Source organism: Megalopta genalis, chromosome 9 (assembly GCF_051020955.1).
Source record: "Megalopta genalis isolate 19385.01 chromosome 9, iyMegGena1_principal, whole genome shotgun sequence".
NCBI lineage: Eukaryota > Metazoa > Arthropoda > Insecta > Hymenoptera > Halictidae > Megalopta > Megalopta genalis.
The window spans coordinates 4,841,082-4,913,170 of record NC_135021.1 but is presented as its reverse complement, the minus strand read 5'-3'; positions in this window follow the sequence as shown (position 1 = coordinate 4,913,170).

Sequence of the window (72,089 nt, the reverse complement as noted above, 5' to 3'; positions counted from 1 at the left end):
ATTTGTTCATTTGTTCATTTGTTCATTTGTTCATTTGTTCATTTGTTCATTTGTACATTTGTTCATTTGTTCATTTGTTCATTTGTTCATTTGTTCATTTGTTCATTTGTTCATTTGTTCCTTTTGCTCATTTTGCTCATTTGTTCATTTGTTCATTTGTTCATTTGTTCATTTGTTCATTTCTTCATTTGTTCATTAGTTCATTTTTTCATTTGTTCATTTGTTCATTTGTTCATTTGTTCATTTGTTCATTTGTTCATTTGTTCATTTGTTCATTTGTTCATTTGTTCATTTGTTCATTTGTTCATTTGTTCATTTGTTCATTTGTTCATTTGTTCATTTGTTCATTTGTTCATTTGTTCATTTGTTCATTTGTTCATTTGTTCATTTGTTCATTTGTTCATTTGTTCATTTGTTCATTTGTTCATTTGTTCATTTGTTCATTTGTTCATTTGTTCATTTGTTCATTTGTTCATTTGTTCATTTGTTCATTTGTTCATTTGTTCATTTGTTCATTTGTTCATTTGTTCATTTGTTCATTTGTTCATTTGTTCATTTGTTCATTTGTTCATTTGTTCATTTGTTCATTTGTTCATTTGTTCATTTGTTCATTTGTTCATTTGTTCATTTGTTCATTTGTTCATTTGTTCATTTGTTCATTTGTTCATTTGTTCATTTGTTCATTTGTTCATTTGTTCATTTGTTCATTTGTTCATTTGTTCATTTGTTCATTTGTTCATTTGTTCATTTGTTCATTTGTTCATTTGTTCATTTGTTCATTTGTCCATTTGCGCGATTGTCTATTGGCTCATTTGTTCATTCGTTCATTTGCCTATTCGCTCATTTGTTCATTTCTTCATTTGTTCATTTGCTCATTTGTTCATTTGTTCATTTGTTCATTTGTTCATTTGTTCATTTGTTCATTTGTTCATTTGTTCATTTGTTCATTTGTTCATTTGTTCATTTGTTCATTTGTTCATTTGTTCATTTGTTCATTTGTTCATTTGTTCATTTGTTCATTTGTTCATTTGTTCATTTGTTCATTTGTTCATTTGTTCATTTGTTCATTTGTTCATTTGTTCATTTGTTCATTTGTTCATTTGTTCATTTGTTCATTTGTTCATTTGTCCATTTGCGCGATTGTCTATTGGCTCATTTGTTCATTCGTTCATTTGCCTATTCGCTCATTTGTTCATTTCTTCATTTGTTCATTTGCTCATTTGTTCATTTGTTCATTTGTTCATTTGTTCATTTGTTCATTTGTTCATTTGTTCATTTCTTCATTTCTTCATTTCTTCATTTGTTCATTTGTTCATTTGTACATTTGTTCATTTGTTCATTTGTTCATTTGTTCATTTGTTCATTTGTTCATTTGTTCATTTGTTCATTTGTTCATTTGTTCATTTGTTCATTTGTTCATTTGTTCATTTGTTCATTTGTTCATATGTTCATTTGCTCATTTGCTCATTTGTTCATTTGTTCATTTGTTCATTTGTTCATTTGTTTATTTGTTCATTTGTTCATTTGTACATTTGTTCATTTGTTCATTTGTTCGTTTGTTCGTTTGTTCGTTTGTTCATTTGTTCATTTGTTCATTTGTTCGTTTGTTCATTTGTTCATTTGTTCATTTCTTCATTTCTTCATTAGTTCATTTTTCATTTTTTCATTTGTTCATTTGTTCATTTGTTCACTTGTTCATTTGTTCATTTGTTCATTTGTTCATTTGTTCATTTGTTCATTTGTTCATTTGTTCACTTGTTCATTTGTTCATTTGTTCATTTGTTCATTTATTCATTTGTTCATTTGTTCATTTGTTCATTTGTTCATTTGTTCATTTGTTCATTTGTTCATTTGTTCATTTGTTCATTTGTTCATTTGTTCATTTGTTCATTTGTTCATTTGTTCATTTCTTCATTTGTTCATTAGTTCATTTTTTCATTTGTTCATTTGTTCACTTGTTCATTTGTTCATTTGTTCATTTGTTCATTTGTTCATATGTTCATTTGTTCATTTGTTCATTTGCTCATTTGTTCATTTGTTCATTCGTTCATTCGTTCATTCGTTCATTCGATCATTTGATCATTTGTTCATTTGTTCATTTCTTCATTTCTTCATTAGTTCATTTTTCATTTTTTCATTTGTTCATTTGTTCATTTGTTCACTTGTTCATTTGTTCATTTGTTCATTTGTTCATTTGTTCATTTGTTCATTTGTTCATTTGTTCACTTGTTCATTTGTTCATTTGTTCATTTGTTCATTTGTTCATTTGTTCATTTGTTCATTTGTTCATTTGTTCATTTGTTCATTTGTTCATTTGTTCATTTGTTCATTTGTTCATTTGTTCATTTGTTCATTTGTTCATTTGTTCATTTGTTCATTTCTTCATTTGTTCATTAGTTCATTTTTTCATTTGTTCATTTGTTCACTTGTTCATTTGTTCATTTGTTCATTTGTTCATTTGTTCATTTGTTCATTTGTTCATATGTTCATTTGTTCATTTGTTCATTTGCTCATTTGTTCATTTGTTCATTCGTTCATTCGTTCATTCGTTCATTTGATCATTTGATCATTTGTTCATTTGTTCATTTGTTCATTTGTTCATTTGTTCATTTGTTCATTTGTTCATTTGTTCATTTGTTCATTTGTTCATTTGTTCGTTTGTTCCTTTGTTCATTTGTTCATTTGTTCATTTGTTCATTTGTTCATTTGTTCATTTGTTCATTTGTTCATTTGTTCATTTGTTCATTTGTTCATTTGTTCATTTGTTCATTTCTTCATTTCTTCATTTCTTCATTTGTTCATTTGTTCATTTGTACATTTGTTCATTTGTTCATTTGTTCATTTGATCATTTGTTCATTTGTTCATTTGTTCATTAGTTCATTTTTTCATTTGTTCATTTGTTCATTTGTTCACTTGTTCATTTGTTCATTTGTTCATTTGTTCATTTGTTCATTTGTTCATTTGTTCATTTGTTCATTTGTTCATTTGTTCATTTGTTCATTTGTTCATTTGTTCATTTGTTCATTTGTTCATTTGTTCATTTGTTCATTTGTTCATTTGTTCATTTGTTCATTTGTTCATTTGTTCATTTGTTCATTTGTTCATTCGTTCATTTGCCTATTCGCTCATTTGTTCATTTGTTCATTTGTTCATTTGTTCATTTGTTCATTTGTTCATTTGTTCATTTGTTCATTTGTTCATTTGTTCATTTGTTCATTTGTTCATTTGTTCATTTGTTCATTTGTTCATTTGTTCATTTGTTCATTTGTTCATTTGTTCATTTGTTCATTTGTTCATTTGTTCATTTGTTCATTTGTTCATTTGTTCGTTTGTTCCTTTGTTCATTTGTTCATTTGTTCATTTGTTCATTTGTTCATTTGTTCATTTGTTCATTTGTTCATTTGTTCATTTGTTCATTTGTTCATTTGTTCATTTCTTCATTTCTTCATTTGTTCATTTGTTCATTTGTACATTTGTTCATTTGTTCATTTGTTCATTTGTTCATTTGTTCATTTGTTCATTAGTTCATTTTTTCATTTGTTCATTTGTTCATTTGTTCACTTTTTCATTTGTTCATTTGTTCATTTGTTCATTTGTTCATTTGTTCATTTGTTCATTTGTTCATTTGTTCATTTGTTCATTTGTTCATTTGTTCATTTGTTCATTTGTTCATTTGTTCATTCGTACATTTGTTCATTTGTTCATTTGTTCATTTGTTCATTTGTTCATTTGTTCATTTGTTCATTTGTCCATTTGCGCGATTGTCTATTGGCTCATTTGTTCATTCGTTCATTTGCCTATTCGCTCATTTGTTCATTTGTTCATTTGTTCATTTGATCATTTGTTCATTTGTTCATTTGTTCATTTGTTCATTTGTTCATTTGTTCATTTGTTCATTTGTTCATTTGTTCATTTGTTCATTTGTTCATTTGTTCATTTGTTCATTTGTTCATTTGTTCATTTGTTCATTTGTTCATTTGTTCATTTGTTCATTTGTTCATTTGTTCATTTGTTCATTTGTTCATTTGTTCATTTGTTCATTTGTTCATTTGTTCATTTGTTCATTTGTTCATTTGTTCATTTGTTCATTTGTTCATTTGTTCATTTGTTCATTTGTTCATTTGTTCATTTGTTCATTTGTTCATTTGTTCATTTGTTCATTTGTTCATTTGTTCATTTGTTCATTTGTTCATTTGTTCATTTGTTCATTTGTTCATTTGTTCATTTGTTCATTTGTTCATTTGTTCATTTGTTCATTTGTTCATTTGTTCATTTGTTCATTTGTTCATTTGTTCATTTGTTCATTTGTACATTTGTTCATTTGTTCATTTGTTCATTTGTTCATTTGTTCATTTGTTCATTTGTTCATTTGTTCATTTGTTCATTTGTTCATTTGTTCATTTGTTCATTTGTTCATTTGTTCATTTGTTCATTTGTTCATTTGTTCATTTCTTCATTTGTTCATTTGTTCATTTGTTCATTTGTTCATTTGTTCATTTCTTCATTTCTTAATTTCTTCATTTGTTCATTTGTTCATTTGTACATTTGTACATTTGTTCATTTGTTCGTTTGTTCGTTTGTTCGTTTGTTCATTTGTTGATTTGTTCGTTTGCTCGTTTGTTCATTTGTTCATTTCTTCATTTCTTCATTTCTTCATTAGTTCATTTTTTCATTTTTTCATTTGTTCATTTGTTCATTTGTTCACTTGTTCATTTGTTCATTTGTTCATTTGTTCATTTGTTCATTTGTTCATATGTTCACTTGTTCATTTGTTCATTTGTTCATTTCTTCATTTGTTCATTTGCTCATTTGCTCATTTGTTCATTTGTTCATTTGTTCATTTGTTCATTTGTTCATTTGTTCATTTGTTCATTTCTTCATTTCTTCTTTTCTTCATTTGTTCATTTGTTCATTTGTTCATTTGTTCATTTGTTCATTTGTTCATTTGTTCATTTGTTCATTTGTTCATTTGTTCATTTGTTCATTAGTTCATTTTTTCATTTGTTCATTTGTTCATTTGTTCACTTGTTCATTTGTTCATTTGTTCATTTGTTCGTTTGTTCGTTTGTTCGTTTGTTCGTTTGTTCGTTTGTTCATTTGTTCATTTGTTCATTTGTTCATTTGTTCATTTGTTCATTTGTTCATTTGTTCATTTGTTCATTTGTTCATTTGTCCATTTGTTCATTTGTTCATTTGTTCATTTGTTCATTTGTTCATTTGTTCATTTGTTCATTTGTTCATTTGTTCATTTGTTCATTTGTTCATTTGTTCATTTGTTCATTTGTTCATTTGTTCATTTGTTCATTTGTTCATTTGTTCATTTCCTCATTTGTTCATTTCTTCATTTGTTCATTTGTTCATTTGTTCATTTGTACATTTGCTCATTTGTTCGTTTGTTCATTTGTTCATTTCTTCATTTCTTCATTTCTTCATTTGTTCATTTGTTCATTTGTACATTTGTTCATTTGTTCATTTGTTCATTTGTTCATTTGTTCATTTGTTCATTTGTTCATTAGTTCATTTTTTCATTTGTTCATTTGTTCATTTGTTCACTTGTTCATTTGTTCATTTGTTCATTTGTTCATTTGTTCATTTGTTCATTTGTTCATTTGTTCATTTGTTCATTTGTTCATTTGTTCATTTGTTCATTTGTTCATTTGTTCATTTGTTCATTTGTTCATTTGTTCATTTGTACATTTGTTCATTTGTTCATTTGTTCATTTGTTCATTTGTTCATTTGTTCATTTGTTCATTTGTTCATTTGTTCATTTGTTCATTTGTTCGTTTGTTCGTTTGTTCGTTTGTTCGTTTGTTCGTTTGTTCGTTTGTTCGTTTGTTCGTTTGTTCATTTGTTCATTTGTTCATTTGTTCATTTGTTCATTTGTTCATTTGTTCATTTGTTCATTTGTTCATTTGTTCATTTGTCCATTTGTTCATTTGTTCATTTGTTCATTTGTTCATTTGTTCATTTCTTCATTTCTTCATTTGTTCATTTGTTCATTTGTTCATTTGTACATTTGCTCATTTGTTCGTTTGTTCATTTGATCATTTCTTCATTTCTTCATTTCTTCATTTGTTCATTTGTTCATTTGTACATTTGTTCATTTGTTCATTTGTTCATTTGTTCATTTGTTCATTTGTTCATTTGTTCATTTGTTCATTTGTTCATTTGTACATTTGTTCATTTGTTCATTTGTACATTTGTTCATTTGTTCATTTGTTCATTTGTTCATTTGTTCATTTGTTCATTTGTTCATTTGTTCATTTGTTCATTTGTTCATTTGTTCATTTGTTTGTTTGTTCGTTTGTTCGTTTGTTCGTTTGTTCGTTTGTTCGTTTGTTCGTTTGTTCGTTTGTTCATTTGTTCATTTGTTCATTTGTTCATTTGTTCATTTGTTCATTTGTTCATTTGTTCATTTGTTCATTTGTTCATTTGTTCATTTGTTCATTTGTTCATTTGTTCATTTGTTCATTTGTTCATTTGTTCATTTGTTCATTTCTTCATTTGTTCATTTGTTCATTTGTTCATTTGTTCATTTGCTCATTTGTTCGTTTGTTCGTTTGTTCATTTGATCATTTCTTCATTTCTTCATTTCTTCATTTGTTCATTTGTTCATTTGTACATTTGTTCATTTGTTCATTTGTTCATTTGTTCATTTGTTCATTAGTTCATTTTTTCATTTGTTCACTTGTTCACTTGTTCATTTGTTCATTTGTTCATTTGTTCATTTGTTCATTTGTTCATTTGTTCATTTGTTCATTTGTTCATTTGTTCATTTGTACATTTGTTCATTTGTTCATTTGTTCATTTGTTCATTTGTTCATTTGTTCATTTGTTCATTAGTTCATTTTTTCATTTGTTCATTAGTTCATTTTTTCATTTGTTCATTTGTTCATTTGTTCACTTGTTCATTTGCTCGTTTGTTCATTTGTTCGTTTGTTCGTTTGTTCGTTTGTTCGTTTGTTCATTTGTTCATTTGTTCATTTGTTCATTTGTTCATTTGTTCATTTGTTCATTTGTTCATTTGTTCATTTGTACATTTGTTCATTTGTTCATTTGTTCATTTGTTCATTTGTTCATTTGTTCATTTGTTCATTTGTTCATTTGTTCATTTGTTCATTTGTTCATTTGTTCATTTGTTCATTTGTTCATTTGTTCATTTGTTCATTTGTTCATTTGTTCATTTGTTCATTTGTTCATTTGTTCATTTGTTCATTTGTTCATTTGTTCATTTGTTCATTTGTTCATTTGTTCATTTGTTCATTTGTTCATTTGTTCATTTGTTCGTTTGTTCGTTTGTTCGTTTGTTCGTTTGTTCGTTTGTTCGTTTGTTCGTTTGTTCAATTGTTCATTTGTTCATTTGTTCATTCGTTCATTTGTTCATTCGTTCATTTGTTCATTTGTTCATTTGTTCATTTGTTCATTTGTTCATTTGTTCATTTGTTCATTTGTTCATTTGTTCATTTGTCCATTTGCGCGATTGTCTATCGGCTCATTTGTTCATTCGTTCATTTGCCTATTCGCTCATTTGTTCATTTGTTCATTTGTTCATTTGTTCATTTGTTCATTTGTTCATTTGTTCATTTGTTCATTTGTTCATTTGTTCATTTGTTCATTTGTTCATTTGTTCATTTGTTCATTTGTTCATTTGTTCATTTGTTCATTTGTTCATTTGTTCATTTGTTCATTTGTTCATTTGTTCATTTGTTCATTTGTTCATTTGTTCATTTGTTCATTTGTTCATTTGTACATTTGTTCATTTGTTCATTTGTTCATTTGTTCATTTGTTCATTTGTTCATTTGTTCATTTGTTCATTTGTTCATTTGTTCATTTGTTCATTTGTTCATTTCTTCATTTCTTCATTTCTTCATTTCTTCATTTGTTCATTTGTTCATTTGTTCATTTGTTCATTTGTTCATTTGTTCATGTGTTCATTTCTTCATTTGTTCGTTTGTACATTTGCTCATTTGTTCGTTTGTTCATTTGTTCATTTCTTCATTTCTTCATTTCTTCATTTGTTCATTTGTTCATTTGTACATTTGTTCATTTGTTCATTTGTTCATTTGTTCATTTGTTCATTTGTTCATTTGTTCATTAGTTCATTTTTTCATTTGTTCATTTGTTCATTTGTTCACTTGTTCATTTGTTCATTTGTTCATTTGTTCATTTGTTCATTTGTTCATTTGTTCATTTGTTCATTTGTTCATTTGTTCATTTGTTCATTTGTTCATTTGTTCATTTGTTCATTTGTTCATTTGTTCATTTGTTCATTTGTTCATTTGTTCATTTGTTCATTTGTTCATTTGTTCATTTGTTCATTTGTTCATTCGTTCATTTGCCTATTCGCTCATTTGTTCATTTGTTCATTTGTTCATTTGTTCATTTGTTCATTTGATCATTTGTTCATTTGTTCATTTGTTCATTTGTTCATTTGTTCATTTGTTCATTTGTTCATTTGTTCATTTGTTCATTTGTTCATTTGTTCATTTGTTCATTTGTTCATTTGTTCATTTGTTCATTTGTTCATTTGTTCATTTGTTCATTTGTTCATTTGTTCATTTGTTCATTTGTTCATTTGTTCATTTGTTCATTTGTTCATTTGTTCATTTGTTCATTTGTACATTTGTTCATTTGTTCATTTGTTCATTTGTTCATTTGTTCATTTGTTCATTTGTTCATTTGTTCATTTGTTCATTTGTTCCTTTTGCTCATTTTGCTCATTTGTTCATTTGTTCATTTGTTCATTTGTTCATTTGTTCATTTGTTCATTTGTTCATTTGTTCATTTGTTCATTTGTTCATTTGTTCATTTGTTCATTTGTTCATTTGTTCATTTGTTCATTTGTTCATTTGTCCATTTGCGCGATTGTCTATTGGCTCATTTGTTCATTCGTTCATTTGCCTATTCGCTCATTTGATCATTTCTTCATTTGTTCATTTGCTCATTTGTTCATTTGTTCATTTGTTCATTTGTTCATTTGTTCATTTGTTCATTTGTTCATTTGTTCATTTGTTCATTTGTTCATTTGTTCATTTGTTCATTTGTTCATTTGTTCATTTGTTCATTTGTTCATTTGTTCATTTGTTCATTTGTTCATTTGTTCATTTGTTCATTTGTTCATTTGTTCATTTGTTCATTTGTTCATTTGTTCATTTGTTCATTTGTTCATTTGTTCATTTGTTCATTTGTTCATTTGTTCATTTGTTCATTTGTTCATTTGTTCATTTGTCCATTTGCGCGATTGTCTATTGGCTCATTTGTTCATTCGTTCATTTGCCTATTCGCTCATTTGTTCATTTCTTCATTTGTTCATTTGCTCATTTGTTCATTTGTTCATTTGTTCATTTGTTCATTTGTTCATTTGTTCATTTGTTCATTTCTTCATTTCTTCATTTCTTCATTTGTTCATTTGTTCATTTGTACATTTGTTCATTTGTTCATTTGTTCATTTGTTCATTTGTTCATTTGTTCATTTGTTCATTTGTTCATTTGTTCATTTGTTCATTTGTTCATTTGTTCATTTGTTCATATGTTCATTTGTTCATATGTTCATTTGCTCATTTGCTCATTTGTTCATTTGTTCATTTGTTCATTTGTTCATTTGTTTATTTGTTCATTTGTTCATTTGTACATTTGTTCATTTGTTCATTTGTTCGTTTGTTCGTTTGTTCGTTTGTTCGTTTGTTCATTTGTTCATTTGTTCATTTGTTCGTTTGTTCATTTGTTCATTTGTTCATTTCTTCATTTCTTCATTAGTTCATTTTTCATTTTTTCATTTGTTCATTTGTTCATTTATTCACTTGTTCATTTGTTCATTTGTTCATTTGTTCATTTATTCATTTGTTCATTTGTTCATTTGTTCATTTGTTCATTTGTTCATTTGTTCATTTGTTCATTTGTTCATTTGTTCATTTGTTCATTTGTTCATTTGTTCATTTCTTCATTTGTTCATTAGTTCATTTTTTCATTTGTTCATTTGTTCACTTGTTCATTTGTTCATTTGTTCATTTGTTCATTTGTTCATTTGTTCATATGTTCATTTGTTCATTTGTTCATTTGCTCATTTGTTCATTTGTTCATTCGTTCATTCGTTCATTCGTTCATTCGATCATTTGATCATTTGTTCATTTGTTCATTTCTTCATTTCTTCATTAGTTCATTTTTCATTTTTTCATTTGTTCATTTGTTCATTTGTTCACTTGTTCATTTGTTCATTTGTTCATTTGTTCATTTGTTCATTTGTTCATTTGTTCATTTGTTCACTTGTTCATTTGTTCATTTGTTCATTTGTTCATTTGTTCATTTGTTCATTTGTTCATTTGTTCATTTGTTCATTTGTTCATTTGTTCATTTGTTCATTTGTTCATTTGTTCATTTCTTCATTTGTTCATTAGTTCATTTTTTCATTTGTTCATTTGTTCACTTGTTCATTTGTTCATTTGTTCATTTGTTCATTTGTTCATTTGTTCATTTGTTCATATGTTCATTTGTTCATTTGTTCATTTGCTCATTTGTTCATTTGTTCATTCGTTCATTCGTTCATTCGTTCATTCGTTCATTTGATCATTTGATCATTTGTTCATTTGTTCATTTGTTCATTTGTTCATTTGTTCATTTGTTCATTTGTTCATTTGTTCATTTGTTCATTTGTTCATTTGTTCATTTGTTCATTTGCGCGATTGTCTATTGGCTCATTTGTTCATTCGTTCATTTGCCTATTCGCTCATTTGTTCATTTGTTCATTTGTTCATTTGTTCATTTGTTCATTTGTTCATTTGTTCATTTGTTCATTTGTTCATTTGTTCATTTGTTCATTTGTTCATTTGTTCATTTGTTCATTTGTTCATTTGTTCATTTGTTCATTTGTTCATTTGTTCATTTGTTCATTTGTTCATTTGTTCATTTGTTCATTTGTTCATTTGTTCATTTGTTCATTTGTTCATTTGTTCATTTGTTCATTTGTTCATTTGTTCATTTGTTCATTTGTTCATTTGTTCATTTGTTCATTTGTTCATTTGTTCATTTGTTCATTTGTTCATTTGTTCATTTGTTCATTTGTTCATTTGTTCATTTGTTCATTTCTTCATTTCTTCATTTCTTCATTTGTTCATTTCTTCATTTCTTCATTTGTTCATTTGTTCATTTGTTCATTTGTTCATTTGTTCATTTGTTCATTTGTTCATTTGTTCATTTGTTCATTTGTTCATTTGTTCATTTGTTCATTTGTTCATATGTTCATTTGTTCATATGTTCATTTGCTCATTTGCTCATTTGTTCATTTGTTCATTTGTTCATTTGTTCATTTGTTTATTTGTTCATTTGTTCATTTGTACATTTGTTCATTTGTTCATTTGTTCGTTTGTTCGTTTGTTCGTTTGTTCGTTTGTTCATTTGTTCATTTGTTCATTTGTTCGTTTGTTCATTTGTTCATTTGTTCATTTCTTCATTTCTTCATTAGTTCATTTTTCATTTTTTCATTTGTTCATTTGTTCATTTATTCACTTGTTCATTTGTTCATTTGTTCATTTGTTCATTTATTCATTTGTTCATTTGTTCATTTGTTCATTTGTTCATTTGTTCATTTGTTCATTTGTTCATTTGTTCATTTGTTCATTTGTTCATTTGTTCATTTGTTCATTTCTTCATTTGTTCATTAGTTCATTTTTTCATTTGTTCATTTGTTCACTTGTTCATTTGTTCATTTGTTCATTTGTTCATTTGTTCATTTGTTCATATGTTCATTTGTTCATTTGTTCATTTGCTCATTTGTTCATTTGTTCATTCGTTCATTCGTTCATTCGTTCATTCGATCATTTGATCATTTGTTCATTTGTTCATTTCTTCATTTCTTCATTAGTTCATTTTTCATTTTTTCATTTGTTCATTTGTTCATTTGTTCACTTGTTCATTTGTTCATTTGTTCATTTGTTCATTTGTTCATTTGTTCATTTGTTCATTTGTTCACTTGTTCATTTGTTCATTTGTTCATTTGTTCATTTGTTCATTTGTTCATTTGTTCATTTGTTCATTTGTTCATTTGTTCATTTGTTCATTTGTTCATTTGTTCATTTGTTCATTTGTTCATTTGTTCATTTCTTCATTTGTTCATTAGTTCATTTTTTCATTTGTTCATTTGTTCACTTGTTCATTTGTTCATTTGTTCATTTGTTCATTTGTTCATTTGTTCATTTGTTCATATGTTCATTTGTTCATTTGTTCATTTGCTCATTTGTTCATTTGTTCATTCGTTCATTCGTTCATTCGTTCATTCGTTCATTTGATCATTTGATCATTTGTTCATTTGTTCATTTGTTCATTTGTTCATTTGTTCATTTGTTCATTTGTTCATTTGTTCATTTGTTCATTTGTTCATTTGTTCATTTGTTCATTTGCGCGATTGTCTATTGGCTCATTTGTTCATTCGTTCATTTGCCTATTCGCTCATTTGTTCATTTGTTCATTTGTTCATTTGTTCATTTGTTCATTTGTTCATTTGTTCATTTGTTCATTTGTTCATTTGTTCATTTGTTCATTTGTTCATTTGTTCATTTGTTCATTTGTTCATTTGTTCATTTGTTCATTTGTTCATTTGTTCATTTGTTCATTTGTTCATTTGTTCATTTGTTCATTTGTTCATTTGTTCATTTGTTCATTTGTTCATTTGTTCATTTGTTCATTTGTTCATTTGTTCATTTGTTCATTTGTTCATTTGTTCATTTGTTCATTTGTTCATTTGTTCATTTGTTCATTTGTTCATTTGTTCATTTGTTCATTTCTTCATTTCTTCATTTGTTCATTTCTTCATTTCTTCATTTGTTCATTTGTTCATTTGTTCATTTGTTCATTTGTTCATTTGTTCATTTGTTCATTTGGTTATTTGTTCATTCGTTCATTCGTTCATTTGTTCATTTGTTCATTTGATCATTTGTTCATTTGTTCGTTTGTTCGTTTGTTCGTTTGTTCGTTTGTTCGTTTGTTCGTTTGTTCATTTGTTCATTTGTTCATTTGTTCATTTGTTCATTTGTTCATTTGATCATTTGTTCATTTGTTCATTTGTTCATTTGTTCATTTGTTCATTTGTTCATTTGTTCATTTGTTCATTTGTTCATTTGTTCATTTGCCTATTCGCTCATTTGTTCATTTGTTCATTTGTTCATTTGTTCATTTGTTCATTTGTTCATTTGTTCATTTGTTCATTTGTACATTTGTTCATTTGTTCATTTGTTCATTTCTTCATTTGTTCATTAGTTCATTTTTTCATTTGTTCATTTGTTCATTTGTTCACTTGTTCATTTGTTCATTTGTTCATTTGTTCATTTGTTCATTTGTTCATTTGTTCATTTGTTCATTTGTTCATTCGTTCATTTGTTCATTTGTTGATTTGTTCATTTGTTCATTTGTTCATTTGTTCATTTGTTCATTTGTTCATTTGTTCATTTGTTCATTTGTACATTTGTTCATTTGTTCATTTGTTCAGTTGTTCATTTGTTCACTCGTTCTCTTGTTCATTTGTTCACTTGTTCATTTGTTCATTTGTTCATTTGTTCACTTGTTCATTGGTTCACTTGTTTATTTCTTCATTTGTTCATTTGTTCATTTGTTCATATGTTCATTTGTTCATTTGTTCATTTGCTCATTTGTTCATTTGTTCATTTGTTCATTTGTTCATTTGTTCATTTGTTCATTTGTTCATTTGTTTATTTGTTCATATGTTCATTTGTTCATTTGTTCTTTTGCTAATTTGTTCATTTGTTCATTTGTTCATTTGTTCATTTGTTCATTTGTTCATTTGTTCATTTGTTCATTTGTTCATTTGTTCATTTGTTCATTTGTTCATTTGTTCATTTGTTCATTTGTTCATTCGCTCATTTGTTCATTCGTTCATTTGTTCATTTTGCTCATATTGCTCATTTGTGCGATTGTCTATTCGCTCATTTGTTCATTCGCTCATTTGTTCATTCGTTCATTTGTTCATTTGTTCATTTTGCTCATATTGCTCATTTGTTCATTTGTTCATTTGTTCATTTGTGCGATTGTCTATTCGCTCATCTGTTCATTCGTTCATTTGGCTATTCGCTCATCTGTTCATTCGTTCATTTGTTCATTTGTACATTTGTTCATTTGTTCATTTGTTCATTTGTTCATTTGGTTATTTGTTCATTCGTTCATTCGTTCATTTGTTCATTTGTTCATTTGATCATTTGTTCGTTTGTTCGTTTGTTCGTTTGTTCGTTTGTTCGTTTGTTCATTTGTTCATTTGTTCATTTGTTCATTTGTTCATTTGTTCATTTGTTCATTTGTTCATTTGTTCATTTGTTCATTTGTTCATTTGTTCATTTGTACATTTGTTCTTTTGTTCATTTGTTCATTTGTTCATTTGTTCATTTGCTCATTTGTTCATTTGTTCATTTGTTCATTTGTTCATTTGTTCATTTGTTCATTTGTTCATTTGTTCATATGTTCATTTGCTCATTTGTTCATTTGCTCATTTGTTCATTTGTTCATTTGTTCATTTGTTCATTTGTTCGTTTGTTCATTTGTTCGTTTGTTCATTTGTTCGTTTGTTCGTTTGTTCATTTGTTCATTTGTTCATTAGTTCATTTGTTCATTTGTTCATTTGTTCATTTGTTCATTTGTTCATTTGTTCATTTGTTCATTTGTTCATTTGTTCATTTGTTCATTTCTTCATTTCTTCATTTCTTCATTTCTTCATTTCTTCATTTCTTCATTTGTTCATTTGTTCATTCGTTCATTTGTTCATTTGTTCATTTGTTCATTTGTTCATTTGTTCATTTGTTCATTTGTTCATTTGTTCATTTGTTCATTTGTTCATTTGTTCATTTGTTCATTTGTTCGTTTGGTTATTTGTTCATTCGTTCATTCGTTCATTTGTTCATTTGTTCATTTGATCATTTGTTCATTTGTTCATTTGTTCGTTTGTTCGTTTGTTCGTTTGTTCGTTTGTTCATTTGTTCATTTGTTCATTTGTTCATTTGTTCATTTGTTCATTTGTTCATTTGTTCATTTGTTCATTTGTTCATTTGTTCGTTTGTTCGTTTGCTCGTTTGTTCGTTTGTTCATATGTTCATTTGTTCATTTGTTCATTTGCTCATTTGTTCATTTGTTCATTTGTTCATTTGTTCATTTGTTCATTTGTTCATTTGTTCATTTGGTTATTTGTTCATTCGTTCATTCGTTCATTTGTTCATTTGTTCATTTGATCATTTGTTCATTTGATCATTTGTTCATTTGTTCATTTGATCGTTTGTTCGTTTGTTCGTTTGTTCATTTGTTCATTTGTTCATTTGTTCATTTGTTCATTTGTTCATTTGTTCATTTGTTCATTTGTTCATTTGTTCATTTGTTCATTTGTTCTTTTGTTCATTTGTTCATTTGTTCATTTGTTCATTTGCTCATTTGTTCATTTGTTCATTTGTTCATTTGTTCATTTGATCATTTGTTCATTTGTTCATTTGTTCATTTGTTCATTTGTTCATTTGTTCATTTGTTCATTTGTTCATTTGTTCATTTGTTCATTTGTTCATTTGTTCATTTGTTCATTTGTTCATTTGTTCATTTGTTCATTTGTTCATTTGTTCATTTGTTCATTTGTTCATTTGTTCATTTGTTCATTTGTTCATTTGTTCATATGTTCATTTGTTCATTTGTTCATTTTTTCATTCGTTCATTCGTTCATTTGTTCATTTGTTCATTTGTTCATTTGTTCATTTGATCATTTGTTCATTTGTTCATTTGTTCGTTTGTTCGTTTGTTCGTTTGTTCATTTGTTCATTTGTTCATTTGTTCATTTGTTCGTTTGTTCGTTTGCTCGTTTGTTCGTTTGTTCATATGTTCATTTGTTCATTTGTTCATTTGCTCATTTGTTCATTTGTTCATTTGTTCATTTGTTCATTTGTTCATTTGTTCATTTGTTCATTTGTTCATTTGTTCATTTGTTCATTTGTTCATTTGGTTATTTGTTCATTCGTTCATTCGTTCATTCGTTCATTTGTTCATTTGATCATTTGTTCATTTGTTCATTTGTTCGTTTGTTCGTTTGTTCGTTTGTTCATTTGTTCATTTGTTCATTTGTTCATTTGTTCATTTGTTCATTTGTTCATTTGTTCATTTGTTCATTTGTTCATTTGTTCATTTGTTCATTTGTTCATTTGTTCATTTGTTCATTTGTTCATTTGTTCATTTGTTCATTTGTTCATATGTTCATTTGTTCATTTGTTCATTTGCTCATTTGTTCATTTGTTCATTTGTTCATTTGTTCATTTGTTCATTTGTTCATTTGTTCATTTGTTCATTTGTTCATTTGTTCATTTGTTCATTTGTTCATTTGTTCATTTGTTCATTTGTTCATTTGTTCATTTGTTCATTTGTTCATTTGTTCATTTGTTCATTTGTTCATTTGTTCATTTGTTCGTTTGTTCGTTTGTTCGTTTGTTCGTTTGTTCGTTTGTTCGTTTGTTCGTTTGTTCGTTTGTTCATTGGTTCATTTGTTCATTCGTTCATTCGTTCATTTGTTCATTTGTTCATTTGTTCATTTGTTCATTTGTTCATTTGTTCGTTTGTTCGTTTGTTCGTTTGTTCGTTTGTTCATTTGTTCGTTTGTTCGTTTGTTCATTTGTTCATTTGTTCATTCGTTCATTCGTTAATTTGTTCATTTGTTCATTTGTTCATTTGTTCATTTGTTCATTTGTTCATTTGTTCATGTGTTCATTTGTTCATTTGTTCGTTTGTTCGTTTGTTCATTTGTTCCTTTGTTCATTTGTTCATTTGTTCATTTGTTCATTTGTTCATTTGTTCATTTGTTCATTTGTTCATTTGTTCATTTGTTCATGTGTTCATTTGTTCATTTGTTCATTTGTTCATTCGTTCATTCGTTCATTCGTTCATTTGTTCATTTGTTCATTTGTTCATTTGTTCATTTGTTCATTTGTTCATTTGTTCATTTGTTCATTTGTTCATTTGTTCATTTGTTCATTTGTTCATTTGTTCATTTGTTCATTTGTTCATTTGTTCATTTGTTCATTTGTTCATTTGCGCGATTGTCTATTGGCTCATTTGTTCATTCGTTCATTTGTTCATTTTTTCATTTGTTCATTTGTTCACTTGTTCATTTGTTCATTTGTTCATTTGTTCATTTGTTCATTTGTTCATTTGTTCATTTGTTCATTTGTTCATTTGTTCATTTGTTCATTTGTTCATTTGCTCATTTGTTCATTTGTTCATTTGTTCATTTGTTCATTTGTTCATTTGTTCATTTGTTCATTTGGTTATTTGTTCATTTGTTCATTTGTTCATTTGGTTATTTGTTCGTTTGTTCGTTTGTTCGTTTGTTCGTTTGTTCGTTTGTTCGTTTGTTCGTTTGTTCGTTTGTTCATTTGTTCATTTGTTCATTTGTTCATTTGTTCATTTGTTCATTTGTTCATTTGTTCATTTGTTCATTTGTTCATGTGTTCATTTGTTCATTTGTTCATTTGTTCATTTGTTCATTTGTTCATTTGTTCATTTGTTCATTTGTTCATTTGTTCATATGTTCATTTGTTCATTTGTTCATTTGTTCATATGTTCATTTGTTCATTTGTTCATTTGTTCATTTGCTCATTTGTTCACTTGTTCATTTGTTCATTTGTTCATTTGTTCATTTGTTCATTTGTTCATTTGTTCATTTGTTCATTTGTTCATTTGTTCATTTGTTCATTTGTTCATTTGTTCATTTGTTCATTTGTTCATTTGTTCATTTGTTCATTTGTTCATTTGTTCATTTGTTCATTTGTTCATATGTTCATTTGTTCATTTGTTCATTTGTTCATATGTTCATTTGTTCATTTGTTCATTTGTTCATTTGTTCATTTGTTCATTTGTTCATTTGTTCATTTGTTCATTTGTTCATTTGTTCATTTGTTCATTTGTTCATTTGTTCATTTGTTCATTTGTTCACTTGTTCATTTGTTCATTTGTTCATTTGTTCATATGTTCATTTGTTCACTTGTTCATTTGTTCATTTGTTCATTTGTACATTTGTTCATTCGTTCATTTGTTCATTTGTTCATTTGTTCATTTGTTCATTTGTTCATTTGTTCATTTGTTCATTTGTTCATTTGTTCATTTGTTCATTTGTTCATTTGCTCATTCGTTCATTTGTTCATTCGTTCATTCGTTCATTCGTTCATTTGATCATTTGATCATTTGTTGATTTGTTCATTTGTTCGTTTGTTCGTTTGTTCGTTTGTTCGTTTGTTCATTTGTTCGTTTGTTCATTTGTTCATTTGTTCATTTGTTCATTTGTTCATTTGTTCATTTGTTCATTTGTTCATTTGTTCATTTGTTCATTTGTTCATTTGTTCATTTGTTCATTTGTTCATTTGTTCATTTGTTCATTTGTTCATTTGTTCATTTGTTCATTTGTTCATTTGTTCATTTGTTCATTTGTTCATTTGTTCATATGTTCATTTGTTCATTTGTTCATTTGTTCATATGTTCATTTGTTCATTTGTTCATTTGCTCATTTGTTCATTTGTTCATTTGTTCATTTGTTCATTTGTTCATTTGTTCATTTGTTCATTTGTTCATTTGTTCATTTGTTCATTTGTTCATTTGTTCCTTTGTTCATTTGTTCATTTGTTCATTTCTTCATTTGTTCATTTGTTCATTTGTTCGTTTGTTCGTTTGTTCATTTGTTCGTTTGTTCATTTGTTCATTTGTTCATTTGTTCATTTGTTCATTTGTTCATTTGTTCATTTGTTCATTTGTTCATTTGTTCATTTGTTCATTTGTTCATTTGTTCATTTGTTCATATGTTCATTTGCTCATTTGTTCATTTGTTCATTTGTTCATTTGTTCATTTGTTCATTTGTTCATTTGTTCATTTGTTCGTTTGTTCGTTTGTTCGTTTGTTCGTTTGTTCGTTTGTTCGTTTGTTCGTTTGTTCGTTTGTTCATTTGCTCATTTGTTCATTTGTTCATTCGTTCATTCGTTCATTCGTTCATTTGATCATTTGATCATTTGTTCATTTGTTCATTTGTTCATTTGTTCATTTGTTCATTTGTTCATTTGTTCATTTGTTCATTTGTTCATTTGTTCGTTTGTTCCTTTGTTCATTTGTTCATTTGTTCATTTGTTCATTTGTTCATTTGTTCATTTGTTCATTTGTTCATTTGTTCATTTGTTCATTTGTTCATTTGTTCATTTGTTCATTTCTTCATTTCTTCATTTCTTCATTTGTTCATTTGTTCATTTGTACATTTGTTCATTTGTTCATTTGTTCATTTGTTCATTTGTTCATTTGTTCATTTGTTCATTTGTTCATTTGTTCATTTGTTCATTTGTTCATTTGTTCATTTGTTCATTTGTTCATTTGTTCATTTGTTCATTTGTTCATTTGTTCATTCGTTCATTTGCCTATTCGCTCATTTGTTCATTTGTTCATTTGTTCATTTGTTCATTTGTTCATTTGTTCATTTGTTCATTTGTTCATTTGTTCATTTGTTCATTTGTTCATTTGTTCATTTGTTCATTTGTTCATTTGTTCATTTGTTCATTTGTTCATTTGTTCATTTGTTCATTTGTTCATTTGTTCATTTGTTCATTTGTTCGTTTGTTCCTTTGTTCATTTGTTCATTTGTTCATTTGTTCATTTGTTCATTTGTTCATTTGTTCATTTGTTCATTTGTTCATTTGTTCATTTGTTCATTTGTTCATTTCTTCATTTCTTCATTTGTTCATTTGTTCATTTGTACATTTGTTCATTTGTTCATTTGTTCATTTGTTCATTTGTTCATTTGTTCATTAGTTCATTTTTTCATTTGTTCATTTGTTCATTTGTTCACTTTTTCATTTGTTCATTTGTTCATTTGTTCATTTGTTCATTTGTTCATTTGTTCATTTGTTCATTTGTTCATTTGTTCATTTGTTCATTTGTTCATTTGTTCATTTGTTCATTTGTTCATTCGTACATTTGTTCATTTGTTCATTTGTTCATTTGTTCATTTGTTCATTTGTTCATTTGTTCATTTGTCCATTTGCGCGATTGTCTATTGGCTCATTTGTTCATTCGTTCATTTGCCTATTCGCTCATTTGTTCATTTGTTCATTTGTTCATTTGATCATTTGTTCATTTGTTCATTTGTTCATTTGTTCATTTGTTCATTTGTTCATTTGTTCATTTGTTCATTTGTTCATTTGTTCATTTGTTCATTTGTTCATTTGTTCATTTGTTCATTTGTTCATTTGTTCATTTGTTCATTTGTTCATTTGTTCATTTGTTCATTTGTTCATTTGTTCATTTGTTCATTTGTTCATTTGTACATTTGTTCATTTGTTCATTTGTTCATTTGTTCATTTGTTCATTTGTTCATTTGTTCATTTGTTCATTTGTTCATTTGTTCATTTGTTCATTTGTTCATTTGTTCATTTGTTCATTTGTTCATTTGTTCATTTGTTCATTTGTTCATTTGTTCATTTGTTCATTTGTTCATTTGTTCATTTGTTCATTTGTTCATTTGTTCATTTGTTCATTTGTTCATTTGTTCATTTGTTCATTTGTTCATTTGTTCATTTGTTCATTTGTTCATTTGTTCATTTGTACATTTGTTCATTTGTTCATTTGTTCATTTGTTCATTTGTTCATTTGTTCATTTGTTCATTTGTTCATTTGTTCATTTGTTCATTTGTTCATTTGTTCATTTGTTCATTTGTTCATTTGTTCATTTGTTCATTTGTTCATTTCTTCATTTGTTCATTTGTTCATTTGTTCATTTGTTCATTTGTTCATTTCTTCATTTCTTAATTTCTTCATTTGTTCATTTGTTCATTTGTACATTTGTACATTTGTTCATTTGTTCGTTTGTTCGTTTGTTCGTTTGTTCATTTGTTGATTTGTTCGTTTGCTCGTTTGTTCATTTGTTCATTTCTTCATTTCTTCATTTCTTCATTAGTTCATTTTTTCATTTTTTCATTTGTTCATTTGTTCATTTGTTCACTTGTTCATTTGTTCATTTGTTCATTTGTTCATTTGTTCATTTGTTCATATGTTCACTTGTTCATTTGTTCATTTGTTCATTTCTTCATTTGTTCATTTGCTCATTTGCTCATTTGTTCATTTGTTCATTTGTTCATTTGTTCATTTGTTCATTTGTTCATTTGTTCATTTCTTCATTTCTTCTTTTCTTCATTTGTTCATTTGTTCATTTGTTCATTTGTTCATTTGTTCATTTGTTCATTTGTTCATTTGTTCATTTGTTCATTTGTTCATTTGTTCATTAGTTCATTTTTTCATTTGTTCATTTGTTCATTTGTTCACTTGTTCATTTGTTCATTTGTTCATTTGTTCGTTTGTTCGTTTGTTCGTTTGTTCGTTTGTTCGTTTGTTCATTTGTTCATTTGTTCATTTGTTCATTTGTTCATTTGTTCATTTGTTCATTTGTTCATTTGTTCATTTGTTCATTTGTTCATTTGTCCATTTGTTCATTTGTTCATTTGTTCATTTGTTCATTTGTTCATTTGTTCATTTGTTCATTTGTTCATTTGTTCATTTGTTCATTTGTTCATTTGTTCATTTGTTCATTTGTTCATTTGTTCATTTGTTCATTTGTTCATTTCCTCATTTGTTCATTTCTTCATTTGTTCATTTGTTCATTTGTTCATTTGTACATTTGCTCATTTGTTCGTTTGTTCATTTGTTCATTTCTTCATTTCTTCATTTCTTCATTTGTTCATTTGTACATTTGTTCATTTGTTCATTTGTTCATTTGTTCATTTGTTCATTTGTTCATTTGTTCATTAGTTCATTTTTTCATTTGTTCATTTGTTCATTTGTTCACTTGTTCATTTGTTCATTTGTTCATTTGTTCATTTGTTCATTTGTTCATTTGTTCATTTGTTCATTTGTTCATTTGTTCATTTGTTCATTTGTTCATTTGTTCATTTGTTCATTTGTTCATTTGTTCATTTGTTCATTTGTACATTTGTTCATTTGTTCATTTGTTCATTTGTTCATTTGTTCATTTGTTCATTTGTTCATTTGTTCATTTGTTCATTTGTTCATTTGTTCGTTTGTTCGTTTGTTCGTTTGTTCGTTTGTTCGTTTGTTCGTTTGTTCGTTTGTTCGTTTGTTCATTTGTTCATTTGTTCATTTGTTCATTTGTTCATTTGTTCATTTGTTCATTTGTTCATTTGTTCATTTGTTCATTTGTCCATTTGTTCATTTGTTCATTTGTTCATTTGTTCATTTGTTCATTTCTTCATTTCTTCATTTGTTCATTTGTTCATTTGTTCATTTGTACATTTGCTCATTTGTTCGTTTGTTCATTTGATCATTTCTTCATTTCTTCATTTCTTCATTTGTTCATTTGTTCATTTGTACATTTGTTCATTTGTTCATTTGTTCATTTGTTCATTTGTTCATTTGTTCATTTGTTCATTTGTTCATTTGTTCATTTGTACATTTGTTCATTTGTTCATTTGTACATTTGTTCATTTGTTCATTTGTTCATTTGTTCATTTGTTCATTTGTTCATTTGTTCATTTGTTCATTTGTTCATTTGTTCATTTGTTCATTTGTTTGTTTGTTCGTTTGTTCGTTTGTTCGTTTGTTCGTTTGTTCGTTTGTTCGTTTGTTCGTTTGTTCATTTGTTCATTTGTTCATTTGTTCATTTGTTCATTTGTTCATTTGTTCATTTGTTCATTTGTTCATTTGTTCATTTGTTCATTTGTTCATTTGTTCATTTGTTCATTTGTTCATTTGTTCATTTGTTCATTTGTTCATTTCTTCATTTGTTCATTTGTTCATTTGTTCATTTGTTCATTTGCTCATTTGTTCGTTTGTTCGTTTGTTCATTTGATCATTTCTTCATTTCTTCATTTCTTCATTTGTTCATTTGTTCATTTGTACATTTGTTCATTTGTTCATTTGTTCATTTGTTCATTTGTTCATTAGTTCATTTTTTCATTTGTTCACTTGTTCACTTGTTCATTTGTTCATTTGTTCATTTGTTCATTTGTTCATTTGTTCATTTGTTCATTTGTTCATTTGTTCATTTGTTCATTTGTACATTTGTTCATTTGTTCATTTGTTCATTTGTTCATTTGTTCATTTGTTCATTTGTTCATTAGTTCATTTTTTCATTTGTTCATTAGTTCATTTTTTCATTTGTTCATTTGTTCATTTGTTCACTTGTTCATTTGCTCGTTTGTTCATTTGTTCGTTTGTTCGTTTGTTCGTTTGTTCGTTTGTTCATTTGTTCATTTGTTCATTTGTTCATTTGTTCATTTGTTCATTTGTTCATTTGTTCATTTGTACATTTGTTCATTTGTTCATTTGTTCATTTGTTCATTTGTTCATTTGTTCATTTGTTCATTTGTTCATTTGTTCATTTGTTCATTTGTTCATTTGTTCATTTGTTCATTTGTTCATTTGTTCATTTGTTCATTTGTTCATTTGTTCATTTGTTCATTTGTTCATTTGTTCATTTGTTCATTTGTTCATTTGTTCATTTGTTCATTTGTTCATTTGTTCATTTGTTCGTTTGTTCGTTTGTTCGTTTGTTCGTTTGTTCGTTTGTTCGTTTGTTCGTTTGTTCAATTGTTCATTTGTTCATTTGTTCATTCGTTCATTTGTTCATTCGTTCATTTGTTCATTTGTTCATTTGTTCATTTGTTCATTTGTTCATTTGTTCATTTGTTCATTTGTTCATTTGTTCATTTGTCCATTTGCGCGATTGTCTATCGGCTCATTTGTTCATTCGTTCATTTGCCTATTCGCTCATTTGTTCATTTGTTCATTTGTTCATTTGTTCATTTGTTCATTTGTTCATTTGTTCATTTGTTCATTTGTTCATTTGTTCATTTGTTCATTTGTTCATTTGTTCATTTGTTCATTTGTTCATTTGTTCATTTGTTCATTTGTTCATTTGTTCATTTGTTCATTTGTTCATTTGTTCATTTGTTCATTTGTTCATTTGTTCATTTGTTCATTTGTTCATTTGTTCATTTGTACATTTGTTCATTTGTTCATTTGTTCATTTGTTCATTTGTTCATTTGTTCATTTGTTCATTTGTTCATTTGTTCATTTGTTCATTTGTTCATTTGTTCATTTCTTCATTTCTTCATTTCTTCATTTCTTCATTTGTTCATTTGTTCATTTGTTCATTTGTTCATTTGTTCATTTGTTCATGTGTTCATTTCTTCATTTGTTCGTTTGTACATTTGCTCATTTGTTCGTTTGTTCATTTGTTCATTTCTTCATTTCTTCATTTCTTCATTTGTTCATTTGTTCATTTGTACATTTGTTCATTTGTTCATTTGTTCATTTGTTCATTTGTTCATTTGTTCATTTGTTCATTAGTTCATTTTTTCATTTGTTCATTTGTTCATTTGTTCACTTGTTCATTTGTTCATTTGTTCATTTGTTCATTTGTTCATTTGTTCATTTGTTCATTTGTTCATTTGTTCATTTGTTCATTTGTTCATTTGTTCATTTGTTCATTTGTTCATTTGTTCATTTGTTCATTTGTTCATTTGTTCATTTGTTCATTTGTTCATTTGTTCATTTGTTCATTTGTTCATTTGTTCATTCGTTCATTTGCCTATTCGCTCATTTGTTCATTTGTTCATTTGTTCATTTGTTCATTTGTTCATTTGATCATTTGTTCATTTGTTCATTTGTTCATTTGTTCATTTGTTCATTTGTTCATTTGTTCATTTGTTCATTTGTTCATTTGTTCATTTGTTCATTTGTTCATTTGTTCATTTGTTCATTTGTTCATTTGTTCATTTGTTCATTTGTTCATTTGTTCATTTGTTCATTTGTTCATTTGTTCATTTGTTCATTTGTTCATTTGTTCATTTGTTCATTTGTTCATTTGTACATTTGTTCATTTGTTCATTTGTTCATTTGTTCATTTGTTCATTTGTTCATTTGTTCATTTGTTCATTTGTTCATTTGTTCCTTTTGCTCATTTTGCTCATTTGTTCATTTGTTCATTTGTTCATTTGTTCATTTGTTCATTTGTTCATTTGTTCATTTGTTCATTTGTTCATTTGTTCATTTGTTCATTTGTTCATTTGTTCATTTGTTCATTTGTTCATTTGTTCATTTGTCCATTTGCGCGATTGTCTATTGGCTCATTTGTTCATTCGTTCATTTGCCTATTCGCTCATTTGATCATTTCTTCATTTGTTCATTTGCTCATTTGTTCATTTGTTCATTTGTTCATTTGTTCATTTGTTCATTTGTTCATTTGTTCATTTGTTCATTTGTTCATTTGTTCATTTGTTCATTTGTTCATTTGTTCATTTGTTCATTTGTTCATTTGTTCATTTGTTCATTTGTTCATTTGTTCATTTGTTCATTTGTTCATTTGTTCATTTGTTCATTTGTTCATTTGTTCATTTGTTCATTTGTTCATTTGTTCATTTGTTCATTTGTTCATTTGTTCATTTGTTCATTTGTTCATTTGTTCATTTGTTCATTTGTTCATTTGTCCATTTGCGCGATTGTCTATTGGCTCATTTGTTCATTCGTTCATTTGCCTATTCGCTCATTTGTTCATTTCTTCATTTGTTCATTTGCTCATTTGTTCATTTGTTCATTTGTTCATTTGTTCATTTGTTCATTTGTTCATTTGTTCATTTCTTCATTTCTTCATTTCTTCATTTGTTCATTTGTTCATTTGTACATTTGTTCATTTGTTCATTTGTTCATTTGTTCATTTGTTCATTTGTTCATTTGTTCATTTGTTCATTTGTTCATTTGTTCATTTGTTCATTTGTTCATTTGTTCATATGTTCATTTGTTCATATGTTCATTTGCTCATTTGCTCATTTGTTCATTTGTTCATTTGTTCATTTGTTCATTTGTTTATTTGTTCATTTGTTCATTTGTACATTTGTTCATTTGTTCATTTGTTCGTTTGTTCGTTTGTTCGTTTGTTCGTTTGTTCATTTGTTCATTTGTTCATTTGTTCGTTTGTTCATTTGTTCATTTGTTCATTTCTTCATTTCTTCATTAGTTCATTTTTCATTTTTTCATTTGTTCATTTGTTCATTTATTCACTTGTTCATTTGTTCATTTGTTCATTTGTTCATTTATTCATTTGTTCATTTGTTCATTTGTTCATTTGTTCATTTGTTCATTTGTTCATTTGTTCATTTGTTCATTTGTTCATTTGTTCATTTGTTCATTTGTTCATTTCTTCATTTGTTCATTAGTTCATTTTTTCATTTGTTCATTTGTTCACTTGTTCATTTGTTCATTTGTTCATTTGTTCATTTGTTCATTTGTTCATATGTTCATTTGTTCATTTGTTCATTTGCTCATTTGTTCATTTGTTCATTCGTTCATTCGTTCATTCGTTCATTCGATCATTTGATCATTTGTTCATTTGTTCATTTCTTCATTTCTTCATTAGTTCATTTTTCATTTTTTCATTTGTTCATTTGTTCATTTGTTCACTTGTTCATTTGTTCATTTGTTCATTTGTTCATTTGTTCATTTGTTCATTTGTTCATTTGTTCACTTGTTCATTTGTTCATTTGTTCATTTGTTCATTTGTTCATTTGTTCATTTGTTCATTTGTTCATTTGTTCATTTGTTCATTTGTTCATTTGTTCATTTGTTCATTTGTTCATTTGTTCATTTGTTCATTTCTTCATTTGTTCATTAGTTCATTTTTTCATTTGTTCATTTGTTCACTTGTTCATTTGTTCATTTGTTCATTTGTTCATTTGTTCATTTGTTCATTTGTTCATATGTTCATTTGTTCATTTGTTCATTTGCTCATTTGTTCATTTGTTCATTCGTTCATTCGTTCATTCGTTCATTCGTTCATTTGATCATTTGATCATTTGTTCATTTGTTCATTTGTTCATTTGTTCATTTGTTCATTTGTTCATTTGTTCATTTGTTCATTTGTTCATTTGTTCATTTGTTCATTTGTTCATTTGTTCATTTGCGCGATTGTCTATTGGCTCATTTGTTCATTCGTTCATTTGCCTATTCGCTCATTTGTTCATTTGTTCATTTGTTCATTTGTTCATTTGTTCATTTGTTCATTTGTTCATTTGTTCATTTGTTCATTTGTTCATTTGTTCATTTGTTCATTTGTTCATTTGTTCATTTGTTCATTTGTTCATTTGTTCATTTGTTCATTTGTTCATTTGTTCATTTGTTCATTTGTTCATTTGTTCATTTGTTCATTTGTTCATTTGTTCATTTGTTCATTTGTTCATTTGTTCATTTGTTCATTTGTTCATTTGTTCATTTGTTCATTTGTTCATTTGTTCATTTGTTCATTTGTTCATTTGTTCATTTGTTCATTTGTTCATTTGTTCATTTGTTCATTTGTTCATTTGTTCATTTGTTCATTTGTTCATTTCTTCATTTCTTCATTTCTTCATTTGTTCATTTCTTCATTTCTTCATTTGTTCATTTGTTCATTTGTTCATTTGTTCATTTGTTCATTTGTTCATTTGTTCATTTGTTCATTTGTTCATTTGTTCATTTGTTCATTTGTTCATTTGTTCATATGTTCATTTGTTCATATGTTCATTTGCTCATTTGCTCATTTGTTCATTTGTTCATTTGTTCATTTGTTCATTTGTTTATTTGTTCATTTGTTCATTTGTACATTTGTTCATTTGTTCATTTGTTCGTTTGTTCGTTTGTTCGTTTGTTCGTTTGTTCATTTGTTCATTTGTTCATTTGTTCGTTTGTTCATTTGTTCATTTGTTCATTTCTTCATTTCTTCATTAGTTCATTTTTCATTTTTTCATTTGTTCATTTGTTCATTTATTCACTTGTTCATTTGTTCATTTGTTCATTTGTTCATTTATTCATTTGTTCATTTGTTCATTTGTTCATTTGTTCATTTGTTCATTTGTTCATTTGTTCATTTGTTCATTTGTTCATTTGTTCATTTGTTCATTTGTTCATTTCTTCATTTGTTCATTAGTTCATTTTTTCATTTGTTCATTTGTTCACTTGTTCATTTGTTCATTTGTTCATTTGTTCATTTGTTCATTTGTTCATATGTTCATTTGTTCATTTGTTCATTTGCTCATTTGTTCATTTGTTCATTCGTTCATTCGTTCATTCGTTCATTCGATCATTTGATCATTTGTTCATTTGTTCATTTCTTCATTTCTTCATTAGTTCATTTTTCATTTTTTCATTTGTTCATTTGTTCATTTGTTCACTTGTTCATTTGTTCATTTGTTCATTTGTTCATTTGTTCATTTGTTCATTTGTTCATTTGTTCACTTGTTCATTTGTTCATTTGTTCATTTGTTCATTTGTTCATTTGTTCATTTGTTCATTTGTTCATTTGTTCATTTGTTCATTTGTTCATTTGTTCATTTGTTCATTTGTTCATTTGTTCATTTGTTCATTTCTTCATTTGTTCATTAGTTCATTTTTTCATTTGTTCATTTGTTCACTTGTTCATTTGTTCATTTGTTCATTTGTTCATTTGTTCATTTGTTCATTTGTTCATATGTTCATTTGTTCATTTGTTCATTTGCTCATTTGTTCATTTGTTCATTCGTTCATTCGTTCATTCGTTCATTCGTTCATTTGATCATTTGATCATTTGTTCATTTGTTCATTTGTTCATTTGTTCATTTGTTCATTTGTTCATTTGTTCATTTGTTCATTTGTTCATTTGTTCATTTGTTCATTTGTTCATTTGCGCGATTGTCTATTGGCTCATTTGTTCATTCGTTCATTTGCCTATTCGCTCATTTGTTCATTTGTTCATTTGTTCATTTGTTCATTTGTTCATTTGTTCATTTGTTCATTTGTTCATTTGTTCATTTGTTCATTTGTTCATTTGTTCATTTGTTCATTTGTTCATTTGTTCATTTGTTCATTTGTTCATTTGTTCATTTGTTCATTTGTTCATTTGTTCATTTGTTCATTTGTTCATTTGTTCATTTGTTCATTTGTTCATTTGTTCATTTGTTCATTTGTTCATTTGTTCATTTGTTCATTTGTTCATTTGTTCATTTGTTCATTTGTTCATTTGTTCATTTGTTCATTTGTTCATTTGTTCATTTGTTCATTTGTTCATTTGTTCATTTGTTCATTTGTTCATTTGTTCATTTCTTCATTTCTTCATTTCTTCATTTGTTCATTTCTTCATTTCTTCATTTGTTCATTTGTTCATTTGTTCATTTGTTCATTTGTTCATTTGTTCATTTGTTCATTTGTTCATTTGTTCATTTGTTCATTTGTTCATTTGTTCATTTGTTCATTTGTTCATTTGTTCATTTGGTTATTTGTTCATTCGTTCATTCGTTCATTTGTTCATTTGTTCATTTGATCATTTGTTCATTTGTTCATTTGTTCGTTTGTTCGTTTGTTCGTTTGTTCGTTTGTTCGTTTGTTCGTTTGTTCATTTGTTCATTTGTTCATTTGTTCATTTGTTCATTTGTTCATTTGATCATTTGTTCATTTGTTCATTTGTTCATTTGTTCATTTGTTCATTTGTTCATTTGTTCATTTGTTCATTTGTTCATTTGCCTATTCGCTCATTTGTTCATTTGTTCATTTGTTCATTTGTTCATTTGTTCATTTGTTCATTTGTTCATTTGTACATTTGTTCATTTGTTCATTTGTTCATTTCTTCATTTGTTCATTAGTTCATTTTTTCATTTGTTCATTTGTTCATTTGTTCACTTGTTCATTTGTTCATTTGTTCATTTGTTCATTTGTTCATTTGTTCATTTGTTCATTTGTTCATTTGTTCATTCGTTCATTTGTTCATTTGTTGATTTGTTCATTTGTTCATTTGTTCATTTGTTCATTTGTTCATTTGTTCATTTGTTCATTTGTTCATTTGTACATTTGTTCATTTGTTCATTTGTTCAGTTGTTCATTTGTTCACTCGTTCTCTTGTTCATTTGTTCACTTGTTCATTTGTTCATTTGTTCATTTGTTCACTTGTTCATTGGTTCACTTGTTTATTTCTTCATTTGTTCATTTGTTCATTTGTTCATATGTTCATTTGTTCATTTGTTCATTTGCTCATTTGTTCATTTGTTCATTTGTTCATTTGTTCATTTGTTCATTTGTTCATTTGTTCATTTGTTTATTTGTTCATATGTTCATTTGTTCATTTGTTCTTTTGCTAATTTGTTCATTTGTTCATTTGTTCATTTGTTCATTTGTTCATTTGTTCATTTGTTCATTTGTTCATTTGTTCATTTGTTCATTTGTTCATTTGTTCATTTGTTCATTTGTTCATTCGCTCATTTGTTCATTCGTTCATTTGTTCATTTTGCTCATATTGCTCATTTGTGCGATTGTCTATTCGCTCATTTGTTCATTCGCTCATTTGTTCATTCGTTCATTTGTTCATTTGTTCATTTTGCTCATATTGCTCATTTGTTCATTTGTTCATTTGTTCATTTGTGCGATTGTCTATTCGCTCATCTGTTCATTCGTTCATTTGGCTATTCGCTCATCTGTTCATTCGTTCATTTGTTCATTTGTACATTTGTTCATTTGTTCATTTGTTCATTTGTTCATTTGGTTATTTGTTCATTCGTTCATTCGTTCATTTGTTCATTTGTTCATTTGATCATTTGTTCGTTTGTTCGTTTGTTCGTTTGTTCGTTTGTTCGTTTGTTCATTTGTTCATTTGTTCATTTGTTCATTTGTTCATTTGTTCATTTGTTCATTTGTTCATTTGTTCATTTGTTCATTTGTTCATTTGTTCATTTGTTCATTTGTTCATTTGTTCTTTTGTTCATTTGTTCATTTGTTCATTTGTTCATTTGTTCATTTGTTCATTTGTTCATTTGTTCATTTGTTCATTTGTTCATTTGTTCATTTGTTCATTTGTTCATTTGTTCATTTGTTCATTTGTTCATTTGTTCATTTGTTCATTTGTTCATTTGTTCATTTGTTCATTTGTTCATTTGTTCATTTGTTCATTTGTTCATTTGTTCATTTGTTCATTTGTTCATTTGTTCATTTGTTCATTTGTTCATTTGTTCATTTGTTCATTTGTTCATTTGTTCATTTGTTCATTTGTTCATTTGTTCATTTGTTCATTTGTTCATTTGTTCATTTGTTCATTTGTTCATATGTTCATTTGCTCATTTGCTCATTTGTTCATTTGTTCATTTGTTCATTTGTTCATTTGTTCATTTGTTCATTTGTTCATTTGTACATTTGTTCATTTGTTCGTTTGTTCGTTTGTTCGTTTGTTCGTTTGTTCATTTGTTCATTTGTTCGTTTGCTCATTTGTTCGTTTGTTCGTTTGTTCGTTTGTTCGTTTGTTCATTTGTTCATTTGTTCATTTGTTCATTTGTTCATTTGTTCATTTGTTCATTTGTTCATTTGTTCATTTGTTCATTTGTCCATTTGTTCATTTGTTCATTTGTTCATTTGTTCATTTGTTCATTTGTTCATTTGTTCATTTGTTCATTTGTTCATTTGTTCGTTTGTTCGTTTGTTCATTTGTTCATTTGTTCATTTGTTCATTTGTTCATTTGTTCATTTGTTCATTTGTTCATTTGTTCATTTGTTCATTTGTTCATATGTTCATTTGCTCATTTGTTCATTTGCTCATTTGTTCATTTGCTCATTTGTTCATTTGTTCGTTTGTTCGTTTGTTCGTTTGTTCGTTTGTTCGTTTGTTCGTTTGTTCGTTTGTTCGTTTGTTCATTTGTTCATTCGTTCATTCGTTCATTCGTTCATTTGTTCATTTGTTCATTTGTTCATTTGTTCATTTGTTCATTTGTTCATTTGTTCATATGTTCATTTGTTCATTTGTTCATATGTTCATTTGTTCATTTGTTCATTTGTTCATTTGTTCATTTGTTCATTTGTTCATTTGTTCATTTGTTCATTTGTTCATTTGTTCATTTGTTCATTTGTTCATTTGTTCATTTGTTCATTTGGTTATTTGTTCATTCGTTCATTCGTTCATTTGTTCATTTGTTCATTTGCTCATTTGTTCATTTGTTCATTTGTTCGTTTGTTCGTTTGTTCGTTTGTTCGTTTGTTCATTTGTTCGTTTGTTCGTTTGTTCATTAGTTCATTTGTTCATTTGTTCATTTGTTCATTTGTTCATTTGTTCATTTGTTCATTTGTTCATTTGTTCATTTGTTCATTTCTTCATTTCTTCATTTCTTCATTTCTTCATTTCTTCATTTGTTCATTTGTTCATTCGTTCATTTGTTCATTTGTTCATTTGTTCATTTGTTCATTTGTTCATTTGTTCATTTGTTCATTTGTTCATTTGTTCATTTGGTTATTTGTTCATTCGTTCATTCGTTCATTTGTTCATTTGTTCATTTGATCATTTGTTCATTTGTTCATTTGTTCGTTTGTTCGTTTGTTCGTTTGTTCGTTTGTTCATTTGTTCATTTGTTCATTTGTTCATTTGTTCATTTGTTCATTTGTTCATTTGTTCATTTGTTCATTTGTTCATTTGTTCATTTGTTCGTTTGTTCGTTTGCTCGTTTGTTCGTTTGTTCATATGTTCATTTGTTCATTTGTTCATTTGCTCATTTGTTCATTTGTTCATTTGTTCATTTGTTCATTTGTTCATTTGTTCATTTGTTCATTTGTTCATTTGGTTATTTGTTCACTCGTTCATTCGTTCATTTGTTCATTTGTTCATTTGATCATTTGTTCATTTGATCATTTGTTCATTTGTTCATTTGTTCGTTTGTTCGTTTGTTCGTTTGTTCATTTGTTCATTTGTTCATTTGTTCATTTGTTCATTTGTTCATTTGTTCATTTGTTCATTTGTTCATTTGTTCATTTGTTCATTTGTACATTTGTTCATTTGTTCATTTGTTCATTTGTTCATTTGTTCATTTGTTCATTTGTTCATTTGTTCATTTGTTCATTTGTTCATTTGTTCATTTGTTCATTTGTTCATTTGTTCATTTGTTCATTTGTTCATTTGTTCATTTGTTCATTTGTTCATTTGGTTATTTGTTCATTCGTTCATTCGTTCATTTGTTCATTTGTTCATTTGATCATTTGTTCATTTGTTCATTTGTTCGTTTGTTCGTTTGTTCGTTTGTTCGTTTGTTCGTTTGTTCGTTTGTTCATTTGTTCATTTGTTCATTTGTTCATTTGTTCATTTGTTCATTTGTTCATTTGTTCATTTGTTCATTTGTTCATTTGTTCATTTGTTCATTTGTTCGTTTGTTCGTTTGCTCGTTTGTTCGTTTGTTCATTTGTTCATTTGCTCATTTGTTCATTTGTTCATTTGTTCATTTGTTCATTTGTTCATTTGTTCATTTGTTCATTTGTTCATTTGTTCATTTGGTTATTTGTTCATTTGTTCATTCGTTCATTCGTTCATTTGTTCATTTGTTCATTTGATCATTTGTTCATTTGATCATTTGTTCATTTGTTCATTTGTTCGTTTGTTCGTTTGTTCGTTTGTTCATTTGTTCATTTGTTCATTTGTTCATTTGTTCATTTGTTCATTTGTTCATTTGTTCATTTGTTCATTTGTACATTTGTTCATTTGTTCATTTGTTCATTTGTTCATTTGTTCATTTGTTCATTTGTTCATTTGTTCATTTGTTCATTTGTTCATTTGTTCATTTGTTCATTTGTTCATTTGTTCATTTGTTCATTTGTTCATTTGTTCATTTGTTCATTTGTTCATTTGTTCATTTGTTCATTTGTTCATTTGTTCATTTGTTCATTTGTTCATTTGTTCATTTGTTCATTTGTTCATTTGTTCATTTGTTCATTTGTTCATTTGTTCATTTGTTCATTTGTTCATTTGTTCATATGTTCATTTGTTCATTCGTTCATTCGTTCATTTGTTCATTCGTTCATTTGTTCATTTGTTCATTTGTTCATTTGTTCATTTGTTCATTTGTTCGTTTGTTCGTTTGTTCGTTTGTTCGTTTGTTCGTTTGTTCGTTTGTTCATTTGTTCATTTGTTCATTTGTTCGTTTGCTCATTTGTTCGTTTGTTCGTTTGTTCGTTTGTTCGTTTGTTCATTTGTTCATTTGTTCATTTGTTCATTTGTTCATTTGTTCATTTGTTCATTTGTTCATTTGTCCATTTGTTCATTTGTCCATTTGTTCATTTGTTCATTTGTTCATTTGTTCATTTGTTCATTTGTTCATTTGTTCATTTGTTCATTTGTTCGTTTGTTCGTTTGTTCATTTGTTCATTTGTTCATTTGTTCATTTGTTCATTTGTTCATTTGTTCATTTGTTCATTTGTTCATTTGTTCATTTGTTCATATGTTCATTTGCTCATTTGTTCATTTGCTCATTTGTTCATTTGTTCATTTGTTCATTTGTTCATTTGTTCATTTGTTCATTTGTTCGTTTGTTCGTTTGTTCGTTTGTTCGTTTGTTCGTTTGTTCGTTTGTTCGTTTGTTCGTTTGTTCGTTTGTTCATTTGTACATTTGTTCATTTGTTCATTTGTTCATTTGTTCATTTGTTCATTTGTTCATTTGTTCATTTGTTCATTTGTTCATTTGTTCATTTGTTCATTTGTTCATTTGTTCATTTGTTCATTTGTTCATTTGTTCATTTGTTCATTTGTTCATTTGTTCATTTGTTCATTTGTTCATTTGTTCATTTGTTCATTTGTTCATTTGTTCATATGTTCATTTGCTCATTTGCTCATTTGCTCATTTGTTCATTTGTTCATTTGTTCATTTGTTCGTTTGTTCATTTGTTCGTTTGTTCATTTGTTCGTTTGTTCGTTTGTTCATTTGTTCATTTGTTCATTAGTTCATTTGTTCATTTGTTCATTTGTTCATTTGTTCATTTGTTCATTTGTTCATTTGTTCATTTCTTCATTTCTTCATTTCTTCATTTCTTCATTTCTTCATTTCTTCATTTGTTCATTTGTTCATTCGTTCATTTGTTCATTTGTTCATTTGTTCATTTGTTCATTTGTTCATTTGTTCATTTGTTCATTTGTTCATTTGTTCATTTGTTCATTTGGTTATTTGTTCATTCGTTCATTCGTTCATTTGTTCATTTGTTCATTTGATCATTTGTTCATTTGTTCATTTGTTCGTTTGTTCGTTTGTTCGTTTGTTCGTTTGTTCATTTGTTCATTTGTTCATTTGTTCATTTGTTCATTTGTTCATTTGTTCATTTGTTCATTTGTTCATTTGTTCATTTGTTCATTTGTTCGTTTGTTCGTTTGCTCGTTTGTTCGTTTGTTCATATGTTCATTTGTTCATTTGTTCATTTGCTCATTTGTTCATTTGTTCATTTGTTCATTTGTTCATTTGTTCATTTGTTCATTTGTTCATTTGTTCATTTGTTCATTTGTTCATTTGTTCATTTGTTCATTTGTACATTTGTTCATTTGTTCATTTGTTCATTTGTTCATTTGTTCATTTGTTCATTTGTTCATTTGTTCATTTGTTCATTTGTTCATTTGTTCATTTGTTCATTTGTTCATTTGTTCATTTGTTCATTTGTTCATTTGTTCATTTGTTCATTTGTTCATTTGTTCATTTGTTCATTTGTTCATTTGTTCATTTGTTCATTTGTTCATTTGTTCATTTGTTCATTTGTTCATTTGTTCATTTGTTCATTTGTTCATTTGTTCATTTGTTCATTTGTTCATTTGTTCATTTGTTCATTTGTTCATTTGTTCATTTGTTCATTTGTTCATTTGTTCATTTGTTCATTTGTTCATTTGTTCATTTGTTCATTTGTTCATTTGTTCATTTGTTCATTTGTTCATTTGTTCATTTGTTCATTTGTTCATTTGTTCATTTGCTCATTTGCTCATTTGTTCGTTTGTTCGTTTGTTCGTTTGTTCGTTTGTTCGTTTGTTCATTTGTTCATTTGTACATTTGTTCATTTGTTCATTTGTTCGTTTGTTCGTTTGTTCGTTTGTTCGTTTGTTCATTTGTTCATTTGTTCGTTTGCTCATTTGTTCGTTTGTTCGTTTGTTCGTTTGTTCGTTTGTTCGTTTGTTCGTTTGTTCGTTTGTTCGTTTGTTCGTTTGTTCGTTTGTTCGTTTGTTCGTTTGTTCGTTTGTTCATTTGTACATTTGTTCATTTGTTCATTTGTTCATTTGTTCATTTGTTCATTTGTTCATTTGTTCATTTGTTCATTTGTTCATTTGTTCATTTGTTCATTTGTTCATTTGTTCATTTGTTCATTTGTTCATTTGTTCATTTGTTCATTTGTTCATTTGTTCATTTGTTCATTTGTTCATTTGTTCATTTGTTCATTTGTTCATTTGTTCATATGTTCATTTGCTCATTTGCTCATTTGTTCATTTGCTCATTTGTTCATTTGTTCATTTGTTCATTTGTTCATTTGTTCGTTTGTTCATTTGTTCGTTTGTTCATTTGTTCGTTTGTTCGTTTGTTCATTTGTTCATTTGTTCATTAGTTCATTTGTTCATTTGTTCATTTGTTCATTTGTTCATTTGTTCATTTGTTCATTTGTTCATTTGTTCATTTGTTCATTTGTTCATTTCTTCATTTCTTCATTTCTTCATTTCTTCATTTCTTCATTTGTTCATTTGTTCATTCGTTCATTTGTTCATTTGTTCATTTGTTCATTTGTTCATTTGTTCATTTGTTCATTTGTTCATTTGTTCATTTGTTCATTTGTTCATTTGGTTATTTGTTCATTCGTTCATTCGTTCATTTGTTCATTTGTTCATTTGATCATTTGTTCATTTGTTCATTTGTTCGTTTGTTCGTTTGTTCGTTTGTTCGTTTGTTCATTTGTTCATTTGTTCATTTGTTCATTTGTTCATTTGTTCATTTGTTCATTTGTTCATTTGTTCATTTGTTCATTTGTTCATTTGTTCATTTGTTCGTTTGTTCGTTTGCTCGTTTGTTCGTTTGTTCATATGTTCATTTGTTCATTTGTTCATTTGCTCATTTGTTCATTTGTTCATTTGTTCATTTGTTCATTTGTTCATTTGTTCATTTGTTCATTTGTTCATTTGGTTATTTGTTCATTCGTTCATTCGTTCATTTGTTCATTTGTTCATTTGATCATTTGTTCATTTGATCATTTGTTCATTTGTTCATTTGTTCGTTTGTTCGTTTGTTCGTTTGTTCATTTGTTCATTTGTTCATTTGTTCATTTGTTCATTTGTTCATTTGTTCATTTGTTCATTTGTTCATTTGTTCTTTTGTTCATTTGTTCATTTGTTCATTTGTTCATTTGCTCATTTGTTCATTTGTTCATTTGTTCATTTGTTCATTTGATCATTTGTTCATTTGTTCATTTGTTCATTTGTTCATTTGTTCATTTGTTCATTTGTTCATTTGTTCATTTGTTCATTTGTTCATTTGTTCATTTGTTCATTTGTTCATTTGTTCATTTGTTCATTTGTTCATTTGTTCATTTGTTCATTTGTTCATTTGTTCATTTGTTCATTTGTTCGTTTGTTCGTTTGCTCGTTTGTTCGTTTGTTCATATGTTCATTTGTTCATTTGTTCATTTGCTCATTTGTTCATTTGTTCATTTGTTCATTTGTTCATTTGTTCATTTGTTCATTTGTTCATTTGTTCATTTGGTTATTTGTTCATTCGTTCATTCGTTCATTTGTTCATTTGTTCATTTGATCATTTGTTCATTTGATCATTTGTTCATTTGTTCATTTGTTCGTTTGTTCGTTTGTTCGTTTGTTCATTTGTTCATTTGTTCATTTGTTCATTTGTTCATTTGTTCATTTGTTCATTTGTTCATTTGTTCATTTGTTCATTTGTTCATTTGTTCATTTGTTCATTTGTTCATTTGTTCATTTGTTCATTTGTTCATTTGTTCATTTGTTCATTTGTTCATATGTTCATTTGTTCATTTGTTCATTTGTTCATTCGTTCATTCGTTCCTTTGTTCATTTGTTCATTTGTTCATTTGTTCATTTGATCATTTGATCATTTGTTCATTTGTTCATTTGTTCGTTTGTTCGATTGTTCGTTTGTTCATTTGTTCATTTGTTCATTTGTTCATTTGTTCATTTGTTCATTTGTTCGTTTGTTCGTTTGCTCGTTTGTTCGTTTGTTCATATGTTCATTTGCTCATTTGTTCATTTGCTCATTTGTTCATTTGTTCATTTGTTCATTTGTTCATTTGTTCATTTGTTCATTTGTTCATTTGTTCATTTGTTCATTTGTTCATTTGTTCATTTGGTTATTTGTTCATTCGTTCATTCGTTCATTCGTTCATTTGTTCATTTGATCATTTGTTCATTTGTTCATTTGTTCGTTTGTTCGTTTGTTCATTTGATCATTTGTTCATTTGATCATTTGTTCATTTGTTCATTTGATCGTTTGTTCGTTTGTTCATTTGATCGTTTGTTCGTTTGTTCGTTTGTTCATTTGTTCATTTGTTCATTTGTTCATTTGTTCATTTGTTCATTTGTTCATTTGTTCATTTGTACATTTGTTCTTTTGTTCATTTGTTCATTTGTTCATTTGTTCATTTGCTCATTTGTTCATTTGTTCATTTGTTCATTTGTTCATTTGTTCATTTGTTCATTTGTTCATTTGTTCATATGTTCATTTGCTCATTTGTTCATTTGCTCATTTGTTCATTTGTTCATTTGTTCATTTGTTCATTTGTTCGTTTGTTCATTTGTTCGTTTGTTCATTTGTTCGTTTGTTCGTTTGTTCATTTGTTCATTTGTTCATTAGTTCATTTGTTCATTTGTTCATTTGTTCATTTGTTCATTTGTTCATTTGTTCATTTGTTCATTTGTTCATTTGTTCATTTGTTCATTTGTTCATTTCTTCATTTCTTCATTTCTTCATTTCTTCATTTCTTCATTTGTTCATTTGTTCATTCGTTCATTTGTTCATTTGTTCATTTGTTCATTTGTTCATTTGTTCATTTGTTCATTTGTTCATTTGTTCATTTGTTCATTTGTTCATTTGTTCATTTGTTCATTTGTTCATTTGTTCGTTTGGTTATTTGTTCATTCGTTCATTCGTTCATTTGTTCATTTGTTCATTTGATCATTTGTTCATTTGTTCATTTGTTCGTTTGTTCGTTTGTTCGTTTGTTCGTTTGTTCATTTGTTCATTTGTTCATTTGTTCATTTGTTCATTTGTTCATTTGTTCATTTGTTCATTTGTTCATTTGTTCATTTGTTCGTTTGTTCGTTTGCTCGTTTGTTCGTTTGTTCATATGTTCATTTGTTCATTTGTTCATTTGCTCATTTGTTCATTTGTTCATTTGTTCATTTGTTCATTTGTTCATTTGTTCATTTGTTCATTTGGTTATTTGATCATTCGTTCATTCGTTCATTTGTTCATTTGTTCATTTGATCATTTGTTCATTTGATCATTTGTTCATTTGTTCATTTGATCGTTTGTTCGTTTGTTCGTTTGTTCATTTGTTCATTTGTTCATTTGTTCATTTGTTCATTTGTTCATTTGTTCATTTGTTCATTTGTTCATTTGTTCATTTGTTCATTTGTTCTTTTGTTCATTTGTTCATTTGTTCATTTGTTCATTTGCTCATTTGTTCATTTGTTCATTTGTTCATTTGTTCATTTGATCATTTGTTCATTTGTTCATTTGTTCATTTGTTCATTTGTTCATTTGTTCATTTGTTCATTTGTTCATTTGTTCATTTGTTCATTTGTTCATTTGTTCATTTGTTCATTTGTTCATTTGTTCATTTGTTCATTTGTTCATTTGTTCATTTGTTCATTTGTTCATTTGTTCATTTGTTCATTTGTTCATTTGTTCATTTGTTCATATGTTCATTTGTTCATTTGTTCATTTTTTCATTCGTTCATTCGTTCATTTGTTCATTTGTTCATTTGTTCATTTGTTCATTTGATCATTTGTTCATTTGTTCATTTGTTCGTTTGTTCGTTCGTTCGTTTGTTCATTTGTTCATTTGTTCATTTGTTCATTTGTTCGTTTGTTCGTTTGCTCGTTTGTTCGTTTGTTCATATGTTCATTTGTTCATTTGTTCATTTGCTCATTTGTTCATTTGTTCATTTGTTCATTTGTTCATTTGTTCATTTGTTCATTTGTTCATTTGTTCATTTGTTCATTTGTTCATTTGTTCATTTGGTTATTTGTTCATTCGTTCATTCGTTCATTCGTTCATTTGTTCATTTGATCATTTGTTCATTTGTTCATTTGTTCGTTTGTTCGTTTGTTCGTTTGTTCATTTGTTCATTTGTTCATTTGTTCATTTGTTCATTTGTTCATTTGTTCATTTGTTCATTTGTTCATTTGTTCATTTGTTCATTTGTTCATTTGTTCATTTGTTCATTTGTTCATTTGTTCATTTGTTCATTTGTTCATTTGTTCATTTGTTCATATGTTCATTTGTTCATTTGTTCATTTGCTCATTTGTTCATTTGTTCATTTGTTCATTTGTTCATTTGTTCATTTGTTCATTTGTTCATTTGTTCATTTGTTCATTTGTTCATTTGTTCATTTGTTCATTTGTTCATTTGTTCATTTGTTCATTTGTTCATTTGTTCATTTGTTCATTTGTTCATTTGTTCATTTGTTCATTTGTTCATTTGTTCGTTTGTTCGTTTGTTCGTTTGTTCGTTTGTTCGTTTGTTCGTTTGTTCGTTTGTTCGTTTGTTCATTGGTTCATTTGTTCATTCGTTCATTCGTTCATTTGTTCATTTGTTCATTTGTTCATTTGTTCATTTGTTCATTTGTTCGTTTGTTCGTTTGTTCGTTTGTTCGTTTGTTCATTTGTTCGTTTGTTCGTTTGTTCATTTGTTCATTTGTTCATTCGTTCATTCGTTAATTTGTTCATTTGTTCATTTGTTCATTTGTTCATTTGTTCATTTGTTCATTTGTTCATGTGTTCATTTGTTCATTTGTTCGTTTGTTCGTTTGTTCATTTGTTCCTTTGTTCATTTGTTCATTTGTTCATTTGTTCATTTGTTCATTTGTTCATTTGTTCATTTGTTCATTTGTTCATTTGTTCATGTGTTCATTTGTTCATTTGTTCATTTGTTCATTCGTTCATTCGTTCATTCGTTCATTTGTTCATTTGTTCATTTGTTCATTTGTTCATTTGTTCATTTGTTCATTTGTTCATTTGTTCATTTGTTCATTTGTTCATTTGTTCATTTGTTCATTTGTTCATTTGTTCATTTGTTCATTTGTTCATTTGTTCATTTGTTCATTTGCGCGATTGTCTATTGGCTCATTTGTTCATTCGTTCATTTGTTCATTTTTTCATTTGTTCATTTGTTCACTTGTTCATTTGTTCATTTGTTCATTTGTTCATTTGTTCATTTGTTCATTTGTTCATTTGTTCATTTGTTCATTTGTTCATTTGTTCATTTGTTCATTTGCTCATTTGTTCATTTGTTCATTTGTTCATTTGTTCATTTGTTCATTTGTTCATTTGTTCATTTGTTCATTTGGTTATTTGTTCATTTGTTCATTTGTTCATTTGGTTATTTGTTCGTTTGTTCGTTTGTTCGTTTGTTCGTTTGTTCGTTTGTTCGTTTGTTCGTTTGTTCGTTTGTTCATTTGTTCATTTGTTCATTTGTTCATTTGTTCATTTGTTCATTTGTTCATTTGTTCATTTGTTCATGTGTTCATTTGTTCATTTGTTCATTTGTTCATTTGTTCATTTGTTCATTTGTTCATTTGTTCATTTGTTCATTTGTTCATATGTTCATTTGTTCATTTGTTCATTTGTTCATATGTTCATTTGTTCATTTGTTCATTTGTTCATTTGCTCATTTGTTCACTTGTTCATTTGTTCATTTGTTCATTTGTTCATTTGTTCATTTGTTCATTTGTTCATTTGTTCATTTGTTCATTTGTTCATTTGTTCATTTGTTCATTTGTTCATTTGTTCATTTGTTCATTTGTTCATTTGTTCATTTGTTCATTTTTTCATTTGTTCATTTGTTCATATGTTCATTTGTTCATTTGTTCATTTGTTCATATGTTCATTTGTTCATTTGTTCATTTGTTCATTTGTTCATTTGTTCATTTGTTCATTTGTTCATTTGTTCATTTGTTCATTTGTTCATTTGTTCATTTGTTCATTTGTTCATTTGTTCATTTGTTCACTTGTTCATTTGTTCATTTGTTCATTTGTTCATATGTTCATTTGTTCACTTGTTCATTTGTTCATTTGTTCATTTGTACATTTGTTCATTCGTTCATTTGTTCATTTGTTCATTTGTTCATTTGTTCATTTGTTCATTTGTTCATTTGTTCATTTGTTCATTTGTTCATTTGTTCATTTGTTCATTTGCTCATTCGTTCATTTGTTCATTCGTTCATTCGTTCATTCGTTCATTTGATCATTTGATCATTTGTTGATTTGTTCATTTGTTCGTTTGTTCGTTTGTTCGTTTGTTCGTTTGTTCATTTGTTCGTTTGTTCATTTGTTCATTTGTTCATTTGTTCATTTGTTCATTTGTTCATTTGTTCATTTGTTCATTTGTTCATTTGTTCATTTGTTCATTTGTTCATTTGTTCATTTGTTCATTTGTTCATTTGTTCATTTGTTCATTTGTTCATTTGTTCATTTGTTCATTTGTTCATTTGTTCATTTGTTTCATTTGTTCATTTGTTCATATGTTCATTTGTTCATTTGTTCATTTGTTCATATGTTCATTTGTTCATTTGTTCATTTGCTCATTTGTTCATTTGTTCATTTGTTCATTTGTTCATTTGTTCATTTGTTCATTTGTTCATTTGTTCATTTGTTCATTTGTTCATTTGTTCATTTGTTCCTTTGTTCATTTGTTCATTTGTTCATTTCTTCATTTGTTCATTTGTTCATTTGTTCGTTTGTTCGTTTGTTCATTTGTTCGTTTGTTCATTTGTTCATTTGTTCATTTGTTCATTTGTTCATTTGTTCATTTGTTCATTTGTTCATTTGTTCATTTGTTCATTTGTTCATTTGTTCATTTGTTCATTTGTTCATATGTTCATTTGCTCATTTGTTCATTTGTTCATTTGTTCATTTGTTCATTTGTTCATTTGTTCATTTGTTCATTTGTTCGTTTGTTCGTTTGTTCGTTTGTTCGTTTGTTCGTTTGTTCGTTTGTTCGTTTGTTCGTTTGTTCGTTTGTTCATTTGTACATTTGTTCATTTGTTCATTTGTTCATTTGTTCATTTGTTCATTTGTTCATTTGTTCATTTGTTCATTTGTTCATTTGTTCATTTGTTCATTTGTTCATTTGTTCATTTGTTCATTTGTTCATTTGTTCATTTGTTCATTTGTTCATTTGTTCATTTGTTCATTTCTTCATTTGTTCATTTCTTCATTTGTTCATTTGTTCATTTGTTCATTTGTTCATTTCTTCATTTGTTCATTTGTTCATTTGTTCATTTGTTCATTTGTTCATATGTTCATTTGCTCATTTGTTCATTTGCTCATTTGTTCATTTGTTCATTTGTTCGTTTGTTCATTTGTTCGTTTGTTCATTTGTTCGTTTGTTCATTTGTTCGTTTGTTCATTTGTTCATTTGTTCATTTGTTCATTTGTTCATTTGTTCATTTGTTCATTTGTTCATTTGTTCATTTGTTCATTTGTTCATTTGTTCATTTGTTCATTTGTTCATTTGTTCATTTGTCCATTTGTTCATTTGTTCATTTGTTCATTTGTTCATTTGTTCATTTGTTCATTTCTTCATTTCTTCATTTCTTCATTTCTTCATTTCTTCATTTGTTCATTTGTTCATTCGTTCATTTGTTCATTTGTTCATTTGTTCATTTGTTCATTTGTTCATTTGTTCATTTGTTCATTTGTTCATTTGTTCATTTGTTGATTTGGTTATTTGTTCATTCGTTCATTCGTTCATTTGTTCATTTGTTCATTTGATCATTTGTTCATTTGTTCATTTGTTCGTTTGTTCGTTTGTTCGTTTGTTCGTTTGTTCGTTTGTTCGTTTGTTCGTTTGTTCATTTGTTCCTTTGTTCATTTGTTCATTTGTTCATTTGTTCATTTGTTCATTTGTTCATTTGTTCATTTGTTCATTTGTTCATTTGTTCGTTTGTTCGTTGCTCGTTTGTTCGTTTGTTCATATGTTCATTTGTTCATTTGTTCATTTGCTCATTTGTTCATTTGTTCATTTGTTCATTTGTTCATTTGTTCATTTGTTCATTTGTTCATTTGTTCATTTGTTCATTTGTTCATTTGGTTATTTGTTCATTCGTTCATTCGTTCATTTGTTCATTTGTTCATTTGATCATTTGTTCATTTGTTCATTTGTTCATTTGTTCATTTGTTCGTTTGTTCGTTTGTTCGTTTGTTCATTTGTTCATTTGTTCATTTGTTCATTTGTTCATTTGTTCATTTGTTCATTTGTTCATTTGTTCATTTGTTCATTTGTTCATTTGTTCATTTGTTCATTTGTTCATTTGTTCATTTGTTCATTTGTTCATTTGTTCATTTGTTCATTTGTTCATTTGTTCATTTGTTCATTTGTTCATTTGTTCATTTGTTCATTTGTTCATTTGTTCATTTGTTCATTTGTTCATTTGTTCATTTGTTCATTTGTTCATTTGTTCATTTGTTCATTTGTTCATTTGTTCATTTGTTCATTTGTTCATTTGTTCATTTGTTCATTTGTTCATTTGTTCATTTGTTCATTTGTTCATTTGTTCATTTGTTCATTTGTTCATTTGTTCATTTGTTCATTTGTTCATTTGTTCATTTGTTCATTTGTTCATTTGTTCATTTGTTCATTTGTTCATTTGTTCATTCGTTCATTCGTTCATTCGTTCATTCGTTCATTCGTTCATTCGTTCATTTGTTCATTTGTTCATTTGTTCATTTGTTTATTTGTTCATTTGTTCATTTGTTCATTTGTTCATTTGTTCATTTGTTCATTTGTTCATTTGTTCATTTGTTCATTTGTTCATTTGTTCATTTGTTCATTTGTTCATTTGTTCATTTGTTCATTTGTTCATTTGTTCATTTGTTCATTTGTTCATTTGTTCATTTGTTCATTTGTTCATTTGTTCATTTGTTCATTTGTTCATTTGTTCATTTGTTCATTTGTTCATTTGTTCATTTGTTCATTTGTTCATTTGTTCATTTGTTCATTTGTTCATTTGTTCATTTGTTCATTTGTTCATTTGTTCATTTGTTCATTTGTTCATTTGTTCATTTGTTCATTTGTTCATTTGTTCATTTGTTCATTTGTTCATTTGTTCATTTGTTCATTTGTTCATTTGTTCATTTGTTCATTTGCGCGATTGTCTATTGGCTCATTTGTTCATTCGTTCATTTGTTCATTTGTTCATTTGTTCATTTGTTCATTTGTTCATTTGCTCATTTGTTCATATGTTCATATGTTCATTTGTTCATTTGTTCATTTGCTCATTTGTTCATTTGTTCATTTGTTCATTTGTTCATTTGTTCATTTGTTCATTTGTTCATTTGTTCATTTGTTCATTTGGTTATTTGTTCATTCGTTCATTCGTTCATTTGTTCATTTGTTCATTTGTTCATTTGTTCTTTTGATCATTTGTTCATTTGTTCATTTGTTCGTTTGTTCGTTTGTTCGTTTGTTCATTTGTTCATTTGTTCATTTGTTCATTTGTTCATTTGTTCATTTGTTCGTTTGTTCGTTTGCTCGTTTGTTCGTTTGTTCATATGTTCATTTGTTCATTTGTTCATTTGCTCATTTGTTCATTTGTTCATTTGTTCATTTGTTCATTTGTTCATTTGTTCATTTGTTCATTTGTTCATTTGTTCATTTGGTTATTTGTTCATTCGTTCATTCGTTCATTCGTTCATTTGTTCATTTGATCATTTGTTCATTTGTTCGTTTGTTCGTTTGTTCGTTTGTTCGTTTGTTCATTTGTTCATTTGTTCATTTGTTCATTTGTTCATTTGTTCATTTGTTCATTTGTTCATTTGTTCATTTGTTCATTTGTTCATTTGTTCATTTGTTCATTTGTTCATTTGTTCATTTGTTCATTTGTTCATTTGTTCATTTGTTCATTTGTTCATTTGTTCATTTGTTCATATGTTCATTTGTTCATTTGCTCATTTGTTCATTTGTTCATTTGTTCATTTGTTCATTTGTTCATTTGTTCATTTGTTCATTCGTTCATTCGTTCATTTGTTCATTTGTTCATTTGTTCATTTGTTCATTTGTTCATTTGTTCATTTGTTCATTTGTTCATTTGTTCATTTGTTCATTTGTTCATTTGTTCATTTGTTCTTTTGTTCATTTGTTCATTTGTTCATTTGTTCATTTGTTCATTTGTTCATTTGTTCATTTGTTCATTTGTTCATTTGTTCATTTGTTCATTTGTTCATTTGTTCATTTGTTCATTTGTTCATTTGTTCATTTGTTCATTTGTTCATTTGGTTATTTGTTCATTCGTCCATTCGTTCATTCGTTCATTTGTTCATTTGTTCATTTGTTCATTTGTTCATTTGTTCATTTGTTCATTTGTTCATTTGTTCATTTGTTCATTTGTTCATTTGTTCATTTGTTCATTTGTTCATTTGTTCATTTGTTCATTTGTTCATTTGTTCATTTGTTCATTTGTTCATTTGTTCATTTGTTCATTTGTTCATTTGTTCATTTGTTCATTTGTTCATTTGTTCATTTGTTCATTTGTTCATTTGTTCATTTGTTCATTTGTTTATTTGTTCATTTGTTCATTTGTTCATTTGTTCATTTGTTCATTTGTTCATTTGTTCATTTGTTCATTTGTTCATTTGTTCATTTGTTCATTTGTTCATTTGTTCATTTGTTCATTTGTTCATTTGTTCATTTGTTCATTTGTTCATTTGTTCATTTGTTCATTTGTTCATTTGTTCATTTGTTCATTTGTTCATTTGTTCATTTGTTCATTTGTTCATTTGTTCATTTGTTCATTTGTTCATTTGTTCATTTGTTCATTTGTTCATTTGTTCATTTGTTCATTTGTTCATTTGTTCATTTGTTCATTTGTTCATTTGTTCATTTGTTCATTTGTTCATTTGTTCATTTGTTCATTTGTTCATTTGTTCATTTGTTCATTTGTTCATTTGTTCATTTGTTCATTTGTTCATTTGTTCATTTGTTCATTTGTTCATTTGTTCATTTGTTCATTTGCGCGATTGTCTATTGGCTCATTTGTTCATTCGTTCATTTGTTCATTTGTTCATTTGTTCATTTGTTCATTTGTTCATTTGCTCATTTGTTCATATGTTCATATGTTCATTTGTTCATTTGTTCATTTGCTCATTTGTTCATTTGTTCATTTGTTCATTTGTTCATTTGTTCATTTGTTCATTTGTTCATTTGTTCATTTGTTCATTTGGTTATTTGTTCATTCGTTCATTCGTTCATTTGTTCATTTGTTCATTTGTTCATTTGTTCTTTTGATCATTTGTTCATTTGTTCATTTGTTCGTTTGTTCGTTTGTTCGTTTGTTCATTTGTTCATTTGTTCATTTGTTCATTTGTTCATTTGTTCATTTGTTCGTTTGTTCGTTTGCTCGTTTGTTCGTTTGTTCATATGTTCATTTGTTCATTTGTTCATTTGCTCATTTGTTCATTTGTTCATTTGTTCATTTGTTCATTTGTTCATTTGTTCATTTGTTCATTTGTTCATTTGTTCATTTGGTTATTTGTTCATTCGTTCATTCGTTCATTCGTTCATTTGTTCATTTGATCATTTGTTCATTTGTTCGTTTGTTCGTTTGTTCGTTTGTTCGTTTGTTCATTTGTTCATTTGTTCATTTGTTCATTTGTTCATTTGTTCATTTGTTCATTTGTTCATTTGTTCATTTGTTCATTTGTTCATTTGTTCATTTGTTCATTTGTTCATTTGTTCATTTGTTCATTTGTTCATTTGTTCATTTGTTCATTTGTTCATTTGTTCATTTGTTCATTTGTTCATTTGTTCATTTGTTCATTTGTTCATTTGCGCGATTGTCTATTGGCTCATTTGTTCATTCGTTCATTTGTTCATTTGTTCATTTGTTCATTTGTTCATTTGTTCATTTGCTCATTCGTTCATTCGTTCATTTGTTCATTTGTTCATTTGTTCATTTGTTCTTTTGATCATTTGTTCATTTGTTCATTTGTTCGTTTGTTCGTTTGTTCGTTTGTTCATTTGTTCATTTGTTCATTTGTTCATTTGTTCATTTGTTCATTTGTTCGCTTGTTCGTTTGCTCGTTTGTTCGTTTGTTCATATGTTCATTTGTTCATTTGTTCATTTGCTCATTTGTTCATTTGTTCATTTGTTCATTTGTTCATTTGTTCATTTGTTCATTTGTTCATTTGTTCATTTGTTCATTTGGTTATTTGTTCATTCGTTCATTCGTTCATTCGTTCATTTGTTCATTTGATCATTTGTTCATTTGTTCGTTTGTTCGTTTGTTCGTTTGTTCGTTTGTTCATTTGTTCATTTGTTCATTTGTTCATTTGTTCATTTGTTCATTTGTTCATTTGTTCATTTGTTCATTTGTTCATTTGTTCATTTGTTCATTTGTTCATTTGTTCATTTGTTCATTTGTTCATTTGTTCATTTGTTCATTTGTTCATTTGTTCATTTGTTCATTTGTTCATTTGTTCATTCGTTCATTTGTTCATTTGTTCACTTGTTCATTTGTTCATTTGTTCGTTTGTTCGTTTGTTCATTTGTTCATTCGTTCATTCGTTCATTTGTTCATTTGTTCATTTGTTCATTTGTTCATTTGTTCATTTGTTCGTTTGTTCATTTGTTCATTTGTGCATTTGTTCATTTGTTCATTTGTTCATATGTTCATTTGTTCATTTGTTCATATGTTCATTTGTTCATTTGTTCATTTGCTCATTTGTTCATTTGTTCATTTGTTCATATGTTCATTTGTTCATTTGTTCATATGTTCATTTGTTCATTTGTTCATTTGCTCATTTGTTCATTTGTTCATTTGTTCATTTGTTCATTTGTTCATTTGTTCATTTGTTCATTTGTTCATTTGTTCATTTGTTCATTTGTTCATTTGTTCATTTGTTCATTTGTTCGTTTGTTCGTTTGTTCGTTTGTTCGTTTGTTCGTTTGTTCGTTTGTTCGTTTGTTCGTTTGTTCGTTTGTTCGTTTGTTCGTTTGTTCGTTTGTTCGTTTGTTCGTTTGTTCGTTTGTTCGTTTGTTCGTTTGTTCGTTTGTTCATTCGTTCATTCGTTCATTTGTTCATTCGTTCATTTGTTCATTCGTTCATTCGTTCATTTGTTCATTTGTTCATTTGTTCGTTTGTTCGTTTGTTCGTTTGTTCGTTTGTTCGTTTGTTCGTTTGTTCGTTTGTTCGTTTGTTCATTTTTTCATTTGTTCATTTGTTCATTTGTTCATTTGTTCATTTGTTCATTTGTTCATTTGTTCATTTGTTCATTTGTTCATTTGTTCATTTGTTCATTTGTTCATTTGTTCATTTGTTCATTCGTTCATTCGTTCATTTGTTCATTTGTTCATTTGTTCATTTGTTCATTTGTTCATTTGTTCATTTGTTCATTCGTTCATTTGTTCATTCGTTCATTTGTTCATTTGTTCATTTGTTCATTTGTTCATTTGTTCATTTGTTCATTTGTTCATTTGTTCATTTGTTCATTTGTTCATTTGTTCATTTGTTCATTTGTTCATTTGTTCATTTGTTCATTTGTTCATTTGTTCATTTGTTCATTTGTTCATTTGTTCATTTGTTCATTTGTTCATTTGTTCATTTGTTCATTTGCGCGATTGTCTATTGGCTCATTTGTTCATTCGTTCATTTGTTCATTTGTTCATTTGTTCATTTGTTCATTTGTTCATTTGTTCATTTGTTCATTTGTTCATTTGTTCATTTGTTCATTTGTTCATTCGTTCATTCGTTCATTTGTTCATTTGTTCATTTGTTCATTTGTTCATTTGTTCATTTGTTCATTTGTTCATTTGTTCATTCGTTCATTTGTTCATTCGTTCATTTGTTCATTCGTTCATTTGTTCATTTGTTCATTTGTTCATTTGTTCATTTGTTCATTTGTTCATTTGTTCATTTGTTCATTTGTTCATTTGTTCATTTGTTCATTTGTTCATTAGTTCATTTTTTCATTTGTTCACTTGTTCATTTGTTCATTTGTTCATTTGTTCATTTGTTCATTTGTTCATTCGTTCATTCGTTCATTTGTTCATTTGTTCATTTGTTCATTTGTTCATTTGTTCATTTGTTCATTTGTACATTTGTTCATTTGTTCATTTGTTCAGTTGTTCACTTGTTCACTTGTTCACTTGTTCACTTGTTCATTTGTTCATTTGTTCATTTGTTCATTTGTTCATTTGTTCATTTGTTCATTTGTTCATTTGTTCATTTGTTCATATGTTCATTTGTTCACTTGTTCATTTGTTCATATGTTTATTTGTTCATTTGTTCATTTGTTCATTTGTTCATATGGTCATATGTTCATTTGTTCATTTGTTCATTTGCTCATTTGTTCATTTGTTCATTTGTTCATTTGTTCATTTGTTCATTTGTTCATTTGTTCATTTGGTTATTTGTTCATTCGTTCATTCGTTCATTTGTTCATTTGTTCATTTGTTCATTTGATCATTTGTTCATTTGTTCATTTGTTCGTTTGTTCGTTTGTTCGTTTGTTCATTTGTTCATTTGTTCATTTGTTCATTTGTTCATTTGTTCATTTGTTCATTTGTTCATTTGTTCATTTGTTCATTTGTTCATTTGTTCATTTGTTCGTTTGTTCGTTTGCTCGTTTGTTCGTTTGTTCATATGTTCATTTGTTCATTTGTTCATTTGCTCATTTGTTCATTTGTTCATTTGTTCATTTGTTCATTTGTTCATTTGTTCATTTGTTCATTTGTTCATTTGTTCATTTGTTCATTTGTTCATTTGTTCATTTGTTCATTTGTTCATTTGGTTATTTGTTCATTCGTCCATTCGTTCATTCGTTCATTTGTTCATTTGATCATTTGTTCATTTGTTCATTTGTTCGTTTGTTCGTTTGTTCGTTTGTTCGTTTGTTCATTTGTTCATTTGTTCATTTGTTCATTTGTTCATTTGTTCATTTGTTCATTTGTTCATTTGTTCATTTGTTCATTTGTTCATTTGTTCATTTGTTCATTTGTTCATTTGTTCATTTGTTCATTTGTTCATTTGTTCATTTGATCATTTGTTCATTTGTTCATTTGTTCATTTGTTCATTTGTTCATATGTTCATTTGTTCATTTGTTCATTTGCTCATTTGTTCATTTGTTCATTTGTTCATTTGTTCATTTGTTCATTTGTTCATTTGTTCATTTGTTCATTTGTTCATTTGTTCATTTGTTCATTTCTTCATTTGTTCATTTGTTCATTTGTTCATTTGTTCATTTGTTCATTTGTTCATTTGTTCATTTGTTCATTTGTTCATTTGTTCATTTGTTCATTCGTTCATTCGTTCATTCGTTCATTCGTTCATTCGTTCATTCGTTCATTCGTTCATTCGTTCATTTGTTCATTTGTTCATTTGTTCATTTGTTCATTTGTTCATTTGTTCATTTGTTCATTTGTTCAATTGTTCATTTGTTCATTTGTTCATTTGTTCATTTGTTCATTTGTTCATTTGTTCATTTGTTCATTTGTTCATTTGTTCATTTGTTCATTTGTTCATTTGTTCATTTGTTCATTTGTTCATTTGTTCATTTGTTCATTAGTTCATTTGTTCATTTGTTCATTTGTTCATTTGTTCATTTGTTCATTTGTTCATTTGTTCATTAGTTCATTTGTTCATTTGTTCATTTGTTCATTTGTTCATTTGTTCATTTGTTCATTTGTTCATTTGTTCATTTGTTCATTGGGTTATTTGTTCATTCGTTCATTCGTTCATTTGTTCATTTGTTCATTTGATCATTTGTTCATTTGTTCATTTGTTCGTTTGTTCGTTTGTTCGTTTGTTCGTTTGTTCGTTTGTTCATTTGTTCATTTGTTCATTTGTTCATTTGTTCATTTGTTCATTTGTTCATTTGTTCATTTGTTCATTTGTTCATTTGTTCATTTGTTCATTTGTTCATTTGTTCGTTTGTTCATTTGTTCGTTTGTTCATTTGTTCATTTGTTCATTTGTTCATTTGTTCATTTGTTCATTTGTTCATTTGTTCATTTGTTCATTTGTTCATTTGTTCATTTGTTCATTTGTTCATTTGTTCATTTGTTCATTTGTTCATTTGTTCATTTGTTCATTTGTTCATTTGTTCATTTGTTCATTTGTTCATTTGTTCATTTGTTCATTTGTTCATTTGTTCATTTGTTCATTTGTTCATTTCTTCATTTGTTCATTTGTTCATTTGTTCATTTGTTCATTTGCTCATTTGTTCATTTGTTCATTTGTTCATTTGTTCAATTGTTCATTTGTTCATTTGTTCATTTGTTCATTTGTTCATTTGTTCATTTGTTCATTTGTTCATTTGTTCATTTGTTCATTTGCGCGATTGTCTATTGGCTCATTTGTTCATTTGTTCATTTGTTCATTTATTCATTTGTTCATTTGTTCATTTGTTCATTTGTTCATTTGTTCATATGTTCATTTGTTCATTTGTTCATTTGTTCATTTGTTCATTTGTTCATTTGTTCATTTGTTCATTTGTTCATTTGTTCATTTGTTCATTTGTTCATTTGTTCATTTGTTCAATTGTTCATTTGTTCATTTGTTCATTTGTTCATTTGTTCATTTGTTCATTTGTTCATTTGTTCATTTGTTCATTTGTTCATTTGTTCATTTGTTCATTTGTTCATTTGTTCATTTGTTCATTTGTCCATTTGCGCGATTGTCTATTGGCTCATTTGTTCATTCGTTCATTTGCCTATTCGCTCATTTGTTCATTTGTTCATTTGTTCATTTGTTCATTTGTTCATTTGTTCATTTGTTCATTTGTTCATTTGTTCATTTGTTCATTTGTTCATTTGTTCATTTGTTCATTTGTTCATTTGTTCATTTGTTCATTTGTTCATTTGTTCATTTGTTCATTTGTACATTTGTTCATTTGTACATTTGTTCATTTGTTCATTTGTTCATTTGTTCATTTGTTCATTTGTTCATTTGTTCATTTGTTCATTTCTTCATTTGTTCATTTGTTCATTTGTTCATTTGCGCGATTGTCTATTGGCTCATTTGTTCATTCGTTCATTTGCCTATTCGCTCATTTGTTCATTTGTTCATTTGCGCGATTGTCTATTGGCTCATTTGTTCATTCGTTCATTTGCCTATTCGCTCATTTGTTCATTTGTTCATTTGTTCATTTGTTCATTTGTTCATTTGTTCATTTGTTCATTTGTTCATTTGTTCATTTGTTCATTTGTTCATTTGTTCATTTGTTCATTTGTTCATTTGTTCATTTGTTCATTTGTTCATTTGTTCATTTGTACATTTGTTCATTTGTTCATTTGTTCATTTGTTCATTTGTTCATTTGTTCATTTGTTCATTTGTTCATTTGTTCATTTGTTCATTTGTTCATTTCTTCATTTGTTCATTTGTTCATTTGTTCATTTGTTCATTTGTTCATTTGTTCATTTGTTCATTTGTTCATTTGTTCATTTGTTCATTTGTTCATTTGTTCATTTGTTCATTTGCGCGATTGTCTATTGGCTCATTTGTTCATTCGTTCATTTGTTCATTTGTTCATTTGTTCATTTGTTCATTTGTTCATTTGTTCATTTGTTCATATGTTCATTTGTTCATTTGTTCATATGTTCATTTGTTCATTTGTTCATTTGCTCATTTGTTCATTTGTTCATTTGTTCATTTGTTCATTTGTTCATTTGTTCATTTGTTCATTTGTTCATTTGTTCATTTGTTCATTTGTTCATTTGTTCATTTGTTCATTTGTTCATTTCTTCATTTGTTCATTAGTTCATTTTTTCATTTGTTCATTTGTTCACTTGTTCATTTGTTCATTTGTTCATTCGTTCATTCGTTCATTCGTTCATTCGTTCATTTGTTCATTTGTTCAGTTGTTCATTTGTTCACTTGTTCACTTGTTCATTTGTTCACTTGTTCATTTGTTCATTTGTTCACTTGTTCATTTGTTCACTTGTGTATTTCTTCATTTGTTCACTTGTGTATTTCTTCATTTGTTCATTTGTTCATTTGTTCATTTGTTCATTTGTTCATTTGTTCATTTGTTCATTTGTTCATTTGTTCATTTGTCCATTTGCGCGATTGTCTATTGGCTCATTTGTTCATTCGTTCATTTGCCTATTCGCTCATTTGTTCATTTGTTCATTTGTTCATTTGTTCATTTGTTCATTTGTTCATTTGTTCATTTGTTCATTTGTTCATTTGTTCATTTGTTCATTTGTTCATTTGTTCATTTGTTCATTTGTTCATTTGTTCATTTGTTCATTTGTTCATTTGTTCATTTGTTCATTTGTTCATTTGTTCATTTGTACATTTGTTCATTTGTTCATTTGTTCATTTGTTCATTTGTTCATTTGTTCATTTGTTCATTTGCGCGATTGTCTATTGGCTCATTTGTTCATTCGTTCATTTGTTCATTTGTTCATTTGTTCATTTGTTCATTTGTTCATTTGTTCATTTGTTCATATGTTCATTTGTTCATTTGTTCATTTGTACATTTGTTCATTTGTTCATTTGTTCAGTTGTTCATTTGTTCACTTGTTCACTTGTTCACTTGTTCACTTGTTCATTTGTTCATTTGTTCATTTGTTCATTTGTTCATTTGTTCATTTGTTCATATGTTCATTTGTTCACTTGTTCATTTGTTCATATGTTCATTTGTTCATTTGTTCATTTGTTCATTTGTTCATATGTTCATATGTTCATTTGTTCATTTGTTCATTTGCTCATTTGTTCATTTGTTCATTTGTTCATTTGTTCATTTGTTCATTTGTTCATTTGTTCATTTGTTCATTTGTTCATTTGTTCATTTGTTCATTTGTTCATTTGGTTATTTGTTCATTCGTTCATTCGTTCATTTGTTCATTTGTTCATTTGTTCATTTGTTCATTTGATCATTTGTTCATTTGTTCATTTGTTCATTTGTTCATTTGTTCATTTGTTCATTTGTTCATTTGTTCATTTGTTCATTTGTTCATTTGTTCATTTGTTCATTTGTTCATTTGTTCATTTGTTCATTTGTTCATTTGTTCATTTGTTCATTTCTTCATTTCTTCATTTGTTCATTTGTTCATTTGCTCATTTGTTCGTTTGTTCATTTGTTCATTTGTTCATTTGTTCATTAGTTCATTTTTTCATTTGTTCACTTGTTCATTTGTTCATTTGTTCATTTGTTCATTTGTTCATTTGTTCATTCGTTCATTCGTTCATTTGTTCATTTGTTCATTTGTTCATTTGTTCATTTGTTCATTTGTTCATTTGTACATTTGTTCATTTGTTCATTTGTTCAGTTGTTCACTTGTTCACTTGTTCACTTGTTCACTTGTTCATTTGTTCATTTGTTCATTTGTTCATTTGTTCATTTGTTCATTTGTTCATTTGTTCATTTGTTCATTTGTTCATTTGTTCATATGTTCATTTGTTCACTTGTTCATTTGTTCATATGTTTATTTGTTCATTTGTTCATTTGTTCATTTGTTCATATGGTCATATGTTCATTTGTTCATTTGTTCATTTGCTCATTTGTTCATTTGTTCATTTGTTCATTTGTTCATTTGTTCATTTGTTCATTTGTTCATTTGGTTATTTGTTCATTCGTTCATTCGTTCATTTGTTCATTTGTTCATTTGTTCATTTGATCATTTGTTCATTTGTTCATTTGTTCGTTTGTTCGTTTGTTCGTTTGTTCATTTGTTCATTTGTTCATTTGTTCATTTGTTCATTTGTTCATTTGTTCATTTGTTCATTTGTTCATTTGTTCATTTGTTCGTTTGTTCGTTTGCTCGTTTGTTCGTTTGTTCATATGTTCATTTGTTCATTTGTTCATTTGCTCATTTTTTCATTTGTTCATTTGTTCATTTGTTCATTTGTTCATTTGTTCATTTGTTCATTTGTTCATTTGTTCATTTGTTCATTTGTTCATTTGTTCATTTGTTCATTTGGTTATTTGTTCATTCGTCCATTCGTTCATTCGTTCATTTGTTCATTTGATCATTTGTTCATTTGTTCATTTGTTCGTTTGTTCGTTTGTTCGTTTGTTCGTTTGTTCATTTGTTCATTTGTTCATTTGTTCATTTGTTCATTTGTTCATTTGTTCATTTGTTCATTTGTTCATTTGTTCATTTGTTCATTTGTTCATTTGTTCATTTGTTCATTTGTTCATTTGTTCATTTGATCATTTGTTCATTTGTTCATTTGTTCATTTGTTCATTTGTTCATATGTTCATTTGTTCATTTGTTCATTTGCTCATTTGTTCATTTGTTCATTTGTTCATTTGTTCATTTGTTCATTTGTTCATTTGTTCATTTGTTCATTTGTTCATTTGTTCATTTGTTCATTTGTTCATTTGTTCATTTGTTCATTTGTTCATTTGTTCATTTGTTCATTTGTTCATTTGTTCATTTGTTCATTTGTTCATTTGTTCATTTGTTCATTTGTTCATTCGTTCATTCGTTCATTCGTTCATTCGTTCATTCGTTCATTCGTTCATTTGTTCATTTGTTCATTTGTTCATTTGTTCATTTGTTCATTTGTTCATTTGTTCATTTGTTCATTTGTTCATTTGTTCATTTGTTCATTCGTTCATTCGTTCATTTGTTCATTTGTTCATTTGTTCATTTGTTCATTTGTTCATTTGTTCATTTGTTCATTTGTTCATTCGTTCATTTGTTCATTCGTTCATTTGTTCATTTGTTCATTTGTTCATTTGTTCATTTGTTCATTTGTTCATTTGTTCATTTGTTCATTTGTTCATTTGTTCATTTGTTCATTTGTTCATTTGTTCATTTGTTCATTTGATCCTTTGTTCATTTGTTCATTTGTTCATTTGTTCATTTGTTCATTTGTGCATTTGTTCATTTGTTCATTTGTTCATTTGGTTATTTGTTCATTTGGTTATTTGTTCATTCGTTCATTCGTTCATTTGTTCATTTGATCATTTGTTCATTTGTTCATTTGTTCGTTTGTTCGTTTGTTCGTTTGTTCATTTGTTCATTTGTTCATTTGTTCATTTGTTCATTTGTTCATTTGTTCATTTGTTCATTTGTTCTTTTGTTCATTTGTTCATTTGTTCATTTGTTCATTTGTTCATTTGTTCATTTGTTCGTTTGTTCAGTTGTTCATTTGTTCATTTGTTCATTCGTTCGATTGTCTATTCGCCAATTTGTTCATTCGTTCATTTGTTCATTTGATCATTTGTTCATTTGTTCATTTGTGCATTTGTTCATTTGTTCATTTGTTCATTTGTTCATTTATTCATTTGTTCATTTGTTCATTTGTTCGTTTGTTCAGTTGTTCATTTGTTCATTTGTTCATTTGTTCATTCGTTCATTTGTTCATTTGTTCATTTGTTCATTTGTTCATTTGTTCATTTGTTCATTTGTTCATTTGTACATTTGTTTATTTGTACATTTGTTTATTTGTTCATTTGTTCATTTGTTCATTTGTTCATTTGTTCCTTTGTTCCTTTTGCTCATTTTGCTCATTTGTTCATTTGTTCATTTGTTCATTTGTTCATTTGTTCATTTGTTCATTTGTTCATTTGTTCATTTGTTCATTTGTTCATTTGTTCACTTGTTCATTTGTTCATTTGTTCATTTGTTCATTTGTTCATTTGTTCATTCGTTCATTTGTTCTTTTGTTCATTTGTTCATTTGTTCATTTGTTCATTTGTTCATTTGTTCATTTGTTCATTTGTTCATTTGTTCATTTGTTCATTTGTTCATTTGTTCATTTGTTCATTTGTTCATTTGTCCATTTGCGCGATTGTCTATTGGCTCATTTGTTCATTCGTTCATTTGCCTATTCGCTCATTTGTTCATTTGTTCATTTGTTCATTTGTTCATTTGTTCATTTGTTCATTTGTTCATTTGTTCATTTGTTCATTTGTTCATTTGTTCATTTGTTCATTTGTTCATTTGTTCATTTGTTCTTTTGTTCATTTGTTCATTTGTTCATTTGTTCATTTGTTCATTTGTTCATTTGTTCATTTGTTCATTTGTTCATTTGTTCATTTGTTCATTTGTTCATGTGTTCATTTGTTCATTTGTTCATTTGTTCATTTGTTCATTTGTTCATTTGTTCATTTGTTCATTTGTTCATTTGTTCATTTGTTCATTTGTTCATTTGTTCATTTGTTCATTTGTTCATTTGTTCATTTGTTCATTTGTTCATTTGTTCATTTGTTCATTTGTTCATTTGTTCATTTGTTCATTTGTTCATTTGTTCATTTGTTCATTTGTTCATTTGTTCATTTGTTCATTTGTTCATTTGTTCATTTGTTCATTTGTTCATTTGTTCATTTGTTCATTTGTTCATTTGTTCATTTGCCTATTCGCTCGTTTGTTCATTTGTTCAATTGTTCATTTGTTCATTTGTTCATTTGATCATTTGTTCATTTGTTCATTTGTTCATTTGTTCATTTGTTCATTTGTTCATTTGCTCATTTGTTCGTTTGTTCATTTGTTCATTTCTTCATTTCTTCATTTCTTCATTTGTTCATTTGTTCATTTGTTCATTTGTACATTTGTTCATTTGTTCATTTGTTCATTTGTTCATTTGTTCATTTGTTCATTTGTTCATTTGTTCATTTGTTCATTTGTTCATTTGTTCATTAGTTCATTTTTTCATTTGTTCATTTGTTCATTTGTTCACTTGTTCATTTGTTCATTTGTTCATTTGTTCATTTGTTCATTTGTCCTTTTGTTCATTTGTTCATTTGTTCATTTGTTCATTTGTTCATTTGTTCATTTGTTCATTTGTTCATTTGTTCATTTGTTCATTTGTTCATTTGTTCATTTGTTCATTTGTTCATTTGTCCATTTGTTCATTTGTTCATTTGTTCATTTGTTCGTTTGTTCGTTTGTTCAATTGTTCGTTTGTTCGTTTGTTCGTTTGTTCGTTTGTTCGTTTGTTCGTTTGTTCGTTTGTTCATTTGTTCATTTGTTCATTTGTTCATTTGTTCATTTGTTCATTTGTTCATTTGTCCATTTGTTCATTTGTTCATTTGTTCATTTGTTCATTTGTTCATTTGTTCGTTTGTTCGTTTGTTCGTTTGTTCATTTGTTCATTTGTTCATTTGTTCATTTGTTCATTTGTTCATTTGTTCATTTGTTCATTTGTTCATTTGTTCATTTGTTCATTTGTTCATTTGTTCATTTGTTCATTTGTTCATTTGTTCATTTGTTCATTTGTTCATTTGTTCATTTGTTCATTTGTTCATTTGTTCATTTGTTCATTTGTTCATTTGTTCATTTGTTCATTTGTTCATTTGTTCATTTGTTCATTTGTTCATTTGTTCATTTGTTCATTTGTTCATTTGTTCATTTGTTCATTTGTTCATTTGTTCATTTGTTCATTTGTTCATTTGTTCATTTGTTCATTTGTTCATTTGTTCATTTGTTCATTTGTTCATTTGTTCATTTGTTCATTTGTTCATTTGTTCATTTGTTCATTTGTTCATTTGTTCATTTGTTCATTTGTTCATTTGTTCATTTGTTCATTTGTTCATTTGTTCATTTGTTCATTTGTTCATTTGTTCATTTGTTCATTTGTTCATTTGTTCATTTGTTCATTTGTTCATTTGTTCATTTGTTCATTTGTTCATTTGTTCATTTGTTCATTTGTTCATTTGTTCATTTGTTCATTTGTTCATTTGTTCATTTGTTCATTTGTTCATTTGTTCCTTTTGCTCATTTTGCTCATTTGTTCATTTGTTCATTTGTTCATTTGTTCATTTGTTCATTTGTTCATTTGTTCATTTGTTCATTTGTTCATTTGTTCATTTGTTCATTTGTTCATTTGTTCATTTGTTCATTTGTTCATTTGTTCATTTGTTCATTTGTTCATTTGTTCATTTGTTCATTTGTTCATTTGTTCATTTGTTCATTTGTTCATTTGTTCATTTGTCCATTTGTTCATTTGTTCATTTGTTCATTTGTTCATTTGTTCGTTTGTTCGTTTGTTCGTTTGTTCGTTTGTTCGTTTGTTCGTTTGTTCGTTTGTTCATTTGTTCATTTGTTCATTTGTTCATTTGTTCATTTGTTCATTTGTTCATTTGTTCATTTGTTCATTTGTTCATTTGTTCATTTGTTCATTTGTTCATTTGTTCATTTGTTCATTTGTTCATTTGTTCATTTTTTCATTTGTTCATTTGTTCATTTGTTCATTTGTACATTTGTTCATTTGTTCATTTGTTCATTTGTTCATTTGTTCCTTTTGCTCATTTTGCTCATTTGTTCATTTATTCATTTGTTCATTTGTTCATTTGTTCATTTGTTCATTAGTTCATTTTTTCATTTGTTCATTTGTTCATTTGTTCATTTGTTCATTTGTTCACTTGTTCATTTGTTCATTTGTTCATTTGTTCATTTGTTCATTCGTTCATTCGTTCATTCGTTCATTCGTTCATTCGTTCATTCGTTCATTTGTTCATTTGTTCATTTGTTCATTTGTTCATTTGTTCATTTGTTCATTTGTTCATTTGTTCATTTGTTCATTTGTTCATTTGTTCATTTGTTCATTTGTTCATTTGTTCATTTGTTCATTTGTTCATTTGTTCATTTGTTCATTTGTTCATTTGTTCATTTGTTCATTTGCTCATTTGTTCATTTGTTCATTTGTTCATTTGTTCATTTGTTCATTTGTTCATTTGTTCATTTGTTCATTTGTTCATTTGTTCATTTGTTCATTTGTTCATTTGTTCATTTGTTCATTTGTTCATTTGTTCATTTGTTCATTTGTTCATTTGTTCATTTGTTCATTTGTTCATTTGTTCATTTGTTCATTTGTTCATTTGTTCATTTGTTCATTTGTTCATTTGTTCATTTGTTCATTTGTTCATTTGTTCATTTGTTCATTTGTTCATTTGTTCATTTGTTCATTTGTTCATTTGTTCATTTGTTCATTTGTTCATTTGTTCATTTGTTCAATTGTTCATTTGTTCATTTGTTCATTTGTTCATTTGTTCATTTGTTCATTTGTTCATTTGTTCATTTGTCCATTTGCGCGATTGTCTATTGGCTCATTTGTTCATTCGTTCATTTGCCTATTCGCTCATTTGTTCATTTGTTCATTTGTTCATTTGTTCATTTGTTCATTTGTTCATTTGTTCATTTGTTCATTTGTTCATTTGTTCATTTGTTCATTTGTTCATTTGTACATTTGTTCATTTGTTCATTTGTTCATTTGTTCATTTGTTCATTTGTTCATTTGTTCATTTGTTCATTTGTTCATTTCTTCATTTGTTCGTTTGTTCGTTTGTTCGTTTGTTCGTTTGTTCGTTTGTTCATTTGTTCATTTGTTCATTTGTTCATTTGTTCATTTGTTCATTTGTTCATTTGTTCATTTGTTCATTTGTTCATTTGTCCATTTGTTCATTTGTTCATTTGTTCATTTGTTCATTTGTTCATTTGTTCGTTTGTTCCTTTGTTCATTTGTTCATTTGTTCATTTGTTCATTTGTTCATTTGTTCATTTGTTCATTTGTTCATTTGTTCATTTGTTCATTTGTTCATTTGTTCATTTGTTCATTTGTTCATTTGTTCATTTCTTCATTTGTTCATTTCTTCATTTGTTCATTTGTTCATTTGTTCATTTGCTCATTTGTTCGTTTGTTCGTTTGCTCATTTTGCTCATTTGTTCATTTGTTCATTTGTTCATTTGTTCATTTGTTCATTAGTTCATTTTTTCATTTGTTCACTTGTTCATTTGTTCATTTGTTCATTTGTTCATTTGTTCATTCGTTCATTTGTTCATTCGTTCATTTGTTCATTTGTTCATTTGTTCATTTGTTCATTTGTTCATTTGTTCATTTGTTCATTTGTACATTTGTTCATTTGTTCATTTGTTCAGTTGTTCATTTGTTCACTTGTTCACTTGTTCATTTGTTCACTTGTTCATTTGTTCATTTGTTCACTTGTTCATTTGTTCACTTGTGTATTTCTTCATTTGTTCACTTGTGTATTTCTTCATTTGTTCATTTGTTCATTTGTTCATATGTTCATTTGTTCATTTGTTCATTTGCTCATTTGTTCATTTGTTCATTTTTTCATTTGTTCATTTGTTCATTTGTTCATTTGTTCATTTGTTCATTTGTTCATTTGTTCATTTGTTCATTTGTTCATTTGTTCATTTGTTCATTTGTTCATTTGTTCATTTGTTCATTTGTTCATTTGTTCATTTGTTCATTTGTTCATTTGTTCATTTGTTCATTTGTTCATTTGTTCATTTGTTCATTTGTTCATTTGTTCATTTGTTCATTTGTTCATTTGTTCATTTGTTCATTTGTTCATTTGATCCTTTGTTCATTTGTTCATTTGTTCATTTGTTCATTTGTTCATTTGTTCATTTGTTCATTTGTTCATTTGTTCATTTGTTCATTTGTTCATTTGTTCATTTGGTTATTTGTTCATTCGTTCATTCGTTCATTTGTTCATTTGATCATTTGTTCATTTGTTCATTTGTTCGTTTGTTCGTTTGTTCGTTTGTTCATTTGTTCATTTGTTCATTTGTTCATTTGTTCATTTGTTCTTTTGTTCATTTGTTCATTTGTTCATTTGTTCATTTGTTCATTTGTTCGTTTGTTCAGTTGTTCATTTGTTCATTTGTCCATTCGTTCGATTGTCTATTCGCCAATTTGTTCATTCGTTCATTTGCTCATTTGATCATTTGTTCATTTGTTCATTTGTGCATTTGTTCATTTGTTCATTTGTTCATTTGTTCATTTGTTCATTTGTTCATTTGTTCATTTGTTCATTTGTTCTTTTGTTCATTTGTTCATTTGTTCATTTGTTCATTTGTTCATTTGTTCGTTTGTTCAGTTGTTCATTTGTTCATTTGTCCATTCGTTCGATTGTCTATTCGCCAATTTGTTCATTCGTTCATTTGTTCATTTGATCATTTGTTCATTTGTTCATTTGTGCATTTGTTCATTTGTTCATTTGTTCATTTGTTCATTTATTCATTTGTTCATTTGTTCATTTGTTCGTTTGTTCAGTTGTTCATTTGTTCATTTGTTCATTTGTTCATTCGTTCATTTGTTCATTTGTTCATTTGTTCATTTGTTCATTTGTTCATTTGTTCATTTGTTCATTTGTTCATTTGTACATTTGTTTATTTGTTCATTTGTTCATTTGTTCATTTGTTCATTTGTTCATTTGTTCCTTTTGCTCATTTTGCTCATTTGTTCATTTGTTCATTTGTTCATTTCTTCATTTGTTCATTTGTTCATTTGTTCATTTGTTCATTTGTTCATTTGTTCATTTGTCCATTTGCGCGACTGTCTATTGGCTCATTTGTTCATTCGTTCATTTGCCTATTCGCTCATTTGTTCATTTGTTCATTTGTTCATTTGTTCATTTGTTCATTTGTTCATTTGTTCATTTGTTCATTTGTTCATTTGTTCATTTGTTCATTTGTTCATTTGTTCATTTGTTCATTTGTTCATTTGTTCATTTGTTCATTTGTTCATTTGTTCATTTGTTCATTTGTTCATTTGTTCATTTGTTCATTTGTACATTTGTTCATTTGTTCATTTGTTCATTTGTTCATTTGTTCATTTGTTCATTTGTTCATTAGTTCATTTTTTCATTTGTTCATTTGTTCATTTGTTCACTTGTTCATTTGCTCATTTGTTCATTTGTTCGTTTGTTCGTTTGTTCGTTTTTTCGTTTGTTCATTTGTTCGTTTGTTCATTTGTTCATTTGTTCATTTGTTCATTTGTTCATTTGTTCATTTGTTCATTTGTTCATTTGTTCATTTGTTCATTTGTTCATTTGCCTATTCGCTCATTTGTTCATTTGTTCATTTGTTCATTTGTTCATTTGTTCATTTGATCATTTGTTCATTTGTTCATTTGTTCATTTGTTCATTTGTTCATTTGTTCATTTGCTCATTTGTTCGTTTGTTCATTTGTTCATTTCTTCATTTCTTCATTTCTTCATTTGTTCATTTGTTCATTTGTACATTTGTTCATTTGTTCATTTGTTCATTTGTTCATTTGTTCATTTGTTCATTTGTTCATTAGTTCATTTTTTCATTTGTTCATTTGTTCATTTGTTCACTTGTTCATTTGTTCATTTGTTCATTTGTTCATTTGTTCATTTGTTCATTTGTTCATTTGTTCATTTGTTCATTTGTTCATTTGTTCATTTGTTCATTTGTCCATTTGTTCATTTGTTCATTTGTTCATTTGTTCGTTTGTTCGTTTGTTCAATTGTTCGTTTGTTCGTTTGTTCGTTTGTTCGTTTGTTCGTTTGTTCGTTTGATCGTTTGTTCATTTGTTCATTTGTTCATTTGTTCATTTGTTCATTTGTTCATTTGTTCATTTGTCCATTTGTTCATTTGTTCATTTGTTCATTTGTTCATTTGTTCATTTGTTCATTTGTTCGTTTGTTCGTTTGTTCATTTGTTCATTTGTTCATTTGTTCATTTGTTCATTTGTTCATTTGTTCATTTGTTCATTTGTTCACTTGTTCATTTGTTCATTTGTTCATTTGTTCATTTGTTCATTTGTTCATTTGTTCATTTGTTCATTTGTTCATTTGTGCATTTGTTCATTTGTTCATTTGTTCATTTGTTCATTTGTTCGTTTGTTCGTTTGTTCAATTGTTCGTTTGTTCGTTTGTTCGTTTGTTCGTTTGATCGTTTGTTCATTTGTTCATTTGTTCATTTGTTCATTTGTTCATTTGTTCATTTGTTCATTTGTCCATTTGTTCATTTGTTCATTTGTTCATTTGTTCATTTGTTCATTTGTTCATTTGTTCGTTTGTTCGTTTGTTCATTTGTTCATTTGTTCATTTGTTCATTTGTTCATTTGTTCATTTGTTCATTTGTTCATTTGTTCATTTGTTCGTTTGTTCATTTGTTCATTTGTTCATTTGTTCATTTGTTCATTTGTTCATTTGTTCATTTGTTCATTTGTACATTTGTTCATTTGTTCATTTGTTCATTTGTTCATTTGTTCATTTGTTCATTTGTTCCTTTTGCTCATTTTGCTCATTTGTTCATTTGTTCATTTGTTCCTTTTGCTCATTTTGCTCATTTGTTCATTTGTTCATTTGTTCATTTGTTCATTTGTTCATTTGTTCATTTGTTCATTTGTTCATTTGTTCATTTGTTCATTTGTTCATTTGTTCATTTGTTCATTTGTTCATTTGTTCATTTGTTCATTTGTTCATTTGTTCATTTGTTCATTTGTCCATTTGCGCGATTGTCTATTGGCTCATTTGTTCATTCGTTCATTTGCCTATTCGCTCATTTGTTCATTTGTTCATTTGTTCATTTGTTCATTTGTTCATTTGATCATTTGTTCATTTGTTCATTTGTTCATTTGTTCATTTGTTCATTTGTTCATTTGTTCATTTGTTCATTTGTTCATTTGTTCATTTGTTCATTTGTTCATTTGTTCATTTGTTCATTTGTTCATTTGTTCATTTGTTCATTTGTTCATTTGTTCATTTGTTCATTTGTTCATTTGTACATTTGTTCATTTGTTCATTTGTTCATTTGTTCATTTGTTCATTTGTTCATTTGTTCATTTGTTCATTTGTTCATTTGTTCATTTGTACATTGGTTCATTTCTTCATTTCTTCATTTCTTCATTTGTTCATTTGTTCATTTGTTCATTTGTTCATTTGTTCATTTGTTCATTTGTTCATTTGTTCATTTGTTCATTTCTTCATTTGTTCGTTTGTACATTTGCTCATTTGTTCGTTTGTTCATTTGTTCATTTCTTCATTTCTTCATTTCTTCATTTGTTCATTTGTTCATTTGTACATTTGTTCATTTGTTCATTTGTTCATTTGTTCATTTGTTCATTTGTTCATTAGTTCATTTTTTCATTTGTTCATTTGTTCATTTGTTCACTTGTTCATTTGTTCATTTGTTCATTTGTTCATTTGTTCATTTGTTCATTTGTTCATTTGTTCATTTGTCCACTTGTTCATTTGTTCATTTGTTCATTTGTTCATTTGTTCATTTGTTCATTTGTTCATTTGTTCATTTGTTCATTTGTTCATTTGTTCATTTGTTCATTAGTTCATTTTTTCATTTGTTCATTTGTTCATTTGTTCACTTGTTCATTTGTTCATTTGTTCATTTGTTCATTTGTTCATTTGTTCATTTGTTCATTTGTTCATTTGTTCATTTGTTCATTTGTTCATTTGTTCATTTGTTCATTTGTTCATTTGTTCATTTGTTCATTTGTTCATTTGTTCATTTGTTCATTTGTTCATTTGTTCATTTGTTCATTTGTTCATTTGTTCATTTGTTCATTTGTTCATTTGCTCATTTGCTCATTTGTTCATTTGTTCATTTGTTCATTTGTTCATTTGTTCATTTGTTCATTTGTTCACTTGTTCATTTGTTCATTTGTTCATTTGTTCATTTGTTCATTTGTTCATTTGTTCATTTGTTCATTTGTTCATTTGTTCATTTGTTCATTTGTTCATTTGTTCATTTGTTCATTTGTTCATTTGCTCATTTGTTCATTTGTTCATTTGTTCATTTGTTCATTTGTTCATTTGTTCATTTGTTCATTTGTTCATTTGTTCATTTGTTCATTTGTTCATTTGTTCATTTGTTCATTTGTTCATTTGTTCATTTGTTCAGTTGTTCATTTGTTCACTTGTTCATTTGTTCACTTGTTCATTTGTTCATTTGTTCACTTGTTCATTGGTTCACTTGTTCATTTGTTCACTTGTTCATTTGTTCACTTGTTCATTTGTTCACTTGTTCATTTGTTCATTTGTTCATTTGTTCATTGGTTCATTTCTTCATTTCTTCATTTGTTCATTTGTTCATTTGTTCATTTGTTCATTTGTTCATTTGTTCATTTGTTCATTTGTTCATTTCTTCATTTGTTCGTTTGTACATTTGCTCATTTGTTCGTTTGTTCATTTGTTCATTTCTTCATTTCTTCATTTCTTCATTTCTTCATTTGTTCATTTGTACATTTGTTCATTTGTTCATTTGTTCATTTGTTCATTTGTTCATTTGTTCATTTGTTCATTAGTTCATTTTTTCATTTGTTCATTTGTTCATTTGTTCACTTGTTCATTTGTTCATTTGTTCATTTGTTCATTTGTTCATTTGTACATTTGTTCATTTGTTCATTTGTTCATTTGTTCATTTGTTCATTAGTTCATTTTTTCATTTGTTCATTTGTTCATTTGTTCACTTGTTCATTTGTTCATTTGTTCATTTGTTCATTTGTTCATTTGTTCATTTGTTCATTTGTTCATTTGTTCATTTGTTCATTTGTTCAGTTGTTCATTTGTTCATTTGTTCATTTGTTCATTTGTTCATTTGTTCATTTGTCCATTTGCGCGATTGTCTATTGGCTCATTTGTTCATTCGTTCATTTGCCTATTCGCTCATTTGTTCATTTGTTCATTTGTTCATTTGTTCATTTGTTCATTTGTTCATTTGTTCATTTGTTCATTTGTTCATTTGTTCATTTGTTCATTTGTTCATTTGTTCATTTGTTCATTTGTTCATTTGTTCATTTGTTCATTTGTCCATTTGCGCGATTGTCTATTGGCTCATTTGTTCATTCGTTCATTTGCCTATTCGCTCATTTGTTCATTTGTTCATTTGTTCATTTGTTCATTTGTTCATTTGATCATTTGTTCATTTGTTCATTTGTTCATTTGTTCATTTGTTCATTTGTTCATTTGTTCATTTGTTCATTTGTTCATTTGTTCATTTGTTCATTTGTTCATTTGTTCATTTGTTCATTTTTTCATTTGTTCATTTGTTCATTTGTTCATTTGTTCATTTGTTCATTTGTTCATTTGTACATTTGTTCATTTGTTCATTTGTTCATTTGTTCATTTGTTCATTTGTTCATTTGTTCATTTGTTCATTTGTTCATTGGTTCATTTCTTCATTTCTTCATTTGTTCATTTGTTCATTTGTTCATTTGTTCATTTGTTCATTTGTTCATTTGTTCATTTGTTCATTTGTTCATTTGTTCATTTCTTCATTTGTTCGTTTGTACATTTGCTCATTTGTTCGTTTGTTCATTTGTTCATTTCTTCATTTCTTCATTTCTTCATTTCTTCATTTGTTCATTTGTACATTTGTTCATTTGTTCATTTGTTCATTTGTTCATTTGTTCATTTGTTCATTTGTTCATTTGTTCATTAGTTCATTTTTTCATTTGTTCATTTGTTCATTTGTTCACTTGTTCATTTGTTCATTTGTTCATTTGTTCATTTGTTCATTTGTTCATTTGTTCATTTGTTCATTTGTTCATTTGTTCATTTGTTCATTTGTTCATTTGTTCATTTGTTCATTTGTTCATTTGTTCATTTGTTCATTTGTTCATTTGTTCATTTGTTAATTTGTTCATTTGTTCATTTGTTCATTTGTTCATTTGTCCATTTGCGCGATTGTCTATTGGCTCATTTGTTCATTCGTTCATTTGCCTATTCGCTCATTTGTTCATTTGTTCATTTGTTCATTTGTTCATTTGATCATTTGTTCATTTGTTCATTTGTTCATTTGTTCATTTGTTCATTTGTTCATTTGTTCATTTGTTCATTTGTTCATTTGTTCATTTGTTCATTTGTTCATTTGTTCATTTGTTCATTTGTTCATTTGTTCATTTGTTCATTTGTTCATTTGTTCATTTGTTCATTTGTTCATTTGTTCATTTGTTCATTTGTTCATTTGTTCATTTGTTCATTTGTTCATTTGTTCATTTGTTCATTTGTTCATTTGTTCATTTGTTCCTTTTGCTCATTTTGCTCATTTGTTCATTTGTTCATTTGTTCATTTGTTCATTTCTTCATTTGTTCATTAGTTCATTTGTTCATTTGTTCATTTCTTCATTTGTTCATTAGTTCATTTTTTCATTTGTTCATTTGTTCATTTGTCCACTTGTTCATTTGTTCATTTGTTCATTTGTTCATTTGTTCATTTGTTCATTTGTTCATTCGTTCATTTGTTCATTCGTTCATTTGTTCATTTGTTCATTTGTTCATTTGTACATTTGTTCATTTGTTCATTTGTTCATTTGTTCATTTGTTCATTTGTTCATTTGTTCATTTGTTCATTTGTTCATTTGTTCATTTGTTCATTTGTTCATTTGTTCATTTCTTCATTTGTTCATCTGTACATTTGTTCATTTGTTCATTTGTTCATTTGTTCATTTGTTCATTTGTTCATTTGTTCATTTGTTCATTTGTTCATTTCTTCATTTGTTCATTTTTTCATTTGTTCATTTGTACATTTGCTCATTTGTTCGTTTGTTCATTTGATCATTTCTTCATTTCTTCATTTCTTCATTTGTTCATTTGTTCATTTGTACATTTGTTCATTTGTTCATTTGTTCATTTGTTCATTTGTTCATTTGTTCATTAGTTCATTTTTTCATTTGTTCACTTGTTCATTTGTTCATTTGTTCATTTGTTCATTTGTTCATTTGTTCATTTGTTCATTTGTTCATTTGTTCATTTGTTCATTTGTACATTTGTTCATTTGTTCATTTGTTCATTTGTTCATTTGTTCATTTGTTCATTAGTTCATTTTTTCATTTGTTCATTTGTTCATTTGTTCACTTGTTCATTTGCTCATTTGTTCATTTGTTCGTTTGTTCGTTTGTTCGTTTTTTCGTTTGTTCATTTGTTCGTTTGTTCATTTGTTCATTTGTTCATTTGTTCATTTGTTCATTTGTTCATTTGTTCAATTGTTCATTTGTTCATTTGTTCATTTGTTCATTTGTTCATTTGTTCATTTGTTCATTTGTTCATTTGTTCATTTGTTCATTTGTTCATTTGTTCATTTGTTCATTTGCGCGATTGTCTATTGGCTCATTTGTTCATTCGTTCATTTGCCTATTCGCTCATTTGTTCATTTGTTCATTTGTTCATTTGTTCATTTGTTCATTTGATCATTTGTTCATTTGTTCATTTGTTCATTTGTTCATTTGTTCATTTGTTCATTTGTTCATTTGTTCATTTGTTCATTTGTTCATTTGTTCATTTGTTCATTTGTTCATTTGTTCATTTGTTCATTTGTTCATTTGTTCATTTGTTCATTTGTTCATTTGTTCATTTGTTCATTTGTTCATTTGTTCATTTGTTCATTTGTTCATTTGTTCATTTGTACATTTGTTCATTTGTTCATTTGTTCATTTGTTCATTTGTTCATTTGTTCATTTGTTCATTTGTTCCTTTTGCTCATTTTGCTCATTTGTTCATTTGTTCATTTGTTCATTTGTTCATTTCTTCATTTGTTCATTAGTTCATTTTTTCATTTGTTCATTTGTTCATTTGTTCATTTGTTCATTTGTTCATTTGTTCATTTGTTCATTTGTTCATTTGTTCATTTGTTCATTTGTTCATTTGTTCATTTGTTCATTTGTTCATTTGTTCATTTGTTCATTTGTTCATTTGTTCATTTGTTCATTTGTTCATTTGTTCATTTGTTCATTTGTTCATTTGTTCATTTGTTCATTTGTTCATTTGTTCATTTGTTCATTTGTTCATTTGTTCATTTGTTCATTTGTTCATTTGTTCATTTGTTCATTTGTTCGTTTGTTCGTTTGTTCGTTTGTTCGTTTGTTCGTTTGTTCATTTGTTCGTTTGTTCATTTGTTCATTTGTTCATTTGTTCATTTGTTCATTTGTTCATTTGTTCATTTGTTCATTTGTTCATTTGTTCATTTGTTCATTTCTTCATTTGTTCGTTTGTTCGTTTGTTCGTTTGTTCGTTTGTTCATTTGTTCGTTTGTTCATTTGTCCATTTGTTCATTTGTTCGTTTGTTCGTTTGTTCATTTGTTCATTTGTTCATTTGTTCATTTGTTCATTTGTTCATTTGTTCATTTGTTCATTTGTTCATTTGTTCATTTGTTCATTTGTTCATTTGTTCATTTGTTCATTTGTTCATTTGTTCATTTGTTCATTTGTTCATTTGTTCATTTGTTCATTTGTTCATTTGTTCATTTGTTCATTTGTTCATTTGTTCATTTGTTCATTTGTTCATTTGTTCATTTGTTCATTTGTTCATTTGTTCATTTGTTCATTTGTTCATTTGTTCATTTGTTCATTTGTTCATTTGTTCATTTGTTCATTTGTTCATTTGTTCATTTGTTCATTTGTACATTTGTTCATTTGTTCATTTGTTCATTTGTTCATTTGTTCATTTGTTCATTTGTTCATTTGTTCATTTGTTCATTTGTTCATTTGTTCATTTGTTCATTTGTTCATTTGTTCATTTGTTCATTTGTTCATTTGTTCATTTGTTCATTTGTAAATATGTTCATTTGTTCATTTGTTCATTTGTTCATTTGTTCATTTGTTCATTTGTTCATTTGTTCATTTGTTCATTTGTTCATTTGTTCATTTGTTCATTTGTTCATTTGTTCATTTGTTCATTTGTTCATTTGTTCATTTGTTCATTTGTTCATTTGTTCATTTGTTCATTTGTTCATTTGTTCATTTGTTCATTTGTACATTTGCTCATTTGTTCATTTGTTCATTTGTTCATTTGTTCATTTGTTCATTTGTTCATTTGTTCATTTGTTCATTTGTTCATTTGTTCATTTGTTCATTTGTTCATTTGTTCATTTGTTCATTTGTTCATTTGTTCATTTGTTCATTTCTTCATTTGTTCGTTTGTTCGTTTGTTCGTTTGTTCGTTTGTTCATTTGTTCATTTGTTCATTTGTTCATTTGTTCATTTGTTCATTTGTTCATTTGTTCATTTGTTCATTTCTTCATTTGTTCATCTGTACATTTGTTCATTTGTTCATTTGTTCATTTGTTCATTTGTTCATTTGTTCATTTGTTCATTTCTTCATTTGTTCATTTCTTCATTTGTTCATTTGTTCATTTGTACATTTGCTCATTTGTTCGTTTGTTCATTTGTTCATTTCTTCATTTCTTCATTTCTTCATTTATTCATTTGTTCATTTGTACATTTGTTCATTTGTTCATTTGTTCATTTGTTCATTAGTTCATTTTTTCATTTGTTCATTTGTTCATTTGTTCACTTGTTCATTTGTTCATTTGTTCATTTGTTCATTTGTTCATTTGTTCATTTGTTCATTTGTTCATTTGTTCATTTGTTCATTTGTTCATTTGTTCATTT